Genomic DNA, 72089 nt, shown 5'->3' on the forward strand with positions numbered 1-72089 from the left:
CCTGAGGGAAAAAAAGTTGTATCACTCATCCTAAGGCTCAGCTAGCTGGTGTCTCACATACAATTGAAAAAGAGTGCATATACTACACTGCTGAAAACACCAAAGGGCCCCTAATGTAAAGACTAAATATTAAACATTAATTACAATATGCTTTACTATCAATTTCATGTTTTCACATAAGTACTATGCACACAATCATGTTTGTTTTTCAGATGGATTATAGGTGCATTAGAAAATGCATGGTGCTTGTAGACACATTTTTAAAGCTGTTCAAGTTGAAATGAAATGAGAGAAAACCAGATAATACTCACTTTAACTTAGGAACACAAATGACTCCATCTAGGAAATGCTGATAATGAGTTGTTCTACTTCGCCATCCTAATATGCATTTAATGTGTTGTCCTTTGCATAGCAACATGAGGCCAGCAGCAGCAGAACATGTGCTTTGTGGTGGTTTTTAAACAGTGACAGTGAAGTTTCTCTGAAGCAAATTATGCACAGAACTGTATTTTGCAAAACAAGTATATAGGTAAATATAGGTTTAATGCTATAGTCTGCATTTATTTGTTCACTACTTTAATAGTATCATGAATGGGTTTATTTATTAACAGTAAATGAGGACTTTTACTGGGTTAAATGAGAAATGAGTTACTGGGCCTGTTTGAGCAAATCGATGATCAACGGGATGGTAGTGATAGTAAAATGAGGACTTACTGTATCTACTAATTAAGGCCACAACTTTGTGTTTTAAATAGTGGAGCACTAAGTAGTAGAAATGTTTTTGTTTTTGGGTTTTTTTTTTTTTTTGCTTTTTGGGTCACACCTGGTGATGCACAGGGATTACTCCTGGCTCTGCACTCAGAAATTACCCCTGGCGGTGCTCAGGGGACTACATGGGATGCTGGGAATGGAACCCGGGTCGGCCGCGTGCAAGGCAAACGCCCTACCCGCTGTGCTATCGCTCCAGCCCCAGTAGTAGAAATGTTTGTTGGAGGGAGAAGGGTGATAAAGTACAGCAGGTTGGATGCTTGCCTTGCTTGTAGTCAATCTAGGTCTGATTCCCAGCATCCCATATGGTCCCTTGAGCTTACCAGGTGTAATTTCTGAGTGCAGAGCCAGAAGTAAGCATGTGCATCAATGGATGTAGCCCAAAGACCCCTCCCCCCAAAAATAAGTTTATTAGATACTCACAGAAACGTCAAGGACGGGCACCAAAATCTTAATTATTTCTCTATTTGTGCAGTTAAATCCTGAGTAATTAAATTACATCTCTATATCCCAAAACTTTTACAGTGAGGATACTTCTCTATCACTTTTGAAAAGTTGAACTGCTTTCATAATGATCTCTTTGTTCTCTTTTGTCAATCTCATTCATGTTTATTCCTGTGAATATGAAGTCTAGACATCCCCTCGCATATTCAGTTTCACATCAATTTCTTCTTACCCAATATTTCCCCCTTCCCTCCATCTTTTGATGCTGTCATTGCAATGACTGGAAGTTTTCACATATGGTGCTCCTGACACGTGGGTTGCAGTGCTTACCCGGGGTCACATACTCTAGCTGAGTTGCCAGTGCACACTTTTGTTACAGTGCTTCCCAGGGGCCACATCCTCAGTTATCGTGCACACCTACTCCTCAGTTGCTGTGAGGCAACTACATACTTTGCTGCAGCACCCAGAGATCATATACAGCAGTGCCAATTGGATTGTACTTGACATGAAGGAAGGTAAAATCATGGCTTCAAGGTTGCAAGTCAGGCCCTTGACCACTGAGCCATCTCCAGGCCCCTACTTTCCTGACATCTTTCAGGTAAGTAAATTCATTATCAAAGTCATTTCAACCATGACAGAAATACTGGATACCCTCCTCTGCTCAGGGATCACTCCTGTTGGGGCTTTGTGGACAATATGCAACATTGGGGGATGGAACCAAGGTTGGCTGCATGAAGATATGTACCCTATCTCCTAAACTATCCTTATGGACGATAGTACTAGTTACTATAGTGAATCACCATACTTTCAAATTACAACTATCTTGCTATTCCTACTCTTGTAAAGTGTACACTTGCAGAATAGTATATTCTCATTCTGTCGGTGTGGTTTTTCTCAAGTTCTTCCAGCTTTGTTCTTCTTGAGGTGCTCTAGTTTCCTCCCACATGCCAAAGATGTGCATGTTAAGTTCATGGGTATACCTACATCTTCCCAGTCTGAGCGAATTTTCGTAAGGCTATCAGCACACCTGTGACGGAAGGACATCGTGTTCAGGGTTGGTTCCCACCTTGAGCCCTAAGTCCCCAGCATGGGCTCTGACTGAATAAAACTCTGAACTGGACACCAGGATACAGAGTTATCAGTAGATCACTCCTTGCAAGTGTAGGGTCCAGGGTTCAATTCCCAACCCTCAGGGGTGCAATATGTAAACCCCCAAATGGTTATAAAAGAGTTAGACAATGATAAATGAAGACAATTATTTAATATTGTAAAAGTTCTGGGTCTCTACAAGTTTTGTAACAATTTGGGTTATGGCAAAACTACACCCAACTAGGGTATACAACTGGCAGAATTCCCAGATATCACCCCTGGTAGTGCTCCCTTGAGCACCACCAGGTTAGCAAGGATCAAACCCAGAACAGCCATGTGGAAGCATGCACTATAGTCCTTATAGCCATTAACCCAGCCCCATAGATGATTTACTGTGATGATGAATGTGTTCTAGTAACTTAACACCTATCAAGTAGCCTATGATAAAATCTGGTTTCCCCAAAATACTGGTGAAATATGGTTGAATTAATATATTTTCACTTAATGTCCAGTGAAGACTTATATAGTTTAATTTTACATCTAAGAAGAAAACCAAAATTTGTACTTTAACTTTTACATTCAAGTCAGTGTTCTTCTAGTCCTTTGCCTATTCTTCGACTAGACCATTTCATAGGCAACTTGGCTGAGCGAGCAAGAGTCTTCACACTCTACCTTACTAATCTAACTCACATTCATCCTTTCATGCAGATTAGATAAAAAGGCTATATTCAGGATAGCCTTCCCAAATTACTTACTCAGATAGTATACCACTATTTTGTCTCCTTGTTCTTTTAGTTCGTGACCTTTCCCAGTTTGTTATAAATGTATATAAGCATCAAATGGACTGATATCTGTCTCTCCCAATAGACATGGGTTTCACAAAGTAGGCCATACCTCCTCTGCTGGAATGATTGTCAGGAGGTGTGGTCATAGCCTAGGGTACAACTGGGGTTATGCTGTTTGTTAAAAAATGTAGGTTCCCTTATGAGGAAAACACAAGCACGAAACTGAGCAATGGAAAACAAATTATCAAATGCTTCCTTTCCAGCAGGTCCAACTTTGGGGGGCAGAAACTCCAAACAATAACAGTGAGTTTTTTTGTTGAAATATTGAATATAATCAAAGTAAAAAGAAAATAAAGTGAAATTTATCAGCTACACAGGTGGAGTGGGGGGCTGGAGGGGTGGGGGGTCGGGGGGGGAGGTTTACTGTGGTTCTTAGTGGTGGAATATGTGCACTGGTGAAGGTATGGGTGTTTGAGCATTGTATGACTGAGACTTAAGCCTGAAAGCTTTGTAACTTTCCACATGGTGAGTCAATAAAAAAAAATAATTAATTTAAAAAAAAAGAAAATGTGTAAATCTGTAACTGTACCTTCACGGTAAGTCACTAATTAAAATTTTTTTAAAGAAAAATAATGTTATGAAAATGGTTATAGATGACTTGATGAGAAAATCATTTTTATGAAAATGTTAAATTCAAGACCAACAATGTCATTTCATTGAAAAGGCAAGAAAAGATAAAGTGATGAAGCTCTAAAAGAAAAAAAAGGAATTTGGGTTCCCAGATCTCACTGAGTATTTTTTGTCTGAAAAGGGTCAAAAAAGTTGGGAATATTTGCACTAGATGGGAGCTTCATGGAGCAGAGTCTGCCCATATTTTGCTTATTATTTTATCCTAAACTTCCAGCTTACTCCATGACCAATTTGCTTACCAATAAACAATAGCTGAACTAAAGATCATAGTATTTTGTATTGAGAAAAGCACCAAAGTGGGAATAACATAAGTGAAATCAAGTTGGTATGTAAAGTGCACAGATCTTTTGGGTGTTGTGGTGTGGTTTGCAGTAGGTTCACTAATAAAAAAAAAAAAGTGAGGGAGTAGACAATGGCCAATGGAACAAATTGTTTCTGCCAACCAGACTCTGAATGGAGATGGCCTTGGGAGGTAGTGGAGAGCTGGTAGAAGGGACCCAGGAACAGTGATCAAAAATGTTGACACTGATTGTGAGTGTGGTGTAGTACTAAGTAAAACTTTTTAATATGGTTTTAAGCCTTGGTACCTCATTAAGAGGTGATTTTTTTAAAAAAAAACTAGCTGATTTAAGATAAAGCTATTATTTTTCCTTTGGAAAATGGTTGTAAGTGGATTTTTTTAAGTTTCGGTTTTTTATTAAAATAACCTAATTTTCTACCCAAAAAAATGCACAGAGCATGTCTGCTTACTGTATGAATGCATAAATCCTGGGGCCAGGGCAATACAATGGGCAGGGCATTTGCCTTGCACACGACCAACCCCAGATCAATCTCTAGAACCCCATATGGGCCCTTGAACACTGCCAGGAGTGATTCCTCAGTGGAGAGTCAGGAGTAAACCTTGGGCACAGCTAGTGTGGCCCTCCAAAACAAAAATCAAATAAACAATGAATAAATCTAACTTTTGGATTGCATATTTTACTTAAGTGAAAAGGATGACTTATTGTCTAAGAGATTAAAAGAGTTTCTCTAAAACAAAAGAGCTGATTTAAGAACATATTTTCTAAGGTTGTATACAACATAATGCTTAAGATTATTCTATCATGAACAATGTCCTTACAAAGTTATCACATATTTTTGTCGTAAGGTTAAGAGTAATTTTATGATTACCAAAATTAAAAGCAATATTGGAAAGACAGAGCCAAAAAACAAAAGTGCTGAATAGAGTTGATTGCAAAATGAAACTGAACAGTTACTTATAACTGTCAAGTAAATTTTGAGAACAACCTCTCGCATTGGAAACAGACAAGTAGTTAAAAGATGCACAGGTGTTGAGTGTTCCATATACCACTCCTTATTTTGTTATTTATCCATTGCTATCCATTTGAAAGTACTAGGCTATAAGATGAATTTATTGTTTTTGACACTTATAGTTACTATAATGGAATGAAAATTGAATGATTCGAAACACTGTAAAATTCCCAGGATTATGCTGAGAAAACAGAGGAGGGTTGTTCATTAATACAGAAGCCCCTCTTGGCAAAATGCTTGGCCTTATAGGTATCTGTTTTGGATTTTTGGTTTGGGGGTCTTTATTTTTTATATTTGTTTGGGCTATACCCCACAGTGTTCAGAGGTTACTCCCGATAGTGCTCAGGGGCATGAACTGGGGTTGCTCACATGCAAGGTAACATATATCTCTGTAAAGTGAATAATATGCCCAAAGAAAGGAGTTCCTAAATTGATAAACTGTGAAGTTCAATGTTTCAATATGTCTTTCCATTTGGTGATTAGAAACCTGATTTTTGCCCTTTGTGGCAAATACTCCATTTAAGCTATTGCCTGATGAAAACTAATAGCTACCAGGCACATCTTTTCCAGATGATAATTTTCTTAAAGCATAGAATTTGAGATCTAAAAAAAATGTTAATTAAAAATTTAGTACACTATGTGCAATTTAGTAGTCCTGGCTACTTTTGTGCTCAGAAATTCCCTCATTTACTTTTTCCTATGTGTGGCAGGCAGTTTTAAGATTTCGGCAATAGCTCACACCTTTGCATAATGACCTCCTGTTGAGAGGAAATAGCACCTGTGAACATGACAGGCCACTGCTTCAGTCATTAGGTAATGGCATAAAGCACAGCTGACCATAAAAAAGGAGATTACCTTTGTTAGACTGACCCAATAAGGCAGGCCCTTCAAAGGAACAAGCCTTCTTCCTGTTACAAGGGACTCAGAGTGCTTAGGATTCTATATGATGGAGATTCCCCCCAAATGACTTTGAAAACAGAAAGCACCATGTACCTGGAAACGACCCTCTTAGCTTCCAGGAGATAAGGACCAACTTCTGCCTGACAGCCAGCTAGGCAACATCAGTCCTATGGTTGAAAGAACAGAGTTTGGCCAGCAATTTGAATCATTCTAATGAATCCTTACCTAATGTCTTATTTTATAAAGCGACCCAGTCAACAAGACACTTGAGAGTTAGACCCTACGAAAACAACATCAAATGAGTTGCATCTGGAATGCTGAAATGAGACAAGAAATGGGGTGTGTAATCACAAAATAAATAAGTGAGTGCAGCGGCGGTGACGGTCTCTCTCTCACCCACCAAGGGCATCCGGTGGCCATGAGCTGCTACCCCACCAAGGCCTGCAGCCGCTGCGTACAGACATGTGAAGGAGGGAACAGGGCCACCAGGCTCGTTGGTAATCAGTTGCTGTTTATATCATTCTCCCCACGTGCCTGTTCCAGTCTCACGCTGCCCCTCATTCCTATCTCCTTCTGTCCCCCCATGCAATCTCTCCGCACTCCGTCTGGCAGCCTTGGTCTCACCTCCAACCTCCAACCACATGTAGGTCAGGTAACAGAATTAACACATTTTCATGAAAGCCCTTCCTTCCAAGGGAAGACAAAGACCTCCTGCAGCCAGGACATTCAGCTCAATGGCGAAATACCACCTCAGTGTATTTCTCCTTTCCTTAGTCCAACAATCATTTAAACATTCATCTTAATTCTATTTCTTAATAATTTTAGTCATTTTGTATGGACACAGTAAGAGATATATTAAGCTTTTAGGGTGGCTCTCCTGGGGACATCTCACTATAGATCCCAGACTACAGTGCTCAGGTAGTCCAGATTAGTCTTTCCTAACCTTAGCAGGGTCCTAATCCAGTTGTCATTCTTTGGACCAGGACAGAATTTGTCCATGACTGTCCTCTTAACTTAGAGTTAAGTACTATGGCACTTGATCTGGCCCGTTTTGATTCCAGGGTAGCTAACAGTTTGCCCAGGGTCCATCCAGTCCCTTCTCGGGACCCTGCTTTAGAGGTGCTAGGAACTAAGGGCAAATGAGGCTTAAGTCGAGAGAACAGATGCCCAGGTGTGAATATTATCTGGAGTCAATTAACTCTCAAGTTGCAAAAGCATAGCGATAACTGTCTTTCTGTGTCTATACAAAAAAAGGACATTACTCTAAAGTAAACTATGTAAAATGACATAAGAGAAGGAGAAAAGCAGTATTTCAATACAAATACAAATCCAAAGACTTATGAGGAATATGCCATTACAAGTCACAGGTACTGCTTAAGGGAAATTGGTGATTAACTGGTTAAGGAAGAGAGCACAGAGAAGTCAAGGATAAACGCAGAGGAATGGGAGTGCCTCAGGAGCACTGTAAATGGGTGCAATCCAACAAGTCCAAGCTCTTTGCAGCCCAGGAGAAGGAACAAATCAATGTTATCCTATAATGAGGGTTATTTTAAATCAAGTTTATAGTCCTTATTATGCAGTAAGGGCTGAAGGGATAGTACAGTACAGAGATTAAGGCCTCACATGCCAATAGTGGTTTGATCCCTGGTACCACATATGATCCCCTGAATACTGCCAAGAGTAAGCACTGAGCATGGCATCAGAAATAGGTTCTGAAAACTTCTGGTTGTGGCCCCAAACCAAAAAACAACCAAAACACACAAACACACACAGAGAAACCTAAAAAAGTGGGTCAAGACAGTCTTCTTGTAAATTTTCAATTCAATAAGGGCCATGAAGAGAGCTCAAGGACCAGAGTCACAAGGACCCAAGTTTAATTCCTGGCACCAAATGACTCCTTGAGAACCACCAGGTATGGCCCTAGTGCCCCCAAACACTGCTGGGCCTGAACAGCACATCACCAAGACTTAGCATTGGCCCACTTTCCTATTACCAAACCCCTGGGCTCCACAAAATGCTGCTTAGAAGGCCAAATAATTTCTCCCAATCCCATAAATATTTGAAATATTAGCACTTGTAAACCTTACAAATTATTTTAATCTATGAGTTTATGTGTGTGTATATATACACACATATAAAATGTATATGTAATAAAACATCTATATATGCACATATGTTTCGAGCAATACTCTGGAACAACTCTGTTCTTTCTGCTTGGGGGGGCATATAAACCCAGGTCTTCTTGCTTGCATGCAAACTATGTGCTTCGTTTCTTTGAATTCTGACCCGAACCCCATTTTTTCATATTATAGTCATCATCCACAGCAATACAAGAAATTCCTATCCTCCACATTAATAATTTTAACAAGCTCACCTAAGGTGATTTTGTTGCTTAAAGTTTCCAAAGAAAGACTATGATGAGTGAATATTAAAGCAAGTGAAGTACTTAAAAGTCTGCAACCAGAATTAATATTAAGCCTTTAAAGACGCTTCATAACTGGGGCGAGGGTTGGGCCAATGAGGCTTTCAACTTAGGCTCAGACTTTAAGGCAAAGGAGTGGGTTACCAGCCCCCCATATCAATAATTAAGATGAAGTTTTATTCAATACTTAAATTAAAATTTGGGGGTCGGGAATATGCTTAGTGGCCAGAGGCACATGTCTTTCTCAAGCAGAGCAGGTCCCTGGGTTTTCTCCCCACCTACTGGCTGCCTCCTCCCAGCATCACCAGACATGACCTTAGTCGCACCTGTCGCCAAATAATCAAATAATATACCTTACTTTAATCAGACTTCATACTATAACTATTTAAGATTACATATGCTATATCAGCAATGCTGGCTTATTTTAGTCTCCATACTGTCTGTCAATGGTGAAGAATTTCTACCACAAAATAATTTCATTATAAATTTATCTAAATTTGAAAATTAAAGTACAAAGGAACAAATTGTAGCAAAATATAAAGTACTTAGGCCTATAAAGAAATATTAAACTTCCACTGAATCAAAGAAGGAGAAATCTCCCAAATGTCCCACTGCCAGCCAGGGGTAGAGCAAATGATCAGCAAAAAGCTAAGTATCACATTAAGTGAATTCTTTCAAACCTTACAGGAATGTCAGTATGACTTGGCCATTTTGACAGATTAGTTCTTTTTGAAACAAAGAACAGATAAGTTTGCACCAAGAAAAGAACAATGAATCAAGCTCACTCCTAGCAATATTCTAAATATACTCATAGCATATCCAATATAGCAAATTAAATGACGATGCACATTGTCTTAAAATAAAACTTTGGGTCCAGAAAAGAGTTTTTCTAGAAGTTACTGCATTTGGAAATTAACTGATAATAGGCAGAAGGGAAGAAAAAAAACCTTTGACCAAAATTTAACACGCTAAGTTGGGGAAGTGGCTTACTATGACACTTCATGCTTTGCATGAATGAGACCTGGGTTCAAACCCCAGGACCTCAATCAAAATCCAACAACAGATCATGGTAAAAGCGTTTGGCCAACTTAGATTGAAATGAAATTTATATGCTGTAAAGTCAACAGTAACCATATGTATTAAATGTTAAAATCATTTATAATAAAGGTCCAGAACAAGACATAGAAGCATGTACCAATTATACTACTTAAATATGAACTAGGTTTCATAGCCAGCATAGTACCATACACAGACTAACAAAATAAAATGTAAGAAGAATGAAAAGATATATGAGCCTCTATTTTTTTTTTAAAAAAAAGGCCAAGGATATGGACTGTCAACTGTTCCAATGTATCAAGAGATTTTAGGGAGCAAAATCTGCAAATCTAGCCACTCAAAATAATCACAATATGAAGTGGAAAATATAGCACTTAAAAGGATACTATCAAAAATATACCTCAACCGAGAGCTAATATGTGTCTGATCTGTCCGAAGGCCAGTATTTTCAAATTCTGATCAGCTTAGGTAAAGAAGTTTCCAATAGCAATATACTTTGCGAACCCATGGTAAGAATACCTTACAGATGTCAGTGACCTTTTTCACAAATGCATGCTTTAGCTGCTGGGTTTAGCCTGGGACCAGCAAAAGAGCGGTTAGTCCGGCAGCTACAGAACATTAAGGTAAGACACAGAGTGAGGCCTGAAGGATGAACCCACCCCAGAGAGGTCCCTGAATGTCACTCCTGGGATGTCCCTGTGATGGCTGCAAAGCTCAGTCCCTCCTTCGGGTCCACTCGAGTCGCACGGGGGAACCTGAGCAGCCAGCTGGCTCTCCACACGGCTAGAGAAGTCACGAGCTTGCTGGTGGGGGCAGGCGGGGGTCAGAAAACACACAGGTGTGAGTTCTGCGGGCTGCATCTGCCCTTGGAGCTCACAGAAGGATCCCCTGAGCTTCAACCCCTGCGGTTTGCGGAGCTTCCAGGTGAGTTTAGTAGCTCAGAGTGCTCCCATGTTCGCCGTGCCACGCAGAGGATGGGAGGGTGGAGGGGGGCAAGGTGCTGAGCTCAGTGGCCAGCAGAGGCAGGAGTCCCGGGAACCTGGCTGGTGCCTCTGGCCAGCATTCTAGACTGGTGGTTCCGGAAGCCCCACCCATTCTGGCTGGCAACTGCCCCGTGGCTTCAAATCTGCCTGTTAGGCCTAAACGCCTCTCACTGCCACCTGGGGAACGGGTGGGCTGGGAAGCCTCAGGTCAGCAGAATGAGGCGTCAGAGGACGTGGCAGGTGTCCTAAGTTAGACAGTGGCCACCCGCCCCCGCAGAAGTGGGCCACAGCGTTCCACTTGCCCCTGTCTTGAGGGTTTCTTCACAGAGCCGGTGAAGGTGGCAGTCTGATTCAGAGCCACAGTCAGTTCTCTCTTCTGAGGCTGTGCGCCCCCCTCCCCGTGTCTTCATCTTTTAGGGTGACCGCTTCATCAATCTAATCGCTTGCACTTGTGCGTGCTGTGTCTGAGCCGAGCCATCATGCCTCGTGGTCAAAAGAGCAAGCGCCGCGCCCAGGAGAAGCGCCGCCAAGCCCGCAGCATCGCCCAGAGCCCACAGAGTGCTCTTGTCACCATGGTGGCAGAAGCTATAGAGTCGATGTCCCTGGCCGAGGAAGGCGGAGCTCAGCCTTCTGCCTTCTCACAGGAACGCCAGGGAGGCCCCCCTGCGACCAATACTCCGGAAACTGGTTCGGAGTCTGATTCCGAGGAGGATGCCCAGGTGCAAGATGCAGCTGAAGGCGCGGTGGGAGGTGCTGAAGGCGGGCCAAGTGCCAGAGCGCCGGCTGCGCAAACATCTTCCCAGAGTTATGAGAACTGGCGCCGCGACCCTCTGAACAAGAGAGTGGTCCTGTTGGTGCAGTTCCTGCTGCACAAGTATCACAGGAAGGAGCTGATCACAAAGGCAGACATGCTGAAGATTGTTGTCAAGAAGTACAAGTGTCACTTCAACGAGATCTTCAGGAGGGCCTCGGAGCACATGGAGCTGGCTTTCGGGGTGGATGTGAAGGAAGTGGATCCCATCCGCCACTGCTATGCCCTCGTCAACAAGCTCGAGTTCACTTTCGACAACACGGCAAGCGAAGACGACACCATGCCCAGAACCGGGCTCCTGATGATTGTCCTGGGTGTGATCTTCATGAAGGGCAACTGTGCCCGAGAGGCGGATATCTGGGAAGTGCTTAATATGATGGGTGTTTATGCTGACAAGCAGCACTTCATTTACGGGAATCCCAAGAAGACCATCACCGAAGACATGGTGCGTCTCAATTACCTGGAGTACCGTGAGGTGCCCAACACTAACCCACCCGTCTTTCAATTCTACTGGGGTCCAAGAGCCTATGCTGAGACCAGCAAGATGAAAGTCCTCGAGTTCTTGGCCAAGATCCACGATACAGTCCCCAGTGCCTTCCCAACCTGGTATGAGGAAGCTTTGAGGGATGAGGAGGCGAGAGCCCGTGCCAGGGCTGAAGCCAGAGCTCGTATCGCTGCCTTCTCCAGCGCTCGTGCTGCCAGGTTATCCGCTGGCAACTTTGGCCACGCTGAGTGAAGACTTGGACTGCCCAGACTCTGGACTGAAATGTCTGTGGTCTATCAGTTTCCTAATAGAGGAAGGCCAGAGTCGGGCTGGAGAAGTATCTATCACCTTTGTGTTCTTGTTGAATATTGGTAACGTGGAATTGTACTCTTCTCGCTCTACTTTCCTTTTGCAGTTTTGGGGTTTCGTTTAAAAAGTGCAAGTCTGCACCAGACTGTTTTCTTTGTGGAAGTAATGATCAGCGGATCTTCTAAGTTAGTGCACTGCATAGGCAGAACCCAGTGCTGTTTCTGTTCCTGTTCTTGGTAGAAATTTAGAGTTTTCTCTTTATCAATTCCACTATCTCATTTGGTTAAATTTTATGGCTTCTGTGACAAAAATTTTAAGCAATTTCACAATCTAAATATTAATGCTTTTGACAATGATACTAATCTATTACTGTTGTGGTGGTTTAACTTTATTTGTAAAACAAATCATACGGAGGGAAGCAGAAAACATGGCATTGTTACGGGCATTTCCTTGGAAGTGTGAAAATAATGATTAATCATTGGAATCAAGACGGGGGAAGAAAAATATGTTCAGCTCTTCATTTTGCTAATCACTTTCATTCTGTTCTGTAAAGATGGAAGATACATACCTGCTTCAGTTCATTAAAGAAATAAGATAAATAAAATGCTTATAAACCAGAATTCATGCTCACTGACTCAACTCATTAATTCTAAATATTGAGCATCTGCTCTTTTAAAATCTGCCATTCATAAATGGGGAAACAAAGTTTTTAAAAAAATCTTGCCCTGATAATTTTACAGTCCAGCTGTAGAAATCATATAGAGAAGATAGTAAATTATCCTCTAGAACCCAAAGGTGATTAAAGAGGAAAGAAGTCAGGAATGGGGGCTGGAATTTCTCCAGGAGTATATGATGCTCATCTAAAACAATAAGATGTCAAGATTCCCTGAAGAAAGGCAGTCTGGTATTTGGTGGAAACTTTAAAGCCTTCAGTGCAATATATTTTAAATTCAAGCTAGGTAGTTTGCTAGACAAACTGGTACTGGTGAATACCATACATATAAACTGATGGCAGTTCTCATTGTTGAAGACAAAACCTTATACTAGAAACCTGTTCATGAGTTACCTTAGTATCCTAAAGGAAAAAAAAATCTTTCTGGGAAAGAAATGGGAGGGGTCCTGTGCTTTTATTCTAGTGTAGTTGAGGTGCCCATGTTACAAGAATAAGCCTGAGTATAATCTCTGGGGTTACTGCATGCACTGAGAGTATTCCTGGCAGCTCTGCTGTCTTTTATCCTTGACACAATGGATAACTTCTGATCACAGAGCAGATCGGGGTGTGTGAGAGTACAATTAAAAGGATGCAACACCAGTAAACATCACAACTAAAATGATGTGTGAGCACAATGGTCTGGAAGTACGACCACTGGCAAGCGTGAACACCACTGGGACCTGCAATAAACACTACAATCAGAATGTGGGCGAATACAACAGAATGCAACCTTTGGCAAATACCATGGCAAGGGATGTTTGTGAAACCCTCTCCAACCCACCCATGGCACCAGTCAGCATAACTCAACATCAAACGGTAGGGGTGAGGGGGAAGGGGAGTTGTTTGAAGCATAGTTAGTTGAACACAGAACCCAACAGATTTTACCTCTTCATGAAATTTCTGAAAAAATAAGACTGGCAATCCTTTGAAGTGAGATTCCAAGAAAATTGTTATTAACTCTATCTGTCCTATATTGGTAGAGAGGAGACCCAAATTTCAACGCATTTAAAGGCCATTTTAATTAGGTTACCTTGATGTTTATTTGGAGAACTAAGGGAGGGCACCATATTTGATGGTGGGTTAATGAAAATGGAGTGATTTGGGTGAAATATAGGAGAGAAGTTACTGGTTCTGGACATGAATTCTAGGACCTCTGGGTTGCATCCAACTGCAGGTATTTCCTCTATAACCACTCTGTCCTCAAACGGTGAACAAGTTTATTTGATTTCAGTTGCTAAGAATTGTGGGGAAACATGCTGTTATTTATCCTAGGAAACCTCACGTTCTGTGATATCTCCTGAATTAACAAAATATAAATGTCCCCAGGGAAAGGTGCTGTCATCTGTGGTTAAAAATTATTAACTTCAATTCTCTCTCCAATTGCGCTGCCATATGCTTCATATCCATTACATATATTCCAACCACTCTCTATTATAAGGCTTATCAAGCATATTTTGCAGCTGATGAGCTCCAAATGTTCTCAAGTTCACAAGGCTGATAAGTAAAATATGTGGGATGAGAGCCCTGGTCCCAATTGGATCCCACAGCTTTTCCACTCTTCCAACATCGGGCAAACCTTCTGTCTCTTCATTCTCGTTTCTTCTCAAGACTCCAAGTTGCATCACAGACAGCTGAAAAAATCACTAACAATAGCCCTCATAAAGGAATATGAATGACACTAAAGCACAACTTGGAGACTGACTGGGGGCTTCATTTGCTGAGGATTCCTTTGTTGTCCTTAGATCTAGGGTTACTTGACAGCTGACTCTGCCCAGACACTGATCTTTGACAAGTAACACAGTCATCCGCCCCCATGCTGATTCGAACCTTCCAACTCTCTGCAGATGCATCTCAGACAACCTATCCATTTTGGTGGTCTGTCGGCAGTGGAGTTTGAATATCTGACTACCACAACCGCCTTCCCCACATCATGTTAGTATAACAGTCTCCAGTGTGCTCCAAAATAGCTGGCGATTCGTCTTAAGAGTTTTACTTTTTATAGAATATATTGCCTCTTGAAATGTGATTGAGCTAGACAGTGGGAGCAATGGGAACAAACCTGATATTGTCAGTAGTGTCTTAGAGGAATATGTTATTGGAGACTGACCCCTGAATACTCAAAGCATTGGTTCTGTGCTCCATTAAAGCTAGACTCTACTGTCTAGATTACTTACATGTCAATAATCAAAGCCTTCTCCTCTTAAAGATGAGGAAATACCATGGAAATCACTGTGTAGCTAATATCGGCTGAAGCTAGATTCTTCAGAATTTCAATATTCTTCTAATACAAGAAAAGAGGTTTCTGGACATATATATGATCTTTGAAAAACAGGAGAAAATAATGAACCATCTGTCTGCTGCCTCTGATCCTAATGCTTGCCCCAGGGAAAAATTCTAGTTTTAACTCATGCCCAATGGCACCTGTGGAAGTGCCCTGTGAATTCACACAAGTTCAACGTGGTCAGGACTCAAATGCTAAGGTTTTTAATTCTGCCTCAGTAGAAGGGGAGACATTTTCATCCTATTGATACTCTGGAATTTATTTCAAATATGAGTTCAGACACGTAAAAAATGGAATTAGAACCAGACCTCACATTCTTTATAAGAGTAAACTCAAAGTGGTTTAAAGATCTCAAAATTTTGTCAACAAGATGACCCTGGTGGCAAATACAATAAAAAACAAACAAATGGAACAACAGTGAGTTAGAAACTTTTTCATGGTGAAAGAAATGTAAACTCTAATAAAAACACACTATTAAATTGGAGAAATTATTTGCACAAAATACTTCATATAAAGAGTCTCTAGGTCTATGATGCACTCACAAAATTCTCCAACAAAAAATATCCAATGACTCCATCCATAAACGGAGAGAGTAGATAAATGGACATGTTCCCAAGGAAGACATTATAGATGACCAGCAGGTATATGAAAAGTGCTAGTTCTCATATTAATGGGGAAAGGCAAATCAAAACAACAATGAAATACCATCTCATGCTTGTGAGAACTGCACAAATCAAAAACTCTAGAAATAGCCAGTGTTAGCAGGGTTGTGGTGAGAAAGGAACCTTCATCTACTGTTGGTGGCAAGTCCTGGTTTAGCCTTTATGAAAATCTATATGGAGATCTTGCCAAAAAAAGAAACAGAGCTACAAAATGATCCAGTGATAATAGTTCTTGCCATCTATCACCAAAACTGTCACTGTCACTGTCAACCCATTACTCATTGATTTATTCGAGCGGGCACCAGTAACGTCTCTCATTGAGAGACTTATTGTTACTGTTTTTGGCATATCCAATACGCACGGGTAGCTTGCCAGGCTCTGCCGCGCAGGCTTGATACTCTCAGTATCAAGGCTCTCCGAGGGGATGGAGAATTGAACAAGGGCTGGCCTCGTGAAAGGCGAAAGCCCAACCAATGTGCTATCGCTCCAGCTCATCACCAAAACACAAGAAAACACAAAAATATTATTTTGAAAGAATATTTGCCCACTTCTGTTCATCATTGGACTTAGTGATGAAATTAGAACCATACCTCATAAGCTTTAGAAAAGTAAACTCAAAGTGATTTAGTTTTCCGCAATACCCAATATTTGGAAATAATCCAAAATCCCAGCTACGGATGAATGAACCAATAAATTTGATATATATATATATACATATATATACACACATATATATGTATATACACACAGTGGAATACTATACATCTCTAAGAAAGAACAAAATCATGCAATTTTCAGCAACATGGAGAGAACTAGCGTATATCACGCTGAGTGAAGTCAGTCAGAAGGAAGGGGTCATATACATAATGATCTTTCTAATATTTGAGACTTAATGATACACATTGAGATAGGAACAAAGGTCCAAAGACAATATAAAGGGAGAACTGTTCCACATAATTGAGTTAGGACAAGGGATGAAAAGGGTGTTGGGGAATCTGGGGAAGGGTGTTGGGTACACCAGTTGGGTATAGTGTTGGAATTATGCGCATGAGATAACATTTCAATAGTATCACAGAATCTCAATTGAAAAAACAAAAATTACATATAAGCTATAACCCATAAAACACAGTGATATTCAATCTCAATCAGAAACTTTTTTCTTAAAAAAGATGTGTATAGTAGAATTCTATAAGAAAAAACCCTCCAACCCCATCAAAAAATGGGGAGAAGAAATGAACAGAAGTTTCCTCAAGAAGGAAATACAAATGGCCAAAAAGCACATGAAAAAATGATCTACTTCGCTAGTCATCAGGGAGATGCAAATCAAAACAACAATCAGATATCTCACACCACGGAGACTGGCACACATTCAAAAGAACAAAAGGAACCAGTGCTTGCATGGAAGTAGGGGAAAAGGGATGCTCCTTCACTGTTGGTGAGAATGCCGACTGGTCCAGCCTTTCTGGAAAACAATATGGACAGTCCTTCAAAAACTAGAAATCGAGCTTCCATATGACCCCACAATACCATTTCTGGGAATATATCCCGAGGATTCAAAAAAGCACAATACAAATGACATCTGTACCTATATATTTATTGCAGCACTGTTCACAATAGCCAAAATCTGGAAACAACCCAAGTGCCCTAAAACAGATGACTGGTTAAAGAAACTTTGGTACATCTACATGATGGAATACTATGCAGCTGTTAGAAAAGATGAAGTCATGAAATTTGCTTATAAATGGATAGACATGGAGAGTATCATGCTAAGTGAAATGAGTCAGAAAGAGAGGGACAGACATAGAAGGACTGCACTCATTTGTGAAATGTAGAAGGTCACATGAGGCTGACACCCAAGGACAGTAGATACAAGGGCCAGGGGAATTGCCCCATAGCTGTAAGCCTGCTTCATGAGCGGAGGGGAGAAGGCAGATTGAATACAGAAGGGCTCATCAATTTGTTCGAGCGGGCACCAGTAATGTCTCTCATTGAGAGACTTATTAATGTTTTTGGCATATCCAATAAGCACGGATAGCTTGCCAGGCTCTGCCACATGGGCTCGATACTCTCGGTAGCTTGCCGGGCTCTCCGAGAAAGGTGGAGGAATCAAACAGGGATCAGCCACATGAAAGGCAAATGCCCAATCACTGTGCTAGGGATCACTAAGAAAATGATGGCTGGAGGAACCAGTTGGGATGGGAGATGCATATCGAAAGTAGATAATGGACCAAACATGATGACCTCGCAGTGTCTGTGTTGCAAGCTACAATGCCCAAAGTACAGAGATAGTATGGGGAATATTGTCTGCCATAGAGGCAAGGGGAGGGTGGGAAAGGGGGAGTACACTCGGGATATTGGTGGTGGGTATTTGATCATTGTGAGATTTTAACCCAAACATGAAAGCTTGTAACTATCTCACGGTGATTCAATAAACTTTAAAAAAAGATGAGTGTAGAAATGTGTAATTATGTGAATAACGTGATCCCTCCTAGGGAGATGTTACAGAATCATTTTGGAAAATTAAATTTGATCATTTGAAATCACCTTCTATATAGTAGGACTGTAAAAATAGAGAATTTCGAAGCAAAACTGACATTCTTAGAAGCTTCCCCAAGAGATGAAGAGTACTGTTTTCATAACAAATTTGAAAAGTTACTTTATTACTGAGCACCTATTTTATATATTTGGAAGGCTATACCTAGCACTGTCCAGGGAATATTTTTATCAATATATTTATGAATCAGTTGAGACAGAGCATTACAAATCTGTTCATGATTGGATTTCAGTCATGCAATGTTTCAACACCCATCCCTCCACCAGTGTAATTTCCCAGCACCAATGTCTCAAGTTTCCCTCCCCCCCACTGCAACCTGCCTTTATGGTAGGCACCTCTTCTCTCTCTTCCTTCCTCTCTCTCCCTCCCCTATCACTCTATCCCTCTCCTTCTCCTTCCATTTTCCCCTCTCTCATTTTAGGAATTTAGTTTACAATACAGATGCTGAAAGGTTATCATGCATACCCCTTTACCTACATTCCAGAAGAGCGTCCAGTATGAAAACAATAGTTGGAAATGATCACTGTGGACAAGAACTCAGTGTTAAAAGCAGGCAATATCCCTTTTTATTATGCCTCATGAGCTGGGTGAGAAGGCAGCTAGGACAGAGTAGGATTCACTAAGTCAATGGTGGTTGGAGGGATCAATCAGGATGGGAGATGTGTGCTGAGTGTAGATAAAAAGAATCAAACATGATGGTCTCTCAGTATCAGTATCACAAACCATAATACCCAAAAGTAAAGACAAAGTAAGAAGGAAATTGTTTGCCATAGGGCAGGGTATGGAGTGGGGTTGGCAGGAGGGATAGTGGGGACATTGGTGATGGAAAAAGTACACTGGTGGAGGGATGGGTGTTCTATCATTGTGTGACTGAAACTCAATCATGAAAGCCTTATAACTGGATCTCAGGGTGATTCAATAAAAATAATAATAATAGAGCAGGGAATATTCTTAACTCTACTCAGGGGTGACTCCTGGCAGTTCTCGGGAGTCTTTATACTTGATTTGCACACAGTCTATGAAACCAGATAGGCTGCATGCAAAGCAAGTATATTAATTAATGTACTAACTCTCTCCTTCATATTATGTAACTGTGACAGATGATAATTGTGCTCATGAGGACACTACTCTCCTGTTATTACATACTTGCACATACGGAGGGTCATGTGACTACCATTCACACTGAAACTTTAGCACAAACAGTAATTGTCACTTTGAGGTTAAGGTCTTTGAGAGCTCTTTCATGTTTTCTGTTCCATTCAGCAGCAAATATAGAAACCCTTATTGAGTATTAGAACCACTTGAGGGGAGCAATCTGGAAGCCTGCAGTATTGCAGTTGAGATCTCACTTTCCCACAACATATTTTTTTGCATGAAAAATCAACTTCTTCACCATCTTTTCCATATTTCAGAACACAAAGTTGCATTCCCGATCACTGCTTCTTTTATTTTTTTCAGCAGAGGTGTGACATTCCCAGTGGCCTTCGGGGGGCATTGCAGTCCCAAGGATCAAAACTCAGACCTCACGTGCAAGACATGCTCTACCATTTGAATCTCATCCACGGCCCAGTTTTTGTTGTTTTTAAGCCATTCATATTACCAAGTTTATCTCCTGCAACAACTAGCAGTTACTATATCTGATTTATATACAGATCCCATTAATGCGGCTAGGTATATGTAAACATTTTAACTTTGAAGGTAACAATACACATATTCTTCTTATATATATATCTCATTCAAAATAAATTGAAAATTCTAACAATCCAGATAAGTTACACACTCCTTCTTTCCCCAAAATTCAGGCCCCTCCTCATAGATAACAAAATTTATGATCTGTTATTTTATAGCAGATCTTAGGCTCTTTAATATATAGATGTGCTATAAACTTATATTCAATTTTTACCACATATGATAATATACATACCCACAGGAGTGAAGCAATAACACTCCTGAATAGTCCACATGCAGGACCATAAACCAAAAACACTATAAAATGACTAGCACTTTGCATGAGTATTATCAACTTGTTAGAAAGGTAAATATTTTAGCTGGATAGCTTCCCAATGCCATCATGAGTATCACTGGGATCAAAATATGATGATTTTTCTTCATCTTGAGGCAAGAAAAATAATGTGCTTTTTTGGTTAAACTCATCAATTTAGCATTTATCATATTAATTTTTTAAAAAAAAATTTGCTTTGTTCCAAGAGAATATAAACTATTTTTCTTCCCTATGCCTTCTTTTGGGTGCCATGCCTTTTATTCAAATTTCCAGTTGTGCCCTGATCATGTTTATCATTTCTGCCTTCCTATCTGGTTTGTGGGCAGTAAGGAAGTCTTTTAGATGGAATCTCGGATAAGGTATAGAGTGGTTTTAGGCTAAGAATACGGCATAAAGTCTGTGCATCCAAGTCTATATCCTCAAACAGAGCAAACAATTATTAATGAATTACCTCTGTGCAGGAAAATCCACTAACAAATAGATTCACACATTCCAGATATCATTACCAACTTTCCAGAAACTGATTTGGTAGAGAAAGACAGAGAGGTATGGAAAAAGTGAGGTCTGGCTATAGCAGAGAAAGGCTCTTTAAAACAAAAAATAGTACTTTTATGATCTCAGTTGTTCGTTCTTTGTTTTTTTTTTCTCCTGGCAGTCCAAATCATATTTAACCATAAATATTAATACTAATATCAATCACACAAGCACTAAAAGTTTTATTTGGTTGAAATGAAGCTCTTCAAAGAACTATGTAAATGTGCTAATTCAAAACACTAGTTGGGGTGCTGGAGCGATAGCACAGCGGGTAGGGCATTTGCCTTGCACGCGCCCGACCTGGGTTCGATCCCTAGCATCCCATATGGTCCCCCAAGCACCGCCAGGAGTAATTCCTGAGTGCAAAGCCAGGAATAACCCTTGAGCATCACTGGGTGTGACCAAAAAAAAATGCAAAACACTAGTTGGCTTTATTCAACAATTCATGAATTGGGTAGCATCCCATCTAACAGACAAACAAGTTAATGATTGTAAATAAAAGGGGGCATTCTTTAACAGGAAAAAGTGGGAATGAGATACGGAAATAACTGTTTTCAATAAGACAATCTTGAGGGGTGGGACCAAACAGGTTACTTTGCTAGTGTTTTGCTCATCTGTTTGTTTGTGGGCCACACCCAGTAATGCTCAGGGTTACTTCTGGCTCTGCGCTTAGAAATTACTACTGGCAGTGCTTGGGGACCATATGGGATGTTGGATTCAAATCTGGGTTGGTCACGTTCAAGGCAAATACCCGATCTGTGCTATCTCTCTATTCCCTACCTTGCTAGTGTTAATCAGGAAATTCTGACTAAAGGACTTAAAATGAGTTAATTAAGGTATTAAGTCTCTTTTCAAGTAATACTGACCTAATACAAGTGACTGCATTTACGACCTGTCTTTCTCCAATGATGTTCATGTATTCAAATGAAAGGAGATCACTTCCAGACTATAATCTTTTAATCATACCATTTATACTATGGCAGAGATTGACAGTATCTTTAGAGAAAGAACTATAGCCAACACTCTAGGCTTCTCATATTTTAAGGGATGGGTCTCCCAAGCAGTGTTCAGGAGTTGCAGTGCCCACTTCCAGCAATTCTCAGCCAATCAGGCCTGACAGTTCAATATGCAGGCCAGAGGATGTGCTGCTGCGTGGGTCCTATGGTGTTGGGAGGCCACCAGGTCTCATCTAAGAGAGAAATTACACGTTTCTGCCTCTTCAACACAATTCTGGAACTTCCAGAAATCTTGTCTTCTTTGACAGATTTGTTGGGGATGAATAATTAAAAATGAAATATCTTGCCAACTCAGAAATGCTACTCCACAAAATATAAAGAATAAAAAACAATTTTACTATCTGATCAGTATTAAACCATAATGCAATGCTCATTGTAGGCAATCTGCTAAAGAGATTACAAAGATAACCATATCTTACTAATTTATATAGCCAAAGAGAAATAACCCATCACATCCATGTTCTTATGAAAATAATGCTTGTCCCTCCAATGGAAAGAGTTGTCAGCATCACTTATTATTTGCAGTTCATCTGATAGTTGGAGTAGTTAGCTTTGTTAGGTAATAATGTTTATTCAAATGAAAAGTCAAATTTCGGGGCTGGAGTGATAGCACAGAGAGTTGGGCATTTGCCTTGCATGCGGCCGACCCGGGTTTGATTCCCAGCATCCCATATGGTCCCCTGAGTGCCGCCAGGAATGATTCCTGAGTGCAGAGCCAGGAGTCAATCCTGAGCATCGCCGGGTGTGACCTAAAAAGCAAAAAAAAAGAAGAAGAAAAGTCAACTTTCTTTGTCAAAAGAAATTTGTTTCTCTGTCTCGGCACAAAGTAAATTCTTTTGGAGACTAAGAGGAAGGAGAGCTACCTTTCTTGGTATCTACCTTTCAAATAGGGGACTCCAGAAAAGGAAGAGGGAGAGGAAGAACGAGGGAGGGAAAGAGAGGGAAAAGGAGGGATGGAGGGAGTGAGGGAGAGCTAAAGGGAGAGAAGCAGAGGGGGAGAGAAAGAGAGAAAGAGAGAGAGAAACCTGGAGCCTCACATACAAACTTTGTCTTCTACTGCTAAACTCATCCATGGCCCTGGATATTGAAAGATTTATACACACACAACACACACACACGTGTGTGCATATATATACACATATATATTAATGAAGCATAGAAAAAATGATATACAAAATTTTCATTGAAGCACTGTGATTTACATAATTATTCAGCATTATTTGTGTTCTTGTATACATTATTTTTGTGCCATCCCTGGTGATATTCAGGGCTTTCTTCTGGCTCTGCACTCAGGGATCTCTCCTGGCAAGCTCAGGGGATCATATGTGATGCTGGGGATCAAACCTGCATTGGCCATATGAAGGCAAACACCCTACTGTCTCTGGCCCAATTCAGCACCATTTGTACCAGGGAAAAATATACCTTTGTTTCCTATTCTATAGTTACATTTCTTTTTTTTTTTTTTTTTTAAATATAAACATTTTATTATAAGTAAATTATATCTAAATTTTATTTCTGAAATATATGTTGTGATTTTATTTTATTTTTTTTTCATAATTTATTTATTTTTAATTAGAGAATCACCGTGAGGGTACAGTTACAGATTTATACACTTCTGTGCTCACACTTCCCTCATACAAAGTTTGGGAACCCATCCCTTCACCAGTGCCCATTCTCCACCACCCGTAAACCCAGTGTCCCTCCCACCCTCCCCAATCCCATCTCCCCCCCACCCCACCCTGCCACTGTGGCAAGGCATTCCCTTCTGCTTTCTCTCTCTAATTAGCTGTTGTGGTTTGCAACAAAGGTGTTGAGTGGCCGCTGTGCTCAGTCTCTAGCCCTCATTCAGCCCGCAACTCCCTTCCCCCACATGGCCTTCGACTGCAATGTAGTTGGTGATCGCTTCTCTGAGTTGACCTTTCCCCGGAACGTGAGGCCAGCCTCGAAGCCATGGAGTCAACCTCCTGGTACTTATTTCTACAGTTCTTGGGTGTTAGTCTCCCACTCTGTTATTCTATATACCATAGATGAGTGCAATCTTTCTATGTCTGTCTCTCTCTTTCTGACTCATTTCACTCAGCATGAAACTTTTCATGCCCATCCACTTAACTACAAAATTCTTGACCTCCTTTTTTCTAACAGCTGCATAGTATTCCATTGTATAGATGTACCAAAGTTTCCTCAACCAGTCATCCATTCTGGGGCATTCGGGTTTTTTCCAGATTCTGGCTATTGTAAACAGTGCTGCGATGAACATACATGTGCAGATGTTGTTTCGATTGTACTTTTTTGCCTCTCTGGGATCTATAGTTACATTTCCTCTAGTTATATCAAAGGGATATCAAATGGGATTCTTCTGATAATAAACTCTATTTTGCTTATTGGCTTCAAAGGAAAAGAAAGCATGTCATGTTGTGAACTGCCAGTATGGAACAGGCCAGATGGCATGATTCTGTTTAGGAACAAAGACTGACCTTTAACCAATAGTTAGCAACAAAACAACTGCCAAAATTATTATTACTCTTGCCAACAATGTGAGTGAACATGGAATTTTCCCTAGTTTATACTCCAAATAAGAACAGAACTCAACAGACACCATGATTGTAGCCTAGTGAAATACTAAATCAAAGGTCACAGTTCAGTTTTTTTATGCACGGGATAACCGTGATATATTTGCATTTTCCTATCAAATTTTATTTGCTATGTAACATCAGAAAATAAACACAAAAGTAGTCAATTATGTTTACCTATCTGTTAACTTTTGGGGACTGAGTTCAATATCTATAGTGGCTACCCAGTGACAGAAATAGGTTGTCAAAACATCTAGAAATTTGTCACTGCTGCCAAAGATGAGGGAAGCTTGAAGGCACTGTTAAAAAGGTTAAAGCTGGCCTTGGCTGGCTGGCAGATCTCCACAGCTAATGGGAAAACAAGATTATCATTCCTCCTTCTCAGGCTGCCCCTCAATTTATAACCCTGTGGACTTAAATTTCTGGGTGAAACTCTTGCCATATTTTGGGATAAACTATAGGTCTCAATTCTTTCTCAAGAACATCAAAAAACAATTCAATGGTGGAAAGCATTTATTTATATACTTTCAGGGCACAAGCTACTCTGTCATGGTGGTAGTTCACTTCTTAGAGACAGAGTTCCCACAATAGGATCATGCAAAGTTGATTTGCCATAGTGGAATTAACTGAGGATCAGCCATCTCTGCATTAGGAGAGACATTTCTATTGTTAACCTAAAAATGTAGGAGGCCATTAAAAAAGCAAAAGGACTTATTTGGGAGTGGTAGGAAATGACAATTTGGGGAGTACAGCTTTAGGCTATAAACTACTATTTTGTTTTGTCCTGGTGTGATTTTAAAATAAGGATAAAGTAAGAGAATATGAAGTAAATCCCTGGAGGGGGGTGGGTGAGCCCACCACCCTTCCAAACAGAGCCCCGGCAGCTGAAAAACTCCATAACTCAATTGCTGCCATGTTCATGGCTGAAGTCCACAGGCTCTAGATGAACCTCATGGTCATGGCTGGACACCACAGGCTTGGGATCAGCCTTATCTAGGAATGAATTTATTGAAAAACTCAGGTATGTGTGTTGTGATCGAAACCTCTAGGCTCTCACAGAGTTGGGTATGGGTGAACTCCCCCCATCTTCCTCTTCCAGGAGCCTGCTTGTCATGTCCATAAACTGTCTGTGGTGCCATATAAGCTCATTAATCAGCCATAATCCAGAGACTCATTAAAAAATCTCAAAAAAGATCAACAAGCTGCAGAGATGCTTCGGGACCCCAAAATCACCACCCAGTTAAAAATTTAACTCCAGCTGTATCACCCCAACAAAATTTTAGAAATTCTGTAGTGCAGAGCTATGGATACCACTGATATACCAGGAGTAGCACACCACATTGGATAGGATATAAAGTAGAAGTCAACCAATCTCCATTAATAAAATATTAACACATAAGGCTTAACCTATGACAACAGGTTAGTAATCTTTTATACAAAGGCTTAATCGCTCCAGGGTGAGATACAACAATCTTCACACAGTTTGTTTTCAGGAAATCCTTTTTGATAAATTTTAGTGAATTATTTATAACAAGCAATATAGTTATTTAGGTCCTGCTATTGGGGGGAGGCTTGGATGCTGGTTGGGAAAACTGGAAATAGTGGTGCTGGGATTTGTGTTGGAACAGTGAATGTAGTATGTCATCAACTTTAAAAAATGAAATAAAAAATTATAAAGAAAAGAATATAAAGTAACTGATGAGGTAATAAAGATATCTCAAGGTAGACATGGTCAGGAAAAGGGACTACAAAGTAAAGATATGTAAATTTAACTTTATCAGTCCTTTTAGATAGAGTGTTTTCATTTTCCACTTTTGACATCTTGGAATGTTGATAATTTCACCCGGTTCACAAGGGATGATGATTCATCTCATCAAGCTCCACTGTAAAATGGCTCCAGTGATGTCAATTTTTCATATTCCTTCATCCCATTAATTTCTCTAAGCGCCACTGTGAGTCTCCATAGAAGAGTCACCTCCACGAACATCAAAATGTATAGGATAGCCTCAAGTGGACAAAAAAGCAACAGATGTCCAGACTTCCAGTTTGCCCAGCACCCTCCACCCCAAAAGTGTATTCATTCTGATAGAAAAAGAGGTGGAATGCTGTGCACATCATACCAGGAAAAGTTACAAATGCCCCTTAGCAATGTCTTTCTTTGGTTGTCCTCAGTGTCACTGTAATCAGTGCTTTACTCCCTGGTGACTATGTCTATAAAAGTATTGACAAAGACACAGTCTGTAAGGCTTACAGACTGACAGCTTAATAGAAGACTTGGAGCAGAGGCAGAAGGAATGAACCACTTAATGAGACCAGGTATCTTAAGTTCCTTAGGACTTCTCTTAGAAATTGGAGGCCCATTTATGGTATCCTGGAAAAACTAGCAGGGGACAAGGGGACTGCAGGAACTATCATTTGTTTTCTTCCCCATCAGTTCACATCATCTCCAAGGCCTCTGGGTCCTTTATTCCATTGATAGCCTCAATTCTTTTCAGCCCATTCCCTTCAAATGTCCTGTTTGGCCCATGATGGTAACGTTCTAGTTCAGTGTTTTTCAACCCTTTTAGTTACTTATGTTCCTTCAAGCCTTCAGTGAAGAGTAATGATCCATAATGGATTTAGATACTTTTTCTGTTTAAAAATCATTTTTTATTAATTCACCGTGAGATACAGAAACAAAACTTTCATGTTTAAACTTCAATCATACAGTCACCCAACACCCACCCATTTACCAGTGCACATTTTCCACCACCAAAATCCCCAGTTTCCCCCCCACTCCGCCCCATTCCATACTTCCCCCTGCTTGTGTGGCAGACAGTTTGCAAGGTATTCTTTCTCTACTTTGTTACCTTCGGTATTTCAAGACCAGCCCTATCTCCCCTTATATCTGCCAAAAATACAACTGCTAGACAATGTGTTTTGTATTACTTGTTATGGGTATAATATAATGTTGCATGGCTGCAAAAGTGGCTGCACGCTTCAGGAATTTTAAGATTTTAATCATTAGGGTCTGAAGAAATTGCTTCTATAAAATGGCACCGCTGGAGATCTTAGAGGGCAGGCAGTGGGACGGCACCTGTCCCCATCTGGAGTGGCCCAGCGGAGAAGGCCTACTGCAAAGTCCCGGGCCATCTATGCTAGCAGCAAGTAGCTTGGGTCCGAGATTTCTGTGTGTGTCTCTGGATTATGGCCACATGGGAGCTTAAGTAGACGGTGGGCGGATGTGACATCATATCTGCATCCCATCGGGGCAAGGGGAAGGTAGATCTTCTTGAAAGCAGTCATATCCATGGACGGCATAGTCCTCAAAATCAGTGATTTGCTCCTTCATCATATCTGTTCCAACTTTATAATTTTTGATTACACACTGTATTTGAAGTTTTATAATTCTGTATCCCACTGGCACTAGTTTAGATGAGCCCAAAACCAAGCCATCTGCTTGAATGCTTCTGACACACTCCTCTAATTTTGCTACATCCATCTCATCATCCCAAGATTTCACATCTAATAAGACAGAAGACGTGACAAAAAGTGCAGGGTTTTTTGCTTTCTCAGATTCATACTGTACAAGGTGTTCTTCTTTTAGTTTCTATGCTTCTTCGCTCTCCCCATCATCAGATCCAAAGAGATCGATGTTGTCATCATCGCCTTTACTGCCCCAGATCCACTTCCCATGGTGTTTTCCACATTAGCATGACCATACTTGCCCAAGGCTTTCTTCACCCCTGGTAGACTGGCCTTTTCCTTTTCGAATGACTTAATGTGGTTATACCAACGAAGGGCAAGATACAAGTCAGCAGAGGGTGGGCCAGAGACTGCTTCAAACACTGCCACATAAGCTTGCGGTGGCACATACCTCTCAATGTAGCTTCTGTCAACCAGGTAACTGTTGAGCGCCTGGAGGCCTGGGGGACTCTTCAGATCCCCAAAACCCCTGGCACTGGCTGGTGTCAGGGTGGGTTTCCTTCTGGGGTAATGAGGAAGTGAAGGTGAGAAGCATTCAGCGCTAAGAAGAAAAAGGCTCAACACTTTTAGACTGCAGTCCACTTCTTGTTTTTTTCCGAATCTCTGGACCCTGTCCTACAAGCTGGATCCTAGTCTTGTGTTGTGGTTTCCATTCATGTGATTTTTCACCTTGGGCACCCTGGAATTTCCTAGAGGCCTACAGGGGCCTATATGACTCAAGTTGAGCAATCCTGCTCTAATTGAGAAAAATATACAGATGTATTTTGCTTTTTAATGGATGTAAGTTTGGAAATTACAGTATATACGTATATAAAAAATGGCCTTCTAAATTACTAGCTCCAAACATTATTTTTGAAACTTTATAATAAAGTTTTCCAGTATCCTGGCAGCCACACTCACAAACTGCCCCCGGCGCCGTGTAATCCCACCAACTGCCAACATCCAGAGACTATAAGACCAAGCTCCAGGAAGAGAGCAATGCAGATTCTCTTGCCCCACCCCCCCATGCCTACCTGTCTTCACCTAGGCCCCTCGGAGGGGACGGGTTGCCTTTCCCTCCCTGCCCCAAGCAGAGCCTTGACAGTTGAAGACTTCCGGAATCCAGCAACAGCCATGCTCAAGACCACTCTCCACACATTTGGACGAACCTCAAGCATGAAGGGACCAGCAGAGTAACTCAGGTGTGCAGGACCTTGGGCTGAGATCTCCAAGCCTGCTCTGATTGGGAGTGGGCCTTCTCCACCCAGACCCCCCCATTTTCCAGTATCTTGGCAGCCACACCCACAAACTCCCCCCCGACACTGTGTAATCCCAACAACAGCCAACATCCAGAGACTATAAGACCAAGCTCCCGGAAGATTTATGGCTGCACGACATGTAATAGCCTTGTTTTCCCTCTTGAAGAACCTGAGAAGCTACCAAGAGTCTACTGCCCTTATATGAGAGTCTTGCAATTTCCCCATGGTGTATTCATATCCCAAAATACAGTAAAAGATATACGCATACCTCTCAGAGAACCCGGGAAGCTAAGGAGAGTACCCCGCCCTCACAGCAGAGCCTGGCAAGCTCCCCGTGGCGTATTCAATATGCCAAAAACAGTAACAATAGGTCTCATTCCCCTGACCCCGAAAGAGCCTCCAATTGTTGGGAAAGACGAGTAAAGAGAGGCTGCTTAAAATCTCAGGGCTGAGTGTAACAGAGACGTTACTGGTGCCCACTCGAGAAAATTGACGAACAGGATGACAGTGATACAGTGATATAATAAGAATAGTAATTTCCGTGTCACGTTTGAAGATACCTTTATCTTCAATATCGTGGAGGGTTTTGCCGACCTTGTCTTCAATGTACCTTATGGTTTGTGGTCTAATGTTGAGGTCTTTAATCCATTTTGATCTGACTTTTGTGCATGGTGTCAGGTCAAGGTCTAAACCCATTTTTTTGCATGTGGTTGTCCAGTTGTGCCAGCACCATTTGTTAAAGAGGCTTTCCTTGCTCCACTTCACATCTCTTGCTCCCTTATCAAAGATTAGATGATCATACATTTGGGGTTGTGTGTAGGGATATTCCACCCTGTTCCATTGGTCTACGGCTCTGCCTTTGTTCCAGTACCATGCTGTTTTAATTGTTACTGCTTTGTAGTAAAGATTGAGGCTGGGGAGGGTGATGCCTCCCATCATCTTTTTCCCAAGAATTGTTTTAGCTATCCTTGGACGTTTGTTATTCCATATGAATTTTAGGATTGCTTGATCCATTTCTTTGAAGAATGTCATGGGTATACATATTGGGATCGCATTGAATCTGTATAATGCTTTAGGGAGTATTGCCATTTTGACAACATTGATTCTCCCTATCCACGAGCAGGGTATATGTTTCCATTTCCTCATGTCCTCTTTGATTTCATGGAGTAGCGTTTTGTAGTTTTCTTTGTAAAGGTCTTTTACTTCCTTGGTTAAGCTGATTCCGAGGTACTTGATTTTCTGGGGCACGATTGTGAATGGGATTGCTTTTTTCATGTCCCTTTCCTCTGCCTCATTGTTTGCATATATGAAGGCTAAGCAATCTAGTAAAAACAGAGATCAACAAATGGGACTACATTAAACTAAAAAGCTTCTGCACCGCAAGATATACAGTGACCAGTATACAAAGACTATCCACAGAATGGGAAAGGATATTTACACAATACCCATCAGATAAGGGGTTGATATCAATAGTATATAAAGCACTGGTTGAACTCTACAAAAAGAAAACATCCAACCCCATCAAAAAATGGGGCGAAGAAATGAACAGAAACTTTACCAAGGAAGAAATACGAATGGCCAAAAGGCACATGAAAAAGTGCTCTGCATCACTAATCATCAGAGAGATGCAGATCAAAACAACCATGAGATACCACATCACACCACAGAGACTGGCACACATCCAAAAGAACAAAAGCAACCGCTGTTGGAGAGGATGTGGGGAGAAAGGGACCCTTCTACACTGCTGGTGGGAATGCCGGCTAGTTCAGCCCTTTTGGAAAACAGTATGGACGATTCTCAGAAAACTAGAGGTTGAGCTCCCATTTGACCCAGCAATACCACTGCTGGGAATATATCCCAGAGAGGCAAAAAAGTACAATCGAAACAACATCTGCACATGTATGTTCATCGCAGCACTGTTTACAATAGCCAGAATCTGGAAAAAACCCGAATGCCCCAAAACGGATGACTGGTTGAGGAAACTTTGGTACATCTATACAATGGAATACTATGCAGCTGTTAGAAAAAAAGGAAGTCAAGAATTTTGTAGTTAAGTGGATGGGCATGAAAAGTTTCATGCTGAGTGAAATGAGTCAGAAAGAGAGAGACAGACATAGAAAGACTGCACTCATCTATGGTATATAGAATATCAGAGTGGGAGACTAATACCCAAGAACTGTAGAAATAAGTACCAGGAGGTTGACCCCATGGCTTCGCGGCTGGCCTCACGTTCCGGGGAAAGGGTAACTCAGAGAAGCGATCACCAACTACATTGTAGTTGAAGGCCATGTGGGGGAAGGGAGTTGCGGGCTGAATGAGGGCTAGAGACTGAGCACAGCGGCCACTGAACACCTTTATTGCAAACCACAACAGCTAATTAGAGAGAGAGAACAGAAGGGAATGCCCTGCCACAGTGGCAGGGTGGGGTGGGGGGGAGATGGGATTGGGGAGGGTGGGAGGGACGCCGGGTTTACGGGTGGTGGAGAATGGGCACTGGTGAAGGGATGGGTTCCCGAACTTTGTATGAGGGAAGTATAAGCACAAAAGTGTATAAATCTGTAACTGTACCCTCACGGTGATTCTCTAATTAAAAATAAATAAATTATAAAAAAAAGAAAAAAAAATAAAAATAAAATAAAATAAAAGTAATGCGCAAAAATTGTACATTATTATGGTACAAGCTATTTCAACTATGATATTTAAGTCGATATACTATAAAATCATCCGAGCAAGTTTTATTCTGCTGGATATAAAAAAGAGATGTCTATAAAGCAAAAAAAAAAGAATAGTAATTTCACTTAAATTATTTATCATAGATTAGGAATTTATAATAGTTTTTAAGTTTATGGCATTGGTATACTAAGTTACTATACCCAGCCCCACCAAAGTGCCTACAACCATATAAAGGAAAAAAATTAATTCCCTCTGGAGTTGAATTTTGAGTGTAGTATGAAAAAGTGTCACAATAACACTTTTAAAAAATTTGAATATCAAATTTTTCCATTATTGTATCTTACTAAAAGGATTGGACTGAAGTGATAGCACAGTGGGTAGGGCATTTGCCTTGCATGCGACCAACTCAGATTCGATTCCTCTGGCCCTCCCAGAAAGCCTGGCAAGCTACTGAGAGTATCCCTCCCGCCCGCAAGGCAGAGCCTGGCTAGCTACCCATGGTGTATTAAATATGCCAAAAACAGTAACAAGAAGTCTCACAACGAAGACGTTACTGGTGCCCACTCGAGTGAATGATGAACAATGGGACAACAGTGTTACAGCAGTGCTACTAAAAGGACTTTTCTCTTTTTCTCTGAAAGAAGCACTGTTAATAAAGAGACTTAATGTATTTGGGGACACCATATTTAGTTCTATTGGTTTGTGTACTTATATAATCAAATATACCATGCATTTTGATTACAATATAATTACCATATTTAAAAAATAATTCTCAACATGTAGTAGAGCAAGTCCTCATGTGTTGTTTTCTTCACTGAGTGTATATTCCTGTTCTCAGTCATTTGTGACTTAAAAGGACTTACTTCTACTTATAAGATAAATAATTCATGGTGATATAATTTGCAGCTTGGTCACAACAGTTAAATCAGATTGCAATGCATCTTTGAAAGTGCTATGAGAACAAATCTTTAAAGTTCTCATCTTGAGCTGGAGAGATGACTCAAAATACTGAGTACATGCTTTGCATGCAAGAAGTCCAGGTTCAATTGATCCCTAGAACCACATGGTCTATGGAAAACTACCAGGTGTGACCCCTGAACATAGAAACACATGGTCTATGGAAAACTACCACGTGTGACCCCTGAGCATAGAAACACATGGTCTATGGAAAATTACCACGCGTGACCCCTGAGCACAGCTGGTTATCCTCTCTCCCCCCCCAAAAAAAAAAAGAAATGTTCTCATCACAAGAAAAAAAATGTGTAACTGTGATGGGAATAACTCCACTTATTGTGGCTATCATTTTACAATATATACAAATAATTATTTGTGTGATACACTTAAAACATAATGTCATATGTCAAATACATCTTATATAAAAAATAATTTGGGGCCAAGAGATAGGACAGCATTCACGGTGCATGTGACCAACCTGGATTTAGTCCCTGGAGCCTTATGGACTAGCAAGAATCATTTCCTTTGGTCTTGGAGGCCCCAGAGCATTGAAGGTCTCTTCCTGGTGGTCTCCGGTACCACGGGGCAAAGTAGCACTGCATGGTTGGGCTCTCACACTGAACCACCAACACAGTTGGCCAAGCATCACTGGGAGTAGCCACCTAGCTCTCGGATTCCTGAACACTACTTAGGAGCCACCTGCACCCACCCAATAAAGTTTAGAATTATCTTTTTGGTTTCATATCCAAAACAAAAATGTTAAAAAGGTTGTGGCATTACCATGCACTATAGACTAAATTTGAGGAAAGTCAATGTGTTTATACTATTGAGAACACTACATGAACATATAATAATGGCCTATTTAACTTAGGTTTTTACTAATGTATATGTGTGATAACTGATTATGCCTAATTTCATTACATATTTTATAGAATTATAAACAAAAATATAAAAATAAAAGAGCAAAAAGTATACATAAGATGCCAGGTATTTTGTAAAGAAATTTATGAATTATATTTAATCTCATGTTAATTCTCTTCTGCAGAAATAAATTACATGTTTATATATTTATCTTACAACTTAAAAAGGCTTTTAGCAAGACATTTAATTCATTTAATGCTAGGTTTTTGTAAACATCCTTTGTCTAATAACATACCTTCTTTTACAATAAGTTCATGTTAAATTTATGAAACGCTATGATGTGTGTATACACATATAATCTTCTCTCTAATCTGCCAACTATGAAAAAATTCACTCTCACTCTCAATCACATCCCCCTACTCTGTTCTCTAACTATAAAATGTCTGACTTCCATTTTATATGCCCTGTGTTTTGCAATATCTGGATGCTAGCTTAAGTCAGTCAACAAGGGACAGCAGTCAAACATTAGCAACCAGGAACATCAAGACCTTTCACCTTCTTCTTCACTGAAACATTTGACTTCTCACTCAATAGATATATCTTTATGCAACTGTAAGTATTCTTTTCATTCCTCTATAGTCCATAGGTATCAATTCCTTACACAAATTACTAAGTGTTATTTTGTTCAACATTCCTCAATTGGAGTGTTGAGTATCCAATTTTCCTACACTAAAGTCTCTGAGTTATAGACTTGGAGTGATTTCTATTTCTCTGTATAATTCCATACTATTATAATTGATGGATTGATTTTTAATTGGATCATTGTGAAATACACAATTACATATTTGTTCATGATTTGGGGTTTCAGTCATACAATATTCAATCATGCATCCCTTCACCAGTGTACTTTCCCTCTCCCACTTACACCAGCCTGCCTCTATGGCAGACAGACATCCACCCCTCCAATCCTCTCCATCCTTTCTCTCTTCTCTCCCTCATCTTCCCCACTCTCTCTTCTTTTTCCTTTAGGCACTGTGCTTTACAATACTGTTATCATGTATATCACTTAATTTCTTTCAGCACTCAGTTCTTGTCCAGAACGATAATTTCCAATCATCACTGTCACAATGGTCCCTTCTCTGTCCTAACTGTGTCAGCACTTCCCCACGACTTGTAGCAAGCTTCCTACAATAGGCCAGTCTTACGGGCCCTTGTATCTACTGTCTTCGGGTAGACCAAATGATTTTTTTTCACATGAAACACCTTTCATTCCTAAGAGAAAACTCTGCCATATGTAAGTACACACACATTTTCAAAAAGCATATGGAGAAACATATTCAACTTTTAAAAACTGAACACTATATAGAGCTTTCTACATTATTCGTTGGAAGAAAAAGCTCAACTGCAATTCAGATACAATATCCTGTCAGGGTGCAAAAGAAATCATATCTGGGTTCAGACACTGAACAAATAAACAAGCATTAGACTGATAAAGGATAAAGGAGAAAATTGTTAATAAGATTTATGCCTCCTGTTCACATAAGAGAACCAGAAAAATGAAGTAACTCAACGACATTTTTTTTCAGACTTGGTTTAAAACCTCTTGGCTAAGATAAAGGTTGGGGAGAAAGATGATGTTCTCAATTGAAAAGAGAGAAGCGGGGCCAGGAACATAAAACGCTTAAGGAATAGTCCACAAGTATGAGGCCCTGAGTTTGATCCCACAGTAACACTATGAGTCACCTACTAACTCTGTGGCCCCAGTGCCCCATCACCTACTCCAATGTCCTGGAGTACCCCTAATGTGGCCTATGCAAGCAGACAGAGACAGACAGAGAGAAAGTGAGTGGTCTCCATCAGCAAAAGGTCATATTACATAGATGTAAATTGTCTTTTTCATAATTTCCTCAAAGATTTCAAAGTCCTTCCCATGAAATCAATGTTTTGATTTCAAAGTCTTGTCCATGAAATCAGCATTTTTGCCAAGAGTTATATTTTAGGCATCATATATTTGCTCTCATATAAGGCTTAAAACAATCTACAAGAAAATATTAAAAACATCCAGATGATTCATAAGCTATAAAAACAGCAGTACATTATACCCAAATAACTATAAGGTTGGAAATAACTATTTATAGTTGGAAATACATGCTTAAATGATGTATTAGAAGTTAGTAGAATCAGAGTCACTATTTTTTTTTGCTTTTTGGGTCACACCCAGCGATGCACAGGGGTTACTCCTGGCTTTGCACTCAGGAATTACTCCTGGCGGTGGTTGGGGGACAATATGGGATGCCAGGGATTGAACTCAAGTCAGTTGTGTGCAAGGCAAACGCCCTACCCACTATACTATCACTCGCGCCCCCCCACCAGTAACTTCTGAAAAAATATTTCTTTAGTACTTTCTATAGGTTGATCAATTATGAAAGAAGCAAATATAAGTGCTATCAATCAAATTTAATTCTACGGAATATAATGGGAGAACATATTGAAGATAACATGAGAACTCTAAACATACTTTTACAATTATATCATAATAATAAATGGTGTATAAGAAAAAGTTTCCACCTAGAGAATTGTTTTAACTAATAAACACAAAGAAATGGGCAAGGGGTGCCGTATATACTGGTAATTTAGGAAAGTGATATAGCTGTATATCCAAGCCATAGACTCAACAACACTGAAAACAAGAGATCCAAACTATAAGCACCAAACTTTATAAGGAGCCTGTAAAGGTTGCAGGCTGGGAGGAGGGTGCCGAACAGGAGAGAATATGAGAACACTAATAGAGAGAAGGTGATACTGGTGGTGGGATCAGTGCTACAACATTATATTCCTAAACCTCAACTTTGTGAACCATGGTTTTTAAAAGAAAATATTTTCAATTAAAAATAAGATGTCAAAAATGAGAGATGGGAAAATTGCCTTTCAGGATCCTTAACTGCATTAATGAATACCATTTGTATTCATGCTCTTCAATGACTGCCAATATTATCACAAAAAAAAAACCCTATCAGACATTAAGTATCTCCTAATGGAAGTGCATAGTATTGCTTTTGGGGGAGTGTTACCAATAAACAAAAAAAATAATGAGGCTTTATCTGATCAAAATGCTTCATTTATTATTGAGTATCGCTGGTTTTTAGTATTTGGGTAGCTGAGTGGATAAAGGATTCTTTATTCTACTCTCTGTACTGTTTTCAATAATACCACAATTTTATTATAAATATCATGAATTTAAATTGTAAAATTAGTTCAAATACAATATCTTAGAAAAATATAAGTTCTAAATAGGTCCATGAAAAAGAAAATTTAAAACCAGGGATGTGACTTTGCACATGCAAAGCTGTTTGGGAGGAAGGAAAAATTGAAACTTAATCTGACTATACAATTTCAGTTTTTTTAAAAAAATACAAGATATTCTTGAAATATTCCTGGATTACCCAAGTTTGGAGGTTCCTTATACCAAATAAACAAAATCTGAATTAAAGGTTCACATAAACTCTTTAATGCACACAAAAGAATGGGAAATGCTTCTCCAACTTTAATGAGCTAGGTCTCCTTGAAGACTAGATAAGCCGGGGACTGGAGCAATAGTACAACCTTGCATGTGGCTGACCCAGGTCCAGTCCACGGCGTCCCATATGGTACCTCAAGCTCACCAGGAGTAATTCCTGAGTGCAGAGCCAGGCGTAACTCCTGAGCATTGCCAACTGTGACCCAAAAAGCAAAATAAATAAAGATAAGATACCCTGATTAAAAGAGCATGTGTGCTAGGCTGACCCATATAAAGACAAGTATCTTAAAGAACTTCAGAGCATACATATATGATGGCAAATTACCAAACAATAGACTGTGTTCAGGACTTAAAAGATGTTATCACAGGAAAAAAATTAATCAGAATCCACTAAGCTAGCAGATGGGGTTTTAAAAGAGGCATCTGATCATGTACAGGGGTAAAAAAAAAAGTCTTTTATAAAATTCAATACTAGTTCATGATACTAATTTACTTATCTTGCAAAATACAAGTTCTATATTAAAAATAACCTGCAACTGTACTTAAATGTAAAAAAACAGAAGCATGCCTAATACAGTCTGAAAAAGCACACAGAGGTATGTTACCAGAAATTTAGATCTGAAAGTGTAGCAGGACATATTTAGAGATTTAGTGCCTATCCTGTAGTTTACAATAAACAACCAAACTCAGGCTGCTATTTCCCATGTCCGAAATAAAGTCTGTGCAATAGGCAATCAAGTAGAGGTCCCCTAGGTAGTGTATGTCAGGAAGCCATAAAACCAAGAAATGTGTAGAGAGGTAAGATATAATCCAAAAAGTAGATGTCGGGTGATAATACAGGGGTTAAGCTGATCCAACCAACCCGTTAGAATCCTCCCACCAACTATGGTCCCCTAAGTACTGACAGGTGTCACTTCTGAGCAGTTAGGAATATCCCCTGAGCACCATTGTGTGTGGTCCATATCCCTTCTCCGAAGCCCCCAGAAGCCATCCTGCCTGTGCTCAGGATATAGAACAGACCACTTCCAGAGACAATAAACAGAAAGGATCAATGTCCATTTAATAATACTGATATCATGAAGAGACCACCAGTGTTCAGACCTTCGCCTTGACACACCTCCCTGACAAAAACTCTTGGTCCAGGCTGAGGCAGCTTGGAGAAAACCCCATATAATAAGCTATCAAAAGGAACTTGGGATAATCCACCTTTGTGGTTTTCTGTACTCAATTCTCGAGAGTGTACTATATTCCATTAATAACGTTTCCATTTCCCTCCCAGGGCCCTCTCCCCTTTCAGGGGGAGCCTGGGTTCTCCCATAAAAGTGTATCATCCTTTAACAGAATTTTCTTTTGCATTAATGTTTGAACTCCCCTTAAATTTGTTTCTATGAAAAATACAAGAACCTGGATCCCATGAGATTGGAAACACTTAGTAGTACAAAGAGAAGACCCTCCCCTCAGACTAAGAAATGTGGTTGCCCAAATGTCTGGGTGGGAGAAATTACCTCCCAGACCATGAAGATCAAGAGGGTCTTGAATGAGTTAGAAAAGGGAACACTAGGACAGTGAGGAAGTGGGAAGAGGGGAAAAATACCTGTCATAGAGGCAAAATGGGGGGCAGGAGGGATAATGGGGACACTGGTGGGGGGGTGGCACCAGTGATAAGACTGGTGTAGGAACAATATACACTAAAATTCAATCATAAATATTATTTTAGCTCTGTAATACACAGTAATTCCACATACATATATACATATATATATACATATACATATATATATATATATATATATAATCTTGGGTACAGCTAGGCAGCTAGCTTAATAGTCTGGCAGGACCAGGTTATGCAGAAAATGATTTTACCAGTCCCAGACCCTCTGGTGGGCACACAACCCACCAGTGACACCTAGAAAAATGAAAGAAATGATAAACTCAAGAATAGCAATAATAATAAAACAATAATGAGGAACTCCTGAGAAACATTAAGTCCCTACTTAAACTACTTCTTGCTATGTTTTGAGTGAAGGCAGTTGGAGGCACGGCCTGAAGCCTAAGTAGATCTATTGAGAAGGTCTTTTGGCTACTTTCTGGAGGAAATATTTGGTGTTGGTTGGGGGGATCACAGCTGTAAGTACCCCTGGATTACTCCTGGCTCTATACTCAGGGATCATTACTAGTAGAGCTTCGGGGACTGTATGGAATGTATAGAGCTTCAGGCTCTATACTCAGGGATCATTACTAGTAGAGCTTCGGGGACTGTATGCTAGGGATCAAACCAGTGTGGACTGTATACAAGGCAAGTGCCCTACCCCCTGACTATCTCTTATGCCTCTGAAAAAAAATATTTTAAAGTTCAGCTTTGTTTCTTCTCTTTGCTATGGAAATGAATTTCTATTACTTCACTAAAAGATTCTAAGACAGCAGCAGAGTTGAAGTGTCAGGACCATGGAGTAATATCAGGCTCTACAGTCTGGGTTCTAGAAGGAAATGTGACTCTAGTTATTGTCCTAATAACCACATGAGACTTCTATTGTTGGTTAAAATGAAGTTTTCCATGTTCACCTTAACAGAATGATAGGCATCAATGAAAACAGAATAGAACGAATATTTGAGATCTATTCTCTTAGCAAATTTCCAGTGAAAATTAATACAGTAAAAATGTCATCATATTGTACAGTAGGTTTCTCAAGCTCATTTCACTTATATTGAGTTTACACAGCTTGAAACACAATTTTCCCTTTTACCATAACCCTCAGCTTCTTTAACTACCATTCCAATCTGTTACTATTTGACTATTTTTCCGACTCCATATATAAGTGACATTATAAAACATTTGCTCTACCTTTCCATGCCTAATTTTTGTTGTTGAAAATGGCATGATATCTCTAACCATAGCCTCAAAATAGTAAACATAGGAGCTATAGATATTTAAAATATTTTGGTGGCCTAGTTAATATATACATATATAGTAAATATACTATATATATCAAAGCATCATATATTTTTTCTTTTTTCCTATTTTTAATTTAAATTTATTTATTTTTTAATTAGTGAGTCACAGTGAGGGTACAGTTACAGATTTACACATTTTCGTGCTTGTTTTTCCCTCATGCAATTTTTGAGAGCCCATCCCTCCACCAGTGTCCATTCTCCATCACCAATGAACCCAGTATCCCTCCCATCCCCAATCCCATCCTCCCCACCCCACCCCGCCTCTGTGGCAGGGCATTCCAATTTGATATCTCTCTTTCCCTTTGGGTGTTGTGGTTTGCAATAGGAGTATTGAGTGGTCATCCTGTTCAGTCTCTAGTCTACTTTCAGCATACATCTCCCTTCCCGCGCGGGATCTCCAATCACATATTACTTAGTGTTCCCTTCTCTATCTGGGATAACTTTCCCCCAGCGTATGAGGCCAGCTTCCAAGCTATGGAGCCAACCTCCTGGTATTATATACTACTATTCTTGGGTATTAGTCTCCTACTCTGTTATTTTATATTCCACAGATGAGTGCAATCTTTCTATGTCTGTCCCTCTCTTTCTGGCTCATTTCATTTAGCATGATACTTTCCATGTTGATCCACTTATATGCAAAGTTCATGAATTCATCCTTTCTAACAGCTATATAGTATTCCATTGTAGAGATATACCAAAGTTTCTTTAACCAGTCATCTGTTCTCAGGCACTCGGGTGTTTTCCAGATTCTGGCCATTGTAAACAGTGCTGCAATAAACATATAAGTGCAGATGTCATTTCGACTATACTTTTTTGTTTCTCCAGGATATATTCCCATAAGTGGTATTGCTGGATCAAATGGAAGCTCAATTTCTAATTTTTTGAGAAGAGTCCATATTGTTTTCCAAAGGGGCTGGACCAGTTGGCATTCCCACCAGCAGTGTAGAAGGGTTCCTTTCTCCCCACATCCTCTCCAACAGAGGTTGCTTTTGTTCTTTTGGATGTGTGCCATTCTCTGTGGTGTGAGGTGGTATCTCATGTTGTTTTGATTTGTATCTCCCTGATGATTAGTGATGCAGAGCATTTTTTATGTGTCTTTTGGCCATTCGTATCTCTTCCTTGGAAAAGTTTCTGTTCATTTCTTCGGCCCATTTTCTGATGGGGTTGTATGTTTTCTTCTTGTGGATTTCAACCAGTGCTTTATATACCCTTGATATCAACCCTTTATTGGATGGGTATTGGGTGAATATCCTTTCCCATTCTGTAGATTGCCTTTGTATTCTGGTCACTGTGTCTTTTGCGGTGCAGAAGCTTTTTTTGTTTAATATAGTCCCATTTGTTTATCTCTGTTTCTACTTGATTGCTTAGTTCCATGTAATCTTTGAAGATACCTTTAGCTTCAATATTGTGAAGGGTTTTGCCAACCTTGTCTTCGAAAAGCATAATATATATTGATGTATACACATTCTGTCTATGCAAATTTTTCTTTTACAAATAAAACCCAGAATAGTTACGTATCATAATAATTGTACATACATACAGAACTTCATCACCCCAGAACCATCTAAACACTTGAGCAATAATACTAGTTTCAATCCAAAGGGGCCCAGATAATCCTAGCAAGCTAAAGGGCCCCTCCCCACTATATTTTCCCATGGGATTCTTGATATCACGGTGAGCAGGTGAAATTAGTCAAAAAATCCCAAGTCTATTGGAAAATAGAATGATTTCCCTATCCTAAAACCTACACACTACACATATCTTATTACCTAAAATAAACTCAGAGGGGTCTACATTGGAGTAGCCAGATGAGGTAAACCCACACGTCACGTAAGTGTCCAGAGAGTTGATAGTGTTGTGGTGAAAGGTGGGTGTCAAGCAAGCAGAGGGAAGGACAACAGCCAAAGGAGTGAAGGGGAAACAAGTACCCATCATAAAAGAGTGATCTCGTGTAGCACCCCACTTCTGTCAATCTCAGGAGGCCCTAAGCAGGACCTTGGGGCGCAGGTCCCCAGATACTTCCTACTGGTGGTTCTAAAGGGAATATCTTTGGTGTAAGGCTCATAATCAAGAAGAGCACTTGATCTTCAGGCACCCCAGGAAGCTCATTACCCAAGGTTTAGTGCAAGAAAGGCGCCCCGCCCCGCAGTGATCCTCAAAGCACATGCTGAAACCACAATGAGAAAGCAATCACCACTGATCAGGATAAGATCCAGTACACTGCCCCCACCTCCTTCTCTCATCTGTATGAGAAGCCTTGAGAGATGAGGAAGAGCGAGTAAGAGACACAGCTCTGGACAGCACTGCTTCTATGACCAAGGCCTTGCTGTGCTCAAGTCTAGCAGCTCTTGAAAAAAAACAAAAAACAACAGTCTAGCAGCTCTTCCCACGATTTGGTGAATTTTGTTGGGAAAAGAGCAGTCGAGCTCCTGCTAGTGGCAAACCAAGAAGGGGGCTGTTGGGAATTGTGTGGACATATTTTTTTGCCTTCCTGTTCCAAACTAGCAATTCCTCTCTCCTCCCTCTTCCTTCCTTCCTTCCCCTCCCTCTCCCTTCCTCCTTCCTTTCCTTCCTCACTCCCTCCCTTCCTCCTTTTGTTTGGGGGACACACCCAGTGGCTTCTGGGTGCTATTCCTGGTTCTGTGCCTGGGATTTGCTCCCAGTCCTGCTCAAGGAACATACTGTACTGAGAACTGAACCAAGATCTCTTGCATGCAAAGCATCCCATCCAGCCCGCTTCGGGCCATTCTTTTTCTTTCTTTCCTCTTTTTCCTTACACTCTCTTTATTTACTTCTTTTTTCCCTCAGTAGAAAGCATATTTAGCTTCAAAATGTAAAATTGTTAATGTAGGATTCTCATTTATTGCTTTTTAATGAATAAAATGTTGAATTTTGGGTATATATAAAAGAAATTCATGAATCTACATGAAATAAAGTAATATTTTCTTTATGACCCCTAAAAACAGCAAATAAAGAGTTTTATAGGAACTTTCCTAGAAACATGAAAAGACCACAGTGAAATATTTAGAACCATAAAATAGAGGGGAAAATTAAATAAAATTTGTCTACACCATGGTTTTCCTTATCCATTTTAGTCTTTTAGCAAAAATGGAAGGTATTTTTATTTTTTGTTATTTAAAAGTGGCTTATGTTGTTTATGCGTAGTGCATTTTACATTTTATGCTACCTACTGGATTAAATAAATTCTGATGGGAAAGTGCTATTTTTGTTTTCATAACAACCGTATCTAAGCTACTATTCATTAAAGGCCCAGATATATTAATCAGCATGGCAGGTGCTTCACACTTGGTACATATATTCCAACATTCCTCCAGGGTAGGGATTAGCAGATTCCTTTCACAGATGAATAGTCTGTAAATATTTCAAGTTCACAAGGCCGGTAAGTGACCTTGCTGAGACTGGACCCCCATCATGGCTTAGTTCCAAACACCACCCCCACACCGTTCAATTTCTCCCCTACATGCCCGACTGAGCCCTTGGGTCTTTTCATTCATTTCTCTTCTCACTACTGGCAAAATGTATGTCCAAGGAGATAAACAGGCTCTGAAACCCAAGCACTGCTTCTGTGTACAGTGACACAGTGTCAACACTGCTGAATAAAGTAATTGAATGACTAAAGAACAGAATAAATAATATTTGAAGACAATATGATTATCTACCCAAGTATAATCAGATAACCTGAAAAGATCAGGGACTCTCAAAATCATCCTTTGCTGTCTTTTCTTTTTATAAAGTGTTTATATTAAAAGTGAAGGTATACACACGACCCAGTCTTAATAGTGAAGTGAAGGTAAAAATCAGGAATCTTTTTTTTTTCTTGCAGAACCACACCTGCAATTGGACCCTGCCTTATATTTTCATCAGAGTTGGAATAGGAAATCTAGTTACAGCTCACAAGCTTGTTTTCTATACTAAAAACTCCTCTAGTTTTTATTCACAAACTGTCCTGCAACAATAAGCGATTTCATTCTTATTCATCTACTTACACCCTTGGTGTCAGATCCTTTATCCTCTCTGTTTCTTTATTGCATATTCGCCTCTTTTGTCCCTTTATCATTGTTGCTGTCCCTGTGCTGACCAGGGTTGCATATATGCCTGATTGTGGTACTCCCACATTAGCTGTGGTGCTCACTCGGGGTTAAAACTTTAATGTCTGGAGAATATTTTTTAATTTAGGGCTATTTAGTATCAAACCTAAACTTATCAAATCAAGGTACTTAAAGGGCAGTGAATATGACCTACTATTCTGTAGATCAAGGTTTTTTTTAAAATCTGTATATCTAGAATTCCTCACCTATATTCTTGCTAAAAGAACAGATTTTGATATCCTATCCACATTATTCATACCTAATTCATAATAGGCGATGTTAAAGCATTTGAATTCCTTTATTTCCCTGTCTTCAAATAAAATCTGAACCATACCAGTCATTCAGGGATGTTCATGCTTAATAAAAGGATAAAAGCCCATCCAGCCACAAACTAATTAAGCTTTCAAAGACTGAACTTTAATTCCATTCATTAGCCAATACTGGAGTGTGCTGCTTTAGACTGTTTTCCTGGAAGAAGGCTTTTGAGTTTCTAGCTGGATTTTGGAATTTGTTGTCTGTAAGGAGGTGGACCCTATGGCAGAAAGGAAAGACTTTCTATCTGGATTATGCACACCAACATAGTGCCATGAAGCATCAAAAGCATTCTGAAGGTGCAAAGAGAGAAAAGCACATATTTCATTTTACTCACAAATTGAGGAAAGATACAAATTTGCAATAAACCCATTTACCGTGGGTCCTAGTGAAAAAAAAATTAAGACCTAGAGAGACAGAGTATACAGTTTAACATCATGACTAATTCATTTAATACCATGTTGAAAACCTTGATTTCCAATTATTATCTGAAGCTATAGTAATAATAATAGTAATAATAATAATAATAATAATAATAATAATAATAATAATAAATAATTAGAGGGACCACATCTGGCCGTGCTTGGCACTTACTCCTGGCTCTGAGCTCAGGGATTACTCCTGAAAATGCTCAGGGGACCATCTCAGTGCAAGGGACTGGGTCCACATCTGCACTGTGTAAAGCAAATGCCTTACATGCTGTACTATCTATTTGGTTTCTGTATTCTAATTTCTGAAAAAAAATCCCTGTTTTTTTTTTCAATTTCAACATGCCTTACATTCCCTTTGTAACAATGGTTATTTTATATACTGATGTATATGTGCACCATTGATACCAGAGATTTAAGGATATTTGCTTAAAACTACAAGGTAAAATTATATGAATTATTAAAGTATAAATAAATGTTAAAAAGCCAAGATAAAAGAAAACAGCAAAAATGGATAGTAGAGCCAAATAAAAACCCAAATAAAAACAGATGGTATGAAAAATGTTGTGTAAATTTTACACAACCTGAGCCCTAAATGTGGTCTTTTCCTTTCTAATGCTAAAACAGGAATAAAATATAGTAAACAACTGATGACACATAGCAGACAACAACCAAATCCACTGCCTTAACTAAAGACATCCTTTTCTCACCAGAAGACAGAAGGAGAGAGGCAGAGCTAGATATACATAGAGGCCTCGGGCGAGCAGTCCCTCTTGGCTGCTTAAACACAAGAGGAGGAATCACTGTAAGATATAGAACTGTTTTCAGCTCATTTCTGTACACAACAAAATGATTCAGCGGGATCCCAGATGCACAGATACCTGCTGGGCTGGATGGTTGTGGTGGCAATGGATTGTGTGTTGTCAGTCAGTCTCCCTCCCTGCCTTAGATTTCTCCCACTGTGATGTGGAGAGACTCTCCTAATATCCTAGCATTTCATTTACTTCCGGTGTCCTCCTCTGTGAGCCCCCCTTCCCCCATTCTTTCCCCTTTGGGGGAGAGCTCTTAGTTCGTCTTCTGGAAGGAGAGCCTCCTCCACACTCTAAACTTTGCAAAGTGATTTTTGAAGCCAAAGGGACCCAGGAGAGATTTCTCATTTGCCTTGTGATGAAGTCTGCAAATTTACATCTGGTTACATAGTTGTAAGGGAAAAGTAGGCATAAAAATACACCCTCTGACTGCAATGACTCTGACTTTCTGGTTGTGAAGAATCACTAGATAGCTGCCATTTCAATAATTTTTATTTGAGCTGATAAAGCATGTAAATCACAATTCAATATTTGAAATACCATGGAATACAGTAATGCCTTATGTTATAAAGAAGGTCACATACATTTCTGGCAAATGAGAATGACTACTACGAGACAAGAAATATATATTTGTATAACTGCATGTATTTTAAGTTGGCATATCCCCCTTTTAACAGATATCCTATTTCTACCAATTTCACATATAATGCAAATGTTAATATTTCTCACCATTTTTGTTTATATAAGCAGCTTTAACATACCTCAATGCATTGGAATAAATATTTTTTTTTCTTTTAGAGACTAGTGCTGTATCAGAGACATGTACTATCAGTGGCCAATAACCTACTACTCTCAGCCTGACTTACAAAAGAAAAGGAACTGTTTCCTAAAGCAATCTCAGAACTTTAAAAACTTCTGTAGTGAGGAAACAATATTAACAGAAGAAAAATTAGAAATTCTCGAGGAACAGAAGGTCTCAATTGGCAAGAAATACGTTAAGAGGAAAGAGATGAGGCAAGATCTGAGGTTGAATCAGGTCTGAGCTTACAAGGGAGGAAAGTGACAAGATTGATTTGAGGCATGCTCTCCCTGTGTTCTTCTATCTTCCCAGGACAATTAATTTCTATTCCTTGACTAGAAGATTCTTTTTTTTTATTTTTCTTTTTTTTATTATTAGTTTATTTTTAATTAGAGAGTCATCGTGAGGGTACAGTTACAGATCCATACATCATTGTGCTCATGTTTCCCCCATACAAAGTTCGAGAACCCATCCCTTCACCAGTGCCCATTCTCCACCACCAGTAAACCCAACATCCCTCCCCCTCTCCCCAGTCCCGTCTCCCCCCACCCCACCCTGCCACTATGGCAGGGAATTTCCTTTTGTTCTCTCTCTCTGATTAGGTGTTGTGGTTTGCAATAAAGGTGTTGAGTGGCCATTGTGTTCAGTCTCTAGTCTGTATTCAGCCCGCATCACCCTTCCCCCACATGACCTCCAACCACATTTTACTTGGTGGTCCCTTCCCTGAGTTACCCAGAATGAGAGACCAGCCTCCAAGCCATGGAAACAATCTCCTGGTACTTATTTCTACTATTCTTGGGCGTTAGTCTTATAGTCTATTATTCTATATTCCACAGATGAGTGCAATCTTTCTATGTCTGTCTCTCTCTTTCTGACTCATTTCACTTAGCATGATACTTTCCATGTTGATCCACTTATATGCAAACGTCATGACCTCATTTTTTCTAACAGCTGCATAGTATTCCATTGTATAGATGTACCAGAGTTTCTTCAACCAGTCATCTGTTCTAGGGCACTCGGGTTTTTTCCAGATTCTGGCTACTGTAAACAGTGCTTTGGTGAACATATAAGTGCATATGTCACTTCGACTATACTTTTTGGCTTTTCTGGGATATATTCCCAGCAGTGGTATTGCTGGGTCAAATGGGAGCTCAACCTCTAGTTTTTTGAGAATCGTCCATACTGTTTTCCAAAAGGGCTGAACTAGCCGGCATTCCCACCAGCAGTGTAGAAGGGTCCCTTTCTCCCCACATCCTCTCCAACAGCGGTTGCTTTTGTTCTTTTGGATGTGTGCTGCCTTGACTAGAAGATTCTAAGCACAAGTGACAGATCCAAAGGGAAATATATACAGTCACTGAAGAGGAGATTGGTTGAGTTAGTGTAAGTCCAGAGACTATGCAAGGAGACATGGACGGCTGCTGTGACTAGATAACCTAGCTCAAGACAGCCAGGCTCTACCAGGAATCCAGGGTCACTCAGTGGACTGCGGAGTCTCCCACTCAGTGGAGAGGGGTCAAGGGAGAATACGGCCTGGCTCCTGCTGGCTACACGGGGGAGTGTCCAAACCAGCGATGCTCTTCCAGGCTGAGGCTCCCCAGAGGCTGTTTTGGATGCTGACTTTTGTGGTCAAAGCTAAGGGAAGTTAGAGATTTGTTCTAACGTTGAATTCACAGGTCAGAGAGATATTCCAGAGAAGGGTGCTTTTCTTGAATGGAGCTAACCTGGGTTCAGTGCCCAGAACCCACATAGACCCCTGAGCCCCACCAGGAGCGATCCCTGAGCACAGAGCCAGGGTAGCGCTGAGCAGTGCTGGGGGTGCCCTCCCCCAGTCAAACTTTTTTAAAGGTTAAACTGACCTGTAAGCAAAAGGATGAGTTCCAGGACCTGCAAGCAACCAAAGTGATGTTCCTGCATGTTGCTAAATCTAAGCATCAGGTCCTGATAGCCCAGTGAGAGTGACATACCTCAAGTACACTCCATCTGCAGACATTCTGGTCACCCTAGCAACAGCCAGGCAGGCAAGTCTAGCTATGACACAAATTCACTGCCATTTCCTCCCTAGGATTCTCAGAAAACAGGTTCACCAGAACTGTGGGATCCCTGTGGGAAGCTAGGTAATGCTCTTAGGGGGCCCACACAGTGGGCCTTGAGAAAAACAAGGAGGAAAGACCCTGTCCATAGTGCTCACCCTGTCTTCTGCTTCTTTCAGGTACCAGCCTCATCTGTTAACATACCCAGCCTGGTACCCTCTACACCACATCAGTTTCATCATGCCTCGTGGTCAGAAGAGTAAGCTCCGGGCTCGGATGAAACGCCAGCAGACCCAAGGAAGGAATAGGAATACCATGGGTGCGGAGACCAAAGGAGCTGAGGGAGATCAGCCGTCCCCCTCCACCGCTGCTGCTTCTGAGGGCACTGCTGCAGGCTACTCTGGTGCAGATGTGCTCCAGCTGCTTGAGGAAGAAGAGGGAGCTGTCTGTTCTGAGCTAGATATTGCAGGTCTAAAAATAAGTGACAGCAGAGAGGAGGAGGAGGAGGAGGTGGAGGAGGAGGCGCAACCAAGCACCTCCAGGGCCGCACTGTATTTTGCGAGCACTCGCAAAGATCCTCTGGTCAGGAGAACCTGTATGGTGGTGCAATTCCTGCTGGAAAAGTATAGAATGAAGGAGCCCATTACTCAGGCCGCATTGCTGAAGATTGTCAGCAAGAGGTACAAGGATAGCTTTCCTGAAGTTATAAGGAGAGTCTCTGAGCGCATGGAGCTGGTGTTTGGCCTCGAATTAAGGGAAACCTATCCCAGTGGCCACACCTATACTCTTGTTAGCAAGCTGGGCTCCACGGGTGTGGGTGATGAAGTCTGTCCTGGGGAATTGCCTAAGATGGGGCTTCTGATGACACTCCTTGGTGTGATCTTCATGAAGGGCAACCGGGCCATTGAGGAGGAGATCTGGGATTTTCTAAGTATGTTGGGGATCTTTCCTGGAAGGAGGCACTTAATCTTTGGGGAGCCCCGTAAGCTTATCACCCAAGAGTTCGTGCAAGAAAGGTACCTTGAGTACCAGCTGATTCCCCACAGTGATCCTCCAGTCTATGAGTTCCTGTGGGGCCCAAGAGCCTACACTGAGACAACAAAGATGAAAGTGTTAGAAGTTATAGCTAAGATCAATGACAACATCCCTTCTAACTTCCCTGATATGTATGAGGAGGCTCTGAGGGATGAGGAAGAGAGAGCAAGAGAGAGATCAAAGCAAAGGGCTGCCAAGTCCCGTCGGCCTCCCAAGCCTGCGTCCAATAACCCCCCCAACGTTTAGATCATGCTCTTATTATAAGCATGCAGTCACCCAAACGCATGATGTAGTAACATGGGGTGAGTTTTTTTTTTTTAATCCCGCATCTTATTTTCCTTATCCTAACACCCTAGTAACTTGGTACTTGGCATTGTTCTCCCAAATTTTCCCTATAATGGAAATGTTGATTTTCTTATCATAGAAGCATATTAACATAGACATTTTTTCTGCTTATGCTGAAGTTTTGTTATCTGTTGCACAAAGTAAAAAACTAGTGACCTCTGCTTTTTGTGGCAAAACAAGGAAACTGAGTATTGGGAAGGGAAATTTCATCAAGTGGGAAGATACCCCACAGGAGGAGCTGGTATTAGAAAACAGTGACACAAATGTAAGAACGGTTTGTTCTTGGATTGCCTTATTCCTTTTGCTTTATGCGGTCATGATAACAGCATGTACTGAATTTACTTATTTTGTTCAAGCTGTAAGAGCACTAAAATCACAATAAACTGAACTTTCGATTCATTTCCTCTTTTATTCCTGTAACTTTCCACATGGTGATTCAATAAAAGAATAAATTTAAAAAAACAGGAATTGAGCACCTGCTCTTTCTAAGTTTCCACTATAGTACTGGGAGTGCTATGATAAGAGCAGGCTGAGTCTGCAAGTGCCACAGAGCCCTACCCTTGTTGACAGTCCAGGAAACTTTAGAATAGCTGATAGGACATCCCCAGTTCCTCCTATGGGGACTTAGAGGCTAAATTGTTGGGGGTAAGGGGCAGAGTCGGTGGGTGGAAGTAGCGGTGTTCGAGTTGTTTCTAGAGGCAATGATGAATTCCATGAGACCCAAGGGTGTCATTGCCCCTCTCAAACTGTGCCTACAATATTTTCCTTATTTTAGCCCCTGGAGATCATTAGCAGGTAAGATCAAGAGGAGATAAGCCTTACACTGGCAGACCTGAGGGGAGGGGAGGGAAGAATCCCAGCCTATGACAGGTATCAAAGCAACAAGGGAGGTTCTGCAACCATCTTCCCTGGATAGCATCCTTGAAGACCCAGGGCCAGCAGGCTAAATGTGCCCAACACTTACTTGCATCAAGTCTATCAGAAATTCAAGCCTGAATGTGAAGGTTGTGCCACTGTCCATGATAGGGGAGGATACTAGAGCTTGTATGAATCCCATTAAGGACCTTTAAGGAGGACAGCAGATCTTAGACATACCAGATTAGGGATGTCAAGACTCACAGGCCATTTCAAAATCAGTTGTAGGCGGTGAAACACTTAGGATCCTCTCATCAGTCTTAAAGTGGGTCCCCAGGAGAATTGGGATGTCAAAGTCTGGTAGGCAGAGGAAAGGTGTCACATGGCTGCCATCAGTACATAAGGCTCATCAGCATACACAAAGGGGTACCAACCTAGGAGACTGCCAGCCTCTGCTGTGACTGTGATACCTGGAAGCCGAGATGGTTGTAGGGCAGGTAATTTCCACACTGACTTAGGTCACAGAGCTCCCAAGGGGAAGGCTGGTTTCAAGTAGAGAAGCGTGCAGGTTTCTGAGCAGTGTCCTTGAGGCAAAGTGCAGGCACACAGACTGCCTGAGAGCCTCGTTGCTGAAGCAGCTTCTACGGTGTCCATCACCCTTTGCCAGTGGCTTTCACTACCTGTCCTACCATTCACACACTGGCTGCCTCTTCTGCCCACAGTCAGCATGTCTCTGGGTAGGGACAGTAAGCAGCTTAGCAACACTGGCAAATGCCAAGGTATACTGAGATACACAGGAGAGTTCAGGACACTGAAGAAAGGAACAGGCTTCCTTCTATTCAACTGTGACTGTTCCCCAAAGCTTATCACTGGTGGGTCTAATGACACCACTTCAATAGTGTAGAGAGAACAATCTCTTACCTCTACTGCCTTTGGCATTGCCAGTGAAGAGACTGCAAATTCTGATGAAGAGGATAACAACCCAGATGAGGAGCAAGCATACTGTTCCCAGGATGCAAGTTCTATTGACATGCCACTAAGGGATACCTTTTAACTAAGAAGGCAGATTGATGGAGCAGTTCCTGCTGTACAAACAGAAAGTGAAGCACCAAATTAGCAAGTAAGGCATGCTGAGGATTATCAGCCCAGAGTGCAAGGACCACTTTGCTGACATCCCCAGGACAGCCTCTGGGGCATTGAGTTGGTGTTCACTGTAAATGTGAAGGATACTGATTTAATCAATCATTTCTATGATGTTACTGCAATATTGAAATTCTGCCCTCCCTCAATAGAATGGAGAATTCCAGCAAGAGGCTCTGCAAAACCAGTCTCCTGATGAGTCTATTGGGTATGATCTTTATGAAGATCATACCCAATATGAAGATCATACCCATATGAGACTTTGCCAAGAAAGTCTGGAAATTCCTCACTGTAATGTATATTTATGCTGTAATAGACATCTATAAGGAGCCTAGAAAGCTCATTGCTAAATACCTGGTAAGAACAAAGTAACTGAAGTATTGCCGGGTGCCCAATAGTAGTCCTAGATACGATGAATTCCTATGGGGACTAAACGCATATACCAAAACCAGCATGATAAGAATTACAAAACTTTTGACCAAGGTCAATGATAAGGTTCTTGATACTATCTGAGCAAGTTCCAGGAAAGCTTTGAGAAAGGACAGAGAAAAAGAACAAACCAAAGTATCAGCCACTGCTGACACAAATGCCAAGGTCAGAGTTGATCGCCAGGCACATCACACAGCTACTTCCACACCTACAGAAATCTGAAGCTTTTTATCCTCCAGATAAGAAAATATGACATCCTAGTAGGGGATTTTGTGGAAACTTGAAAGAATCCCAAGGGACTCTTGTGGGATAAGGAAGTAAAACTTAATTCCTCACAGCCTGATTTCTTTCTTTCTTTCTTTCTTTCTTTCTTTCTTTCTTTCTTTCTTTCTTTCTTTCTTTCTTTCTTTCTTTCTTTCTTTCTTTCTTTCTCTTTTCTTCCCTTCTTTGTTTCCTTCCTCCCTTCTTTCCTTCCTTTTCCTTTTTCCTTTCTTCCTTCTTGTAATGATATACTTAGCTAAATTTGAGAAAATAATAGATACTAAATCTTACCAAGTTCGGCTTAGTCTTTATGGAAAAACTATGGAGATCTTTCCAAAAATAGTAACAAACTTCCATACAATCTAATGATACCACTTCTTGGCATCTATCCTCCAAACGCAGAAACATTAATTCAAAAGGATATATACATAGCTATGTTCAGCACTGTAATTGGTATAACAGCCAAGATATGAAATGAACCCAAAGACCTAGCTACAAATAAATGTATCAAGAAGTTATGGTAGAAGGGCAGTTAGGATAGAGAAGGGATAAGTATGACAATCATAGTTGGAAATGATCACTCTGAACAAGAATGCTGAAAGTAGGTAAAGGGATATAAATGATAACCACAGTACCTTTACTTCATACCATAATGCCAAGAAGGAAAGAGAAAGTGAGATAGGCAAGAAAAGTGCCTGCCTTAGGGAGGCAGGCTGGGGAGGCAGGGGGCAGGTGGGGAGGATGACGGGAGGGAAACTGAGGACACTGGTGATGGGAAATGCACACTGGTGAAGGGAATGGTATTGGAACAGTGTATCACTAAAACCCAGTCATCAACTATCTTGTAACTGTATATCTCAGAATAATTCATTTTGTAAATAGAAGTTCCGGTATATATAGACAATGGAATACTATACAGTTTTAAGGAAAAACAAAGTCAGCTTGCTTCTCAAGCCTGTATACTCCCTTTAAGATCTATTACAATCACTTGCCTCCATTTCTTTGCTTGCCTTTTCCACTTCGTAGAAGCCTGTGTTCTCTCTCAAACTTGTACTTCTCTCTTTCCTCTCACATCTTTCTAAATAAGTTTCAACAAAGACATCTTTGCCTCACACACTCACAAAAAAGAACAAAGAACAAAGAGCATCCTCTCCTTTCAGATACTGCTTTCATAAGCACGGTGAATTTACCAAAAACCCGACAGACTTTTTGAAAGAGATGTGGTAAGCATCAGTCCCACAAAGTCACAGAGTACACAAAAGGCAAGGATTGTCTGTATGCCCAGGGAAAGTGGCATGATGACAGGAAGCATAATAGTTATGGAGGTCAGACTAAGTCAATTTTTCAGCAAAAGGCTAAAACTAAAAAGAAGATTGTGTAGAAGCTGAAATTTGCTGAGCCCAACTGCAGATCTAAGAGAATGCTGGCTTTTAAGAGATGCCTGCATTCTGAAACGGGAGGAGATAATAACAGAAAGGGACAAGTGATTCTAAGCTTCATCTTTATTATGAAGAGAGAAGTCCTGGGTTTTGTTAAACTGGGGAAACAGTTAGTGTTTGAGGAGGGGGAAAAAAGAACAAAGAGCAAAATCATGCAATTTGCAGCAGCATGGGTGGAGCTAGAAGATATCATACTGAGTGAAGTCAAGTCAGAAGGAAGGGGATACTGATGATCTCTCTCATATGTGGGGCATAAAGATACACAGCAAAGTAGCAAATAAAGGTCCAAAAAGCAACATAATGGGAGAATTGATCCAGACAACTGAGTTTGGGGGGGGAGCATGGGAGGATAGATTCCTAGGGTCCTCGTGAGAGGGAGGGGTCACACTGGTGGTGAGTGTGGTGTTGAACTTATGTGCATGAAAAAACATCATTAATAGCATTGTAAACCACAGAATCTCATTTTTAAAAATTTTTAAATTATTAACCAGTTAGACTTTTGAGTAAAAGTCTCCTAATTATTCTCTATCCAGCAATTGATTACTGCTCTTTGTTGGATTTTGTGCTAGTACCAGGGTTCCAACATAAGTTATGCCCTTAGGAGCTGCAGCCATGTGAAGTAGCTGGGATACCCTCAATCATTTAGAGGGAAATAAAAGGAATGGGTGAAGAGTGTTCCTGAAGAAAGCAGAAAAGTGTGAGTGTCTTGAGGCTGGGCCATTAAATTGTTTTTAAACTCCCAGTCAATCCCAGGGAGGACTTCAAAATTAAGTGACCTGAGAATAGAGAGAGGCCCTGAGCCAACAGGGCATAGGCAAGACCCTTGGTTGATATCTCAGAGTTAAGATTAAAACTTTGCATGAAAAACTTCAGTGTGGTGTAAGGTCGAAAATTAGGGTCAGGTATTGGGCCGGAGCGATAGCACAATGGGTAGGGCGTTTGCCTTGCACGTGGCCAACCCTGGTTCGATCCCCGGCATCCCATATGGCCCCCCAAGCACTGCCAGGAGCAATTCCTGAGTGCAAAGCCAGGAGTAACCCCTGAGCATCGCTGGGTGTGACCCAAAAAGCAAAAAAAAAATTAGGGTCAGGTATTATGTACTTTGGTCTACTTTGGGGGAAATGAGCCAGAGCCGCAAATTGCTTACCTGTAGCTTTCTCTCAAGACTGTGTACTGAGTAGGTCCCTGAGAAAACAATGACCATCAGAGGGTACCAAGTCACAGCTCTGAATCATGCCTTAGTGGAGGTTATCTATTCCCTAGGAACCTGTGGGGTGACAAAAGCAAGAAAACCTCGCCCTCCAGAGACAAGGGCTACCTGACATACACGAGGTAGGTTAGAGAAAAGAAAAGAAAGATCAAAGCCCATGAACTGCATATTTCGCAAAACAGTTGGCAGAAGCAGTAAATATGCCATAAGCATTCTGCAGGAAGTAACAACAGAAACTCATGTACCCTCCTTACTGCATGCTATTCATCCTCAATACGGTCAGAAGAATCTAAGACCTGACAGATGTTTCTCTGGAGAGAGAAAATACACAGAAAGATGCATTTTACCACATGTGTCCTGAGATCTCCTGTCGTTCTCAAGGCCCTATTATATTTGTTGAGCACCCTAACTTTGTTTTTCAAGAAACAGAGAATACAGAGTCCCCCCTCCCATCTAATAGTATAAATATTCCCCCAAACAAAGACGACCTGGACGTAAGTGAATGTGAGCATTTCTCCAGCCTTTGTTGGACACCAGACTTCAATAAAGCCTTTGCCATTTTTCCGGTATGCTGGTGGGGCAGCGCTGCATGCAAACCGCACAGTCAATGGCATGGAAAGCAGGAGAGCCAAACAGAAAAAGGTGCCTGTCAAGGAGGCAGGCTGGGGTGGGGAAGAGGGAACACCAGAACCTCAGTGGTGGGAAGCTGACACCAGGGCAGGGCTGGAACATACGATGCACAAAACTCAACTATGAATAATTTTGTAAATGACGATGTCAGATTTTTTTTAAAAAAAACTAAGTTGAACTATAAGCCAGGGATTTGGCTTTCTGAGGAACTGGGCAGAGAGCTCTGCTATGACTTCAATATCCACAAGTACTGCCATGTCATGTGTGTGTATGGGGGGGGGGGGCGGCAGGCTCTCATTTACCTGATACACAAACACTGCCTCCCACAGGCCATTTATTCATTCACACTGTTCCTGAGTGCGCAGTCCTGCCTATACTACACTGTGGGGCACACTTGAAGCTAAAGGACAGATCATGGACCACTAGAGTGAGTTTTTCATCATCTGGATTCAAGACCATATCTCCAACTGCAGTTAACATTTTGAGTTACTTCAGGGAACAACTTTGAGTTTAATAGGGGTAGGTGGTGTAGGGAGGCATAATTCAGCCCTGACAGGGGATTCACTGATTCCATTGCTCTTATTGCAATGTATACCCACATGTTAATTGTTCAGTCCACATTCTTTTGTGGGGAGTTTCTGAGAAATCATGGAGCTCCCTCACTGGTACCACATACACAGCCTACAGTGTGGGCATGTTTCTTGCTTTAAATTGGAAGAATTAAAGCTCACTCCATTGAAATGGCTTTTTAAGTAATCTTGTGTGTCATTTGGAAAATTCTTAACAGTGCAAGGAATTGGTGGGGAAGCAATGACTAAAAATAGGAGTGTTTAAATCTGAGGGATGATTGGGAATTACAAAAGAATAGGTCCCTGACAAAATTTTTGAAAGCTCTGATTTACATAGGGTTAGGCATACAAAGGAACTATGGTTAAGCAATTATGCACCATTGAAAAAAAACCTATTTACTACTATTAGCCAAAATAATTCACTCTTTTAAATCTCAGAATATTTTATTTTCACCTAACCTACAGTGTATTTTTAAAAGGTACCCAGAAGAATGATACTGAGTAAAAATTCATCTTTAACTGCTGTGAATTAGTGTCCAAATATTCATCAGCTATAAATACTTTACATGATATACATATATTTCCAGCTTCCTACAAGATGGGGTTTATCAAACCCAGATGGCAGGTGAGTATTCTTAACCATCTCATTGTCACAAGTGCTTAATGATAGAGAGAAATTCGGCAACTGGTGTCATATCTGAGGACTCACACTTTCACCATGCCCATACCAAAGCACACCTGGTGTGTTAGTATTCACTTCCTCTTCACTATTTGGAAACAAATCTCAGCCAATTGTACAAATGTGTTTTCTGACCAGAACTACACAACCTGAAAAATAAGAGAATACCAAACAAAGGATGTATACTTCTTCATCTTGTGGTAAGGGTGACAGAACCTGGGTTTCATAAATGCAAGGCAAGTGTTTTATCACCAAGTCATATGCCCTGAAACAATACTGAAATAAAGGAGAATTAGAAAAAGTAAGAAGTAGTATACACTATCAAGATACAAAAGTTACTTAGATCTGGGGCTAGCACTGAACTGCAGGTACTAGGATGCACAAGAGGAGCCCCAGCACCCATCATTAGCATCTTAAGTAAAATTATGAAAAAAAAAATATATATATATGTATGGGCTGGAGCAATAGCACGGCAGTTGGGCTTTCACCTTTCACGCAGTCAACCCGTGTTCGATTCCTCCGCCCCTCTCGGAGAGCCCGAGAAGCTACTGAGAGTATGGAGCCCGCACGGCAGAGGCTGGCAAGCTACCCGTGTGTATTGGATATGCCAAAAACAGTAACAATAAGTCACTCAATGAGAGACGTTACTGGTGCCCACTCGAACAAATCGATGAGCAATGGGATGACAGTTACATATATGTGTCTACATGTGTCGTATTAGTTAACTTCAAGATTTGGGTCTCACCAAATTATGTGACACAGAACATATTTCTAGTAATATTGGTTTGTGTTTGTTTTTTGGGTCACCCCCTGCGATGCACAGGGGTTACTCATGGCTCCACACTCAGGAATTACCCCTGGAGGTGTTTGGGGGACCATACAGGATGCTGGGAATTGAACCCAGGTCAGCAGCGTGCAAGGCAAATGCCCTACCCACTGTGTTATAGCTTCAGCCCCTAGTAATATTGTTTTACTGTTTTGAGTTCCCCTCCCATTTTTTACAGGGAGAGGGGAGGACATTTCTAAAGTAAGAAACTTAGAGGTGCTGGGGCTACCAACCCTACAGCCTGTGGTGCTTACAAATCTCAGAACAAATTCCAGGCATCAAACCCAGAATCCTGAGCATGCCGGCAGGCAAAATTTCCTCCAGCCTCCTGGCCTCTGTATTGAGAACGACTTTCTCTGGTCGGGGGTGTGGGCCACTTTACCAGCTGCTCTGAGTTCACACACACAGGCAGGCTTAGAATTCCTGGCCTTCTTCGGTTCCACACACAGCACCGGAGATTGGCCCTCAGTGGGTTGCACACAGGCAAGCGCATAAACCACTATAGTTGTGAGTTTGCTAATAATTATTTGGAATAATTACTTGGGATTGGATGGGGGGGCACCCGTTGCTGGTGCAAGGGGACCAGGTCTACAGTGTGTGATGCTGACCAGGCCCTGCGGTGCCAGGGATGAAACTCAGGACCCGGACCCGGAGCCTGCCAGCGTGCACGACAGCCAGGGGCTGGCGGGCCACGGCCTCTGTGCTCAGTTCATTCTTTGCTCCCGGAATTGGCCTGAACAGCCGGTGCAAAGGGTGAGAAGGTTTGGCGCGGCCTTCTCTGGGACTGTACGAGTCACTTCCGGGAGCAAGGCCAGTTCCGGGTCCGTGCCAGTTCCGGGTCCAGGCGCCCACATTCTAGACGGTTGATGGGGGCGTGGCCTGTAACGGCTGGAGCGCCCGGAAGTGGGATCTCTTGGGGGCCTGGATTAGAGCCAGAGCCCATGAGGACCCGGATCATGAGTGACTGAGTCCCACACTCAGTCACACCGGGAGCCCCGTGGGGCCTTCCCTCGGGTGGTCATCTCCCCAGCTTGTCCTCCGGGTAAGGGCCCGCTGGACAGGCTAGGGCCAAGACCCCAAAGGAGCCCACAAACCTTGCGTGGAAGGCGACATCTTGAGTCCCGGTTGCGTCATCCATGAAGGTAAGGGCCACAGTTGGCGGCGGGAGCAACCAGGCCCTGCTCCCAACTCATCCCCGCAGGGTTCTCTGTCCTGCTACGGGGGGCCTTCTTTGCTCCAAAGTCCAGGGGAAGGGTCATTGTCCTGCTGAAATTAGGGGCGGGGTGGCGGGGTGGCAAGGACAGAAAATGAGTGCGCAGCGGCGGTACAGACATGGCCGGTACGGGGCCAAAGTTCCGCTACGCAGGGCCCTGGGGAGAGGCAGGTTTACAGGGAAGGAAAGCAAGTGGGCGGCGGCGGTGGGGTGAGGGGCAGTATGGGACGGATATGGTCGACCGCGACCACTCTGCTGACATCGTAATTGTGCCCGTTAGCCTTGTGATGTGACCAGGTGTGCAGGGCTTAGTATAAAGGGGCAGTGCATCTGGGATAGATGGAGAAATGGGGGCCCAGTAGATGGTGAGAGGCCTTCCTCAGAGTTCCGTTGGGGAAATCCAGGCAAAAGCCCTCCCCAGAGTTCCGTTGGGGAAATCCATCCCAGGGCCGCCTGCAGTTCTCTGTCTGCGGGGCAAGGAGCATGCAGTGGCCGGGGGCTTCTTTGCTCCAAGGCTCAGGGGAAGGATAATTGTCCTGTTTAAATTAGGGGCGGGGTGGCGGGGTGGCAAGGACAGAAAATGAGTGCGCAGCAGCGGTACAGACATGGCCAGTACGGGGCCAAAGTTCCGCTACGCAGGGCCCTGGGGAGAGGCAGGTTTACAGGGAAGGAAAGCAAGTGGGCGGCGGCGGTGGGGTGAGGGGCAATATGGGACGGATATGGTCGACCGCGACCACTCTGCTGACATCGTAATTGTGCCCGTTAGCCTTGTGATGTGACCAGGTGTGCAGGGCTTAGTATAAAGGGGCAGTGCATCCACACTTAGGGGGATTTGTTCTAGGACTCAGATGCAACAGTAAAATGAGGGTAGGGCAGAGCAGGGAAGTGGAGGTGGAGGGAGGAAGAAGGTGAAGTTTCTGCAGGGGGTGGGGATGGTGGCAGGGGTTAGGGGTAAACTCGAGATTGGGATAGATGGTGAGGTGGCGGGGAGGGGGGATGGTGGGTGTTACGGAAGACAGCTGGGTGGGGTGAGACGGCACAGTGGGCAGTTGGTGGGAGAAAGTGGTAGGGAACTGTTGGCTATAGAATGTCTGGGTTGGGAGATGAATGGTAGGATTGGGGGGTGGATGGATGGCAGGGTTCAGGTGGATGGGGAAGGTGGGCGGGTTGAGGAGACGGCGGGTTTCAGTGATATCTCCATGTTTGGGTAAATGGCGGAGTGAAGAATGATGGTTGGGGATTGGGAAGAAAGCAGAGTGGCGGAGATAGGGTTGGCGGTGGGTGGTAGAAGGTGGCAGGGGCTTAGGGGTTCATGGTGGGGTTGGGAGGTGGATGGATGGATTGGAGGAGATGACAGGGTGGGGAGTGTGGGGGGAATAGTGATGGGCATCTGGGGGTATGGCAGTGTGGGCAGGGCATGGCAGGATGGAGGACAATGTCATGGTTGGGAGCAATTGCGGGAAGGTGGTGGGGATTGAGAAATGGATGGCGGGGTTAGGGGTACATACTGGGTGGGAGAAGTTAGCAGGATTGGATGTGGGTGGCAGGTGGTGGTGGTTTGGGAGTATATGCTGGGTTTGAGGTAGATGGCAGGTTTGGAGGATGTTGACAGGGACTGGGTGTTTGGGGTAGGTGTGAGGGAATTGGAGGATTTATGCAAGGGTGGGGGCAGATGGTGAGTTGGGGTGATTGGGGTGTGTAGAAGTGGTGGGGGTTTGAAGTTTGCATGGCAGGCTTGGGAGGGAATGACAGGGTTGGGCAATTATGCCAGAGGCTATGGTGGGTAGCAGACAGTAGTGGCGGTTCAAGGAAATGATGGAATTGGGGGAGACCTCAACATTGGGGTAGATGGAAAAGAAGGGGGAGATGATGGAGTTTGGGAAACAGCAGGGTGTGGGAGATGGCAGGTGGGACTTTGGTGGGGGTGGGGTGGATGGCAGGGTGGGGGAGATGGCAGGTTTGGGGTTGGGTTGGGAAACTTGCATGGAGTTGTAGTGTGGATGGCGAGGTTGGGGATAGATGGCGGGGTTTTAAGAGATAACAGGGTTGCCGTGGGTAAGGAAGGTGGCTGCGGGTTGGGTGTGGGAAGAAGGTGGAAGTTTAGGAGTAGAGGGCTGGGTTGGGGGATATTGGTTGGGGTTCTGGTGGGGGAAGGTGAGGGGACTGGGGGTGGATGGCAGGCTTGGGAGTGAGTGAGGAAGGTGGCAGTGATTTCGGGGTGGATGCCATTTGGAGTTGGATGGCAGTCCTGGGGGTTGGTGGCTGGGTTTGGTTGGGGGAATTGGCTTGGGGCTTGGGGTGGGTGGTGCCTTTGGGGCATAGGAGTGGGAGTTAGGGGTGACCTCGATATTGGGATAGATGGGGAGCTCGGGGGAAATGATGGGTGTCCCAGGAGACACCTAGGTGGGGTGATATGGCACAGTTGGTAGTGGGTGGGCGAATGTGACGGGGTTCGAGCGTAGAATGTCTAAACTGGGAGATGAATGGCAGGGTTGAGGGTTGGGTGGCAAGGTGGGGGAATGTGGGGGGTTTGCAGACAACAGCAGGGTTCAGCAATATCTCAATATTGGGGTAAATGGCAGAGTGTGGAATGAAGGTGAGGATGGAGAAGACATTGGAGTGGGGAAGATAGCAGGGTTGGCAATGGGTGGGAGAAGGTCATAGGGGCTTTGGCAGACTTGGGGTTGTTGGTTGGGGTTCAAGTGGGGGAAAGTGATAGGGGACTGGAGGTGGGTGGCAGGGTTGGGAGTGCAGAAGGTGACAGTGTTTTGGGTGTGAATGCTGTGTTAGGGGGTTGGATGGCAGGACTGGGGGTTGGTGGTTGGGGAAATTGGCAGGGGGCTGGGTCTATTTGGCAGATTGTAGGTGGTGGTGGGTTTGGGAATAAGTTGGGAAATGTGGCAGGGTTGGGAGATTGGTTTGGATGGTTGTGTGGGGATATTTCAGGTTTGTGGGTGAAGGTGGCTTGGTTTTGGGTGTGGGATTGGGGGGTAAATGGCAGGGTGGTGGTGACTGCAGTGTTGGGGCTCAGTTATGAAGTTGCTATGGGGTTTTGGGTGGATGTCGGAATCTGAGGGTAGATGGCAGGCTGGGGATATGGCAGGGTTGTGTGGAGGGGGGTGGAGGAGATCACGGTGTTGGGGGGTGTCTCGATATCAGGGTAGATGTCAGAGTGAGGAATGATGTTGGATGATGGGGAAGACATGAAAGTGGGAAAGAAAGTAGGGTTTGCGCTTGGTAGGACAAGGTGATGGAGACTTCGGGGTGGATGATGGGTTTGGGGATTGGATGGCAGGTTTGGGGGAGATGGAATGTTTGGGAGTATGGAGGTTAAGGTGGTGGGGATTTGGGGTGTGTATGGCAGTGTTGGGGGTGGATGGCAGAATGGGGAGCATTAGCAGGGTAGAGGGTGTTTAAGGGAAGGTGGCCAGATTGGGGGTATATACCAGTGTTAGGGAGTAGATGGCAGGATGGAGTAGCGATGCAAGTTTGGGGCTGGTTGGGGGAAGGTGGCAGGGTTTAGGGAATGGATGCTAGAATTGGGAGATATATGACATGGTGGAAGTTAGCAGGGCTGGAGTTGGGTATGAGGTGGCAGAGTTTTGGGAGTGGATGGCTGTGTTGGGGTGGCCTGCAGTTGTGGGGGTTAGGTGTTTGAGTTAGGTGTCAAGGGATTTTGAGTTTGATGCTAGGGTGGGGGAAGATGGCAAGGTTTTGGGATTGTGGGTGGGTGTGTAAAGTTGGTGGGGGTTTGGGATTGTACAGAGTGGTAGAGGGTGGATGACAGGGTTAAGCAATGCTGAATGGCATTAAGGTGGGAGGGGCAAAGTAATGGCAATTTGAAGAAATAGTGACTTTACACATGACCTCAAGATTGGAGTATGTAGATGGCAGAGTAGGGGGAGATCTCTGGGGCTGGGAAACAGCTGGTTGAGAGAGATGGCAGGCTTGGGGTTGTTGGGAGAAGGTGCAGGGGCTGGGACTTTGGCGGGGGAGGGGTGGGTGGCAGGGTGGGGGGAGATGGCAGGTTTGGGATTGGGTGGGTGAATTTGCATGAAGTTGTGGGGTGGATGGCAGGATTGGGGAGTAGATGGCAGGGTTTGGCTAGATGAGAGGGTTGACTTGGTTCAGGAAGGTAGCTGGGGTGGGGGGTGGATGGCAGTGTATGGAAGATGGCAGGCTTAGGCATGGGCGGGAGAGGTGGCAGGGAGTTAAGGGGGTGATGGCAGGGTTGGGGGTGGTTGGTAAAGGTGTCAGGCATTTGGGGATCCATGGCTGGGTTGGAGCATGGTGACTGGTGCTGGGAGCGTGGGGAAGGTACAGGAATTGGGGGGGTGCAGGGAAGGCTTGAGGGTAAGTAGGGAAGGTGGCAGGGATTTGGGGGTGGATGGCTGGTTTGGGGATGGATTGCATGATTGGGGAAGGTGGCAGGGGTTTCTTGGGTGATGGTAGGTTTGGTGAATGGTGGTGAAGTTTGGATTTGGAGGGTAGTGTCACGGGGTTCAGGTTTCATTGATGGGTTTGAGGGGTGGTGGAGTTTGGGAATTAGTTGAGAACTGTGGCAGAGTGAGGGGTAGGGATGGATGGGAGGGAGAGAGTGATGACAGGGTTAGCATGGGTGAAGAAGGTATCTGGGTTCTGGGGGTGGATGGAAGTTTGGGGGATTTGGTAGGATTGGGTATGGTGGGAGAAGGAGGCAGAGGTTTGGGATATGATGACAGGTTGCGGGGTAGGTGGGGAAGGCTGCAGGAGTTTGGGGGCATATGGCTGGGTTTGGGGAGAATGGCTGGGGTTGAGAGAGTGGGAGACAGTTGCAGGAGACTAACTGCTTTCTGGCTGGCTTCAGAGTAAGTAGGGAAGGTGGTAGGAATTCCAGGGTGGATGGCTGGGTTGGGGGTGGATGGCAGGATTGGGGGATGGGGGGAGGTATAAGGTGGTTCAGGGGTAGTTGGCAAATTCTTGAGATGGTAGTGGGGGTTGGAAATGAATAGGAAAATGTGGCAAGATGTGGTTTGGGTTGGATTACAGACTGGTGATGGCAGGGTTGTGGGTAGGTGGGTAAAGGTGGCTGGGTTTGGGATATGGACGGTGGACTTGGTAGGGTTTAGGGCAGGGTGCTGATGATTGCAGGGCTGTGGGGCGGGGACGCGTCTGTAAGTTTAGGGGTGGTAAACAGCATTAGGGGTTGATGACATAGTTGTGGGATGATGGTGGGCATTGGTGGTTGGTATGGGTAGGTGATTGGGGGATTGGGTGTGTATACATGGGGTTGGAGGATGGATGGCAGGGTTGGAGGAGATGGTAGGTTTGGGAGTGGGTGAGTGAAGGTGACAGGAGTTGGAGATGGTGGGCTTGGGGTATATCTTGATACTGGGATAGATGGCAGTGTGAGAAAAGAAAGTGTAGTTGGGGAACACAGAAGATTGGGTGAAATAGCAGGATTGTGGGTGGATAGGCATGGTGGCAGGGTCTTGTGGGGATGGCGGAATTGGGGGTGGAGGGAATGACTGGTGGAGATGACAGGTTTGTGTGTTTTGGGGTTATAGTGAAGATTTGGGGGTATATGACAGAGATGGGGAGTGAATGGCAGAATGCGGGGTTTGCAAAGGCAGGGTTGAGGATGATTAGGGGCAGTCTGCAGAGTTTGGCGAATGTATCGTGGAATTGGGGTTCATGAGAGGGTGGGGGAATTTAGCAGGATTGGATATTGGTGGGATGCAATCATGTTTTAGGGTGTATAGGCGTTGGGATAGATGCTAAGTTTGGGGAATAGTATCACAAGTTGGGGATTTAGGGCAGGTGTTGGGGGACTAGGGAGTTGATGCCAGAGAGAGGGCAGGTGGCAGGGAGTTTGGGATTTTCATGGTGGGGGTGGGGGTGGATGGCAGAGCTTGGCATTGTTGTCAGGGATTAGAGTGAGTGAGAGAGGACAGTGGCAGTTTGAGGAGACCGTGGGGTTGGGGAAGACCTCAAGTTTGGGGTAGAAGGCAGCTTAGGGGAGATAGTGGGGATAGGGAAGACAGCATGGTTGGGAGATGGCAGGGTTGGGGGTTGGTGGGTGAAGGGTGGGTTTCACAGGGTTGGGATGGATGGCAAGGTGGAATGAAATGCTGGTTTGGAGTTCGGGGGGAGGAATTCATGGGTACTGCGGGGTGGATTGCGGTATTTGGAGTGGATGGCAGAGTTTGGGGATATAATAGGGTTGGCTGGGATAGGAATTAGCTTGGGGTTGGGTGTACTTGGGAGGTTGTGGGAGATGGCAAGTTTAGGTGTATGTATGTATGGTAGAAGGTGGCAGGGGGTTATGGGGCTGATGTCAGGTTTCCAGGTGGTTGGGGAAGGCAGCAGGGGTTTTCAGAGTGTATCGCTAGGTTGGGTTTTAGATGGCACTGGGTACATGTTTGGGGGAGTTGTAGTGGCAGGGAGTTTAGAGGTGGCTGATGGTTTTGGTTGTTGATGGGGTGTGGGAATGAGTTGGAATGGAAGTTTTGTGGTGACTGGCAGGGTGGGGGTGACAGCAGGGTTGTGGGTAGGAGGTAAAGTAGCTGGGGCTTGGGGAGTGGATGGTGGAGTTGGGGATAGATGGCAGGTGGTGGTGACTGCAAGGCTGGGGGATTGGAGAGGTTGGTGTGGCTTTTAGGATGGATGAAGGGGTTGCATGGTGGATGGCAGTTTGGGTAGATGGAAGAGGGCATTGGAGGTGGGTGTGGGTAAGTGTTTGGGGCATTGCGGGTAGATGGCTGGGTTCGGGGGTTGGATAGCACAGTTGTGGAGATGGCCGGGCTGAGTGGTAAATGTATCAGGGGTAGGGTGAGATAGCAGGCATGTGGATTATCTTGATATTGGGGTAGATGGCAGAAGGAGGAAGGATGGTGGGGGTTGGGAAAGACAGCAGAGTGGGGCAGACAGCAGAATTGGGGTTCAGGAGGTGGCAGGGGCTGACAGGTGTGGAGGGCTGGGTTGGGGCAAATGGCAGGATTGGTGGAGTAGGCAGGTTGGGTTGTGGGTGTGATGGTGATGGGATATGGAGGCAATAGCAGTGATGGGGAGTAGGTGGCAGGATGCGGTGGGATGGCAAGTTTAACATGATTGGGGGAAGGTGGCAGAATTTGGTAAATGGATGGCTTGAGTGAGGGGGTACATGACAGTGTCGGGGAAGATATCAGAGTTTCAGGTGGATGGAAGATTGCAGTTGTTTGTAGGCAGGAAGATGAGATTGGGTGGATGGCAGGTTTAGGGGCTGGTGGCTTGGGGGTCACAACAAACCCTTGGCACTGAATTTCAGGAAGTCATAAAACCAAGGTGTTGGAGGTGGGTCAGGGCTTGATGCCAGGGTGGGAGGTCGTCTCAGGGTTGGGGGATGTTTGTGGGTGGGTTAGAGAAGGTGGCAGGAGTTTGGGGTATGTATGGCAGGATTGGGGGTGAATAAAAGCGTTGTATGATGTTGCAGGTGGATAGGATGGGTGGGGAAAGTAGTGGCACTTTGAGGATTGGCTGGGTTTCAAGAGAGCTTAATAATGGAGTAAAGGGCAGAGTGTGGGGAGATGGTAGGGATTGGGGAGACAGCAGGGTGGGGGAGATTGCAGCTTGGGGTTTCCTAGGAAAATGTGGAGAAGTGAGGGTTTAAAAGTTTTTGCATAAATGGCAGTATGCAGGGGAAATGCAGGTTTGATATTGTGTTGGGGAATTTTCCAGGGGTTTTGGGATGGATGGCGGGATTGGGCATAGATGGCCAGATTTTGGGAGATGACACAGTTGGTGTGGGTGAGGAAGGTGTTCAACAGGGTGGGGGAGATGGCAGTGTTGGGCATCAGTGGGAGAAGGTAGCAAAGGGTGACCTGTAAATGTCAGGTTTGGGGGTTGGTGTGGGGAAGGTGGAGAAGTTTGGGGGTGGATTGCCGAGTTGGGGGATGTTGGATGGAGTTCAGGTGGGGGAAGGAGACAAGGGTCCGGGAGCTGGCTGGCAGGCTGGGGGTGAGTTTCAGAGTGGATGCATGGTTGAGGGTTTGATGGCAGGACTGAGTGTGGTGGCTGGGTCGTTTGATTGGGGAGGACTGGCGGGGGTTCAGGGGTGTTTGGTGGTGTGGGGGAATGTTGGTGGGGATTGGGAATGAGTCAGAAAATGTGGTGGGGTCAGGTGTTGGGTTTGGATGACTGTGAGGGGGTATTGCAGGTCTGGGGGTGCGTGAGTGGGTGAAGATAACTGGGGTTTGGAGATGCTAATGGGGGTTGATGGCAGGGTCATAGTGATTATAGTGTTAGGGAAGTTGCCTTGGGTGTGTGGGTGGATGGAGGAATTTGAGGATAGATGGCAGGTTTGGGCTATGGCAGGGTTGTGGAAGGTGAGCTCTGGTGGCAGGGTTGGAGGAGATCACAGTGTTGGGGGATATCTCAGTATTGGGGTAGATGTTCAAGTGAGGAATGATGTCGAGTGCTTATGAAGATATGAGAGTGGGGAGATAGTAGGGTTTGTGCTGGGTTGGAGAAGGTGACGGAGTCTTGGGGGTGGATTTCAGGGTTGGAAGTGGATGGTAGGGTTGGGGAGAAGGAAAAATTGGGGGTATGGAGTGAACACGGTGTGGAATTGGGGTGTATGGCAGTGTTGGTCGGTGGGTGGCAAAATGGGGGCAATGGCAGAGTTGGGTTTGTTTTGGTGAAGATGTGCGGATTTTGGGGTGTATAGCAATGTTGGGGAGTTGATAGAAGGATGGTGGCAATACAGAATTTAGGGTGATTGTGGAAGATTGTGTTTGGGGAATGGATGGCAGAATGTGGGGTAGATTACAAGGTGGGGGAAGTTAGGCCTGGAGTTCTGTGTGAGGTAGCAGTGGTTTTGGGTGGTGGCATGTTATGGTGGATTGCAGGTTTGAGGCATGATAAAAGGGGTGGGGGTTTGTCTTAGTTGTTGTGGTTTGGGCGGTTGGATGTTGATGGTAGAAGGTGGCAGGGGTTGAAGGGTTGATGGAAGGCTTGTGGATGGGTGGGGAAGTGGCAGTGGTTTGGGGGTCCATGGCTGGGTTGGAGGATAGTGGCTGGTCTTGGGGGCATGGGGGAAGGTGCAAAGTTTGGGAGGTGTGGGGTAGGCTTCAGGGAAGGTGGCAGGGATTTGGGGAGGTGGTTGTGTTGTGGAGTGGACTCATGGTTGGGGGAAGGCAGCTCATTTGGGAGGGTGGGGAAAGGTGGCAGGGAGTTTATGGGTGATGACAGGTTTGGGGGATGGTAGTGGGGGTTGGGAATAAATCAGGGAAGGTGGCAAGATGGCAGTTAGGGGTAGAAGGTAGGGCCGGGGAAATGGCAGAGTTATGGGTGGGTGGGTGAAGAAGGCTGAGGCTTGGGGGGCAACTGATGGGGTTGGGGGTAGATGACAGAGTGGTGGTGACTACAGGGCTGTCATCAGAGAAGTTAATGTGTATTTTGTGGTGGATAGTAGGGTTGGATGGTGGACAGCAGTTTTCATGGATGCAGGAAAGGATTGGAGGTGGGTGTGGCTGTTTGGAGCACTGGAGATGGATGCCTGAAGTTGGGGGTGGATTTCAGGTATGGGAGTGGGTAGGTAAAGATGGCAGGGGTATGAGGAGATAGCAGTCATTTGGGGTGTCTTGATATTGGGGTAGATGGCAGAAGGAGGAAGAATGATGGGCACTGGGAAAGCCAGCAGAGTGGAGGAGATAGCAGGACTGGGAGGAGAGAGAATGTGGCTGACATGGCTGAATGGCAGGGTTGGGGGCTGATGGCAGGGTTGGTGGAGAAGGCAGGGTTGATGTATGGGGGTGACGGTGGTAGGGATTGTGGGTATATGGAAGTGTTGTGGAGTGGATAGCAGGATGCAGTTGGATGGCAAGGTTGGCGTGATTAGGGGAAAGTGGTGTAATTTGGCGAATTGATGGCTTGGTTGAGCGGGTACATGACAGGGTAGGGGAAGTTAGTAGGTTTAGGGGTGGTTGGGAGATTGCAGTGGTTTTGCAGGAGGATGATGAGATTAGGTGGGTGGTGGGTGACAGTTTTGGGGTGATAACAGACCCTAGGCAGAGCATTTCAGGAAGTCATAAAACCAAGGTGTTGGGGGGACTGGGGTTTGATACCAGGGTGGGAGCAGGTTTCAAGGTTGTGGTGTTTGTTGGTGGGTTGGAGAAGGTGGCAGGGGTTTGGGGTATGCATGGCAGGATTGGGGCTAGACAACAGGGTTGTGTGATGGTGCATGTAGTTAGGGTAGTTGGGGTAAGGCAGTGGTGCTTTGAGGATTGGCTGGGTTTCAGGGGACCTTAATATTGGGGTAGAGGGCAGAGTGGGGGTGATGGTGGGGACTGGCAAGACAGAAGGGTGGGAGAGATCACAGGCTCGGGGGAGGGATGTTAGGAGAATATGAAGAAGTGAGGATTTAACAGTGTTTGTGTGAATGGCAGTATGGGGTTTCAGGTTGTGTGGGGGAATTTAAGAGGACTTTGGGGGTTGATGTTGAGATTGGGGTAGATGGCAAGATTTGGGGAGATGACATGGTTGGTGTAGGTGAGGAAGGTGGCTGGTGGGTGGGAGTGTTTGGAAGGGTGGGGGAGATGGCAAGGTTGTGCATGAGTGGGAGAAGGTGGCAGGAGTTGGTTGGTAGATGTCAGGATTGAGGTTGCGTGGGGAAGGTGGCAGGTGCTTGGGCATAGATAACTGGTTTGGGGGATGTTGGCTGGAATTCAGGTGAGAGAAGGTGACAGGGGTCTGGAGGGTAGATGGCAGGCTTGTGGTTAAGTGGGGAAGGTGACGGGTCTGGAGGGTGGATGGCAGGCTTTGGGTTGAGTGGGGAAGATTGCAGTGGTTTTGGTGTAGATTCTGGGGTTGGATGGCATGACTCGGTTTGGTGGCGGTGTTGGGGGACTGGAAGGGGTTTAGGAATGGTTGGCAGGTTTGGGAGATGGTGATGGGGATTGGGAATGAGTCAGGAAATGTGGCAGGGTAAGCATTTGGGTTTGGATGGCTGTGGGGAGCATTGTATTTTGTGGGTGCATGGGTGGGAGAAGTGGCTATGGTTTGGGGGGTGCTAATGGGGGATAGACGGCAGGGTCATGATGATTGCAGTGTTGGGGGTGAGTGTGGAAGTTTACTTTGATGTTTGGGTGGATAACAGAATTTGAGGGTAGATGGCAGGATAGGGGTATGGCAGGGTTGTGATGGGAAATTAGTGGTGGCTGGGGTTCGAGGAGATCACGGAATTGGGGATATCTCAATACTGGGTAGATGTCCGGGTGAGGAATGATGTTGAGTGCTTGTGAAGCTATCAGAGTGGGGAGATAGTAGGATTTGCACTAGTAGGGTTAGAGAAGGTGATGGAGGTTTGTGGGGTGGATTCTAGAGCTGGGGTGTGGAACGAAGGGTTGCAGCAGATGGAAAATTGGGGTGTGGGATGGTCAAATGATTGCAATTTAGGGTATGTATGGCAGTATTGGCGGGTGAGTGACAAAATGGGGGACAATGGCAGGGTTGGTGTTTTTTGGGGGAGAGATGGGCAGATTTGAGGGTATGTAGCAGTGTTGGCGAGTTGATGGCAGAATTAGGGGTAATGCATGGTTTGAGATGATTGGTAGGAGGCAGTGTTTGGGGAATGGGTGGTGGAAATGGGCAGTACATGACAGGGTGGGGGAAGTGACCAGGATTGCAGTTATGGGTGAGGTGGCAGGGTTTTGGTGGTGAACAGCAGAGTTCGGGTGGATTGCAGATTTAGAGCTTGAGTTAGGAGTTGGGGTTTGGGGATTTGATGGCAGGGTGGAGGCAGATGTCAGGGTTTGGGGTTTGTGGGTGGGTGGAAAAGCTGGCATGAGATTGGGATTGCACAGCAGGGTAGGGGGTGGATGACAGGATTGTGTGATGCTGCATGGGGTAGGGTGGGTGAGTAGCAGCAATTTGAGGAAACAGTGACCTTGAGGATGACCTTAAGGTTGGAGTAGGTAGGTGGCAGAGTAGGGGGAGTTGCTGGGGGTTGGGAAACAGCAGGTTGAGAGAGATGGCAGGCTTCGGGGGAAAGAAGGTGGAAGGGCTGGGACTTTGGCAGGGTTGGGGGATGGTTGGGGGATGGTTGGTGGTGGGTGGGCTAATTTACATGGAATTGTGGGGTGGATGGCAGGATTGCAGGGTAAATCGGAAGGTTTTGGGAGATGACAGGGTTGATGTGGGTGAGGAAGGTGGCTGGGCGTTGAGGGTGGATGGCAGGGTAGGGCAGCAGCAGGGTTAGGTATGGGTGGGAGAAGATGGCAGGGGTAGGGGGGGTTGATGGCAAGCTTGAGAGTGGGGAAGGGGATTGGGGGGTGCACCGCAGGCTTCATTGTAAGTAGGGAAGGTAGCAGGGATTTGGGGGTGGATGGATGGGTTGGAGGATGGATTGCATGATTGGGGAAGGTGGCTCCTTTGTCAGGGGTGGTGGAAGGTAGCAGATATTCAAGGGTGATTGGCAGGTTTGGGAGATAGGAGAAGGCAGGCTGGGAGTGATGGCAAGGTTGTAGGTGGGGTCTCTAGCAACAGTACAACAGGTAGGATGTTTATCTCGCCCATGGCTGACCCGTGTTAGATCCTAGGAATCCTATATGGACCCCCAGCACCACCAGGAGTTAATCCTTAGTGCAGAACCAGGAGTAATCCCTGAGCATTGCTGGGTATGACACCAAAATCAAAATATAAATAAGTAAACAAGTTTATAGGTGAGTGGGTGAAGATGGCTAGGGCTTGGGGGTGGATGGTGACATTGGGGATAGATGGCAGGGTGGTGATTTTTGCAGGGTTGGGGTTGGTGTGGAAATTTGATTTGCAGAAGCAGGTAGATGGCGGTATTGGGGGAGGATTGCAGGGCAGTGGATAATGTCAGGGACTGGTAATGAGTGTGGGTGGGTGTCTGGGGTTGCCAACTGTCCCCAACCTGGTATCAACACTCCCAAACTCAGCAGGGTGAGGT

General features: G+C 43.3%; 2 protein-coding genes and 1 pseudogene across 2 annotated transcripts; 2 read left to right on the top strand and 1 right to left on the bottom strand.

Annotated features, from left to right (window-relative positions):
• Window positions 1–10927: 10927 nt before the first annotated feature.
• Window positions 10928–11995, top strand: LOC101551498 (melanoma-associated antigen B18). The gene has a single exon (XM_004612471.2). It carries the CDS (start codon window positions 10928–10930, stop codon window positions 11993–11995), a length of 1068 nt encoding a protein of 355 aa, XP_004612528.2.
• Window positions 11996–24636: 12641 nt separating this feature from the next.
• On the bottom strand, window positions 24637–48490 carry LOC101551233 (elongation factor 1-beta-like; annotated as a pseudogene).
• Window positions 48491–48770: 280 nt separating this feature from the next.
• On the top strand, window positions 48771–49811 carry LOC101550963 (melanoma-associated antigen B4-like). The gene is made up of 2 exons (XM_055121054.1): window positions 48771–48974; window positions 49050–49811. Exons 1-2 carry the CDS (start codon window positions 48771–48773, stop codon window positions 49809–49811), a joined length of 966 nt encoding a protein of 321 aa, XP_054977029.1.
• The last annotated feature ends 22278 nt before the right edge of the window (window positions 49812–72089 follow it).

This window comes from Sorex araneus, chromosome X (genome assembly GCF_027595985.1).
Source record: "Sorex araneus isolate mSorAra2 chromosome X, mSorAra2.pri, whole genome shotgun sequence".
NCBI classification, from domain to species: Eukaryota; Metazoa; Chordata; class Mammalia; order Eulipotyphla; family Soricidae; genus Sorex; species Sorex araneus.

Excerpts from the sequence above, each read along its gene's own strand:
- LOC101551498 (XM_004612471.2), top strand. The coding sequence starts at position 10,928 with ATGCCTCGTGGTCAAAAGAGCAAGCGCCGCGCCCAGGAGAAGCGCCGC.
- LOC101550963 (XM_055121054.1), top strand. The coding sequence starts at position 48,771 with ATGCCTCGTGGTCAGAAGAGTAAGCTCCGGGCTCGGATGAAACGCCAG. Across the intron at positions 48,975-49,049 it reads TTGAGGAAGAAGAGGGAGCT|GAGGCGCAACCAAGCACCTC; the intron begins GTCTGTTCTGAG and ends GAGGTGGAGGAG.